The sequence below is a fragment of the Thunnus albacares genome, chromosome 8 (assembly GCF_914725855.1).
Source record: "Thunnus albacares chromosome 8, fThuAlb1.1, whole genome shotgun sequence".
Classification (NCBI taxonomy): Eukaryota; Metazoa; Chordata; class Actinopteri; order Scombriformes; family Scombridae; genus Thunnus; species Thunnus albacares.
The window spans coordinates 1,924,466-1,996,554 of record NC_058113.1 but is presented as its reverse complement, the minus strand read 5'-3'; the positions used below and the strand labels follow the sequence as shown (position 1 = coordinate 1,996,554).

Below are 72,089 nucleotides of genomic sequence, written 5' to 3'. Positions count from 1 at the left end.
CAACTCAACAAAATATATAACTTAGGTCTAGTTGTTTTTTGACAGGTGACATTTTAATGGGGAATAATAACATATTATAGCTTTAAATAATATAGACTCATTCTAAATGACTCAAAATAAAAGCCAACAGCTGCTGTGCACATTTATAGATAAATAATTCTACCTTGAATAAATAATGAATACAATTAAATAAGTGAATATGTTAAATGCATTTCATTTAACTGAAGAATGTATGTTATTTAATTGAATAAATTATATTTTCATTTTCTTCAATTAAAATTAACTTAAAATTATGATGCAGCCTAGGAAAAACAAACAAAACCTCAAAAAGTCTGCAGGCATTTTAATGTGACGTGTGAGCTGCTGTTGATGTGGAGAGAGAACAACCTGCAGGTCTGACTCCACTGACAGGACGTCTTGTCTTGTTTTCATGTATACCAGTGGATCAGAGAGCCACATAACACAAATATGAATTTGGGAACATGATGTCTAGGACACAACTTTTCTAACATTCTGCAGGGCTACAGCATATTTCATATTATCTTCTGCATCTTGTATATCACCCTTTTGGTTACAGGCCCACCACAGACATGTCATCAGTGTATTTCAAAAGGCTGTAGCTGAGGTTAAGGATCCTAAATTCATTAAAGCACAGAGGAATTAAAACTAGTGAAGAAGTTCTCTTTTTAAGAGCTTCTAGATGTACAGACCATTGACTATAAAACTGTTGAAAACTTTGCAGAACTAAAAGAGGTACTTATATACTATGGATAATAATCATCATAAGTGACTGAACAATGGGCTGAATTCTAAAAGTAAGGGATTTAATCAGACACAGTAGTGTTACATGTGGATGTGAACAACCTTCCATCAAATGTATTTCTTCTGTCAGTGATTTCTATCCTACGATGCTACAGTAATCAACAGGGTGTTGTATGTATGTGTAGTGAAAAGTGGAGTCCAGCAGTCTCTGTGTCCTCCTCCTCTGGGATGCTTTGTGCAAACCTGCCTCTCTTTCATAATGTGTTGCTGTGCAGCAAGTGGCCCTGCTAGATTGTGTTTAATAGTTTCCATGGAGGGTGAAAATAGCCTCTGGGCTCCCGTAGCATAGGGCTGTCAGAAACGTAACCCCTGTGTTGTCATGGTTACTTCCCAGCAAGTGTTTGATCCATCCAATTATTACTATTATTAGTGGGTATTTTATTGGGAATATTAGTCATGGCAACATGCAGTCACTGACCTTTGAGGAAAACACCAACATGAGTTCCTGTCAGGTGGTGGAGACATGCATACATATCATGGAGGTTTTGTTTTGCCAAGTCGATCACTATGCAGTTACCTGAACCAGTGTTTTAATCCTAATAATCTCGGCAGACTAATGATTCTTCGTGGCTATAGTCATGATATCAATAGATGCAGTTGAATGTCTGTGAATGACAAAACTGAGATATGAATCAGTGTTCCTACTCCTATTGCTAAAATAGTTGGTTCCTTATCTAGCCATGTAATGCTGGTGTGCAAGAATTTAATATTCAATTTTGACTCATGTCTGTGTTTTAACAGCCATATCACAAAACTGGCCCAGTCATGCTTTCTTCAGCTCAGACATATTGCAAGAATTAGATCCATCCTTTCATCTCAACACACTGAGAAAGTCACATTTTCCCAGTTAGAGTACTAAAACACATTTTTTCTCTGGCTTATCTCAGTCTGTAATTAATCAACACTAGCTCTTTTCAAAATTCTGCTGCCAGACTTCAAACAAACACTAAACCGCCCCCTAACATTACTCCAATTGTAGCTTTGTTACATTGGCTCCAATTCATTTTAGTATTGATTTTAAAATTATATAAGGCATCATATAGAAAAGCCCCCAGAGTACACTGAACTGTTAAAACCACACTATCCGCCATGATGTCTGCGGTCACCAGAACAGTGCCTATCCCTCAAACTAAACCCAAATCTAAGGTTTGTAAGCATTGCCCCTATACTCTGGAACATATCCAACCCTGTCCCCTAGAAATGATGTTTCAGTATATACTTCTATTTAGCAACAGCAAATAGATTTTCATATCAACATGAGGAAATGATGTTAGTGAATGTACGTATCTGGCAAGTTGCAAAATTTGTGCTCTTCTCCTCACTTGGCTGGAGGCCCTACTGAGGACAGGTGAGTCTATGCGAGTGCTCCCATCAGTGTGTCTGTTGAAAGGCTGTAAAAATGCTAAACAGAGGTGCAAATCTCTTCATTAAAGTCATAGACTTTGTCTTATGTTATAGAATTTTCTTGTTATATGTTGCCATTTTTTTTTATCGAGTACAGCACTTTTTGAAGGCTACCGGAGCATGCAGTGTGTTTTTGCAGATCGCTTGAGAGAATAAACCCCTCCAGCTGGCGAGACAGCAGTTATCCTCGTCTCATTTTACTCCATCCATGAAGTGTTAGGCCAGACCGGCTACATATGGACACTTAGTTTTGTTAATCTCTATTAACATCTAATGGATCAGCATCAGATTATATTTCTAATATGCTGGTTAGGTATACCCCTCTAACGCCTATGCTGAAAGCATCTCAGCCATGTTTTTCAGTCATCTGTGTCACATGTGCCTGTGAACAGCTTCTATGTTAATTAATACAGCTGTCTACACATTTCACGTAACAGCTCATGCATAACCACGACCCAAAGTGTGTTTTTAGGCTTTGGGTCCATTTTCCTCTGTTTTAAGTACATTCTTTTTCATGTCCAAGCATTTCATGATATTTCATGATATCTAATATCTGATAGATAACGGTTAACACTAGAAGTACCGGAATTCCATAGCTACTAGAACTGCCGTAAGCGGTCAAAATGGCCGCTTCATTCCAAACCCTATACTCTCTCATGACAAATGTAATGCGTAAATGCATTTAATGTGTTATGATATCTTTTAAAAAACAAAATAACACCAAGATATATATATATATTTTAACAAGTTTAATTACTCATTTATCAATTTTCATAACATCGTAAATCATAATTATTGCATATATTCACACCAGTATTTTTCCGTAGAGAATTAATTGAACATGACTCAGAACATGAACAATTAAAAGTATCGTATTTTTAATTGTTCAATTACAATTAAAAGTATATATATATCTGTGTAAAAATGCGAGAATATAACAAAAACAAGAGAGACTAACGTTAGCGTTAATGTTACTTACCATAAGCAAATCGATGACGTTTGCTGGCTTGGTGCCGAGCGAACTTCACTGCAGGTGCAGCAGGAGTGCAACGCCTCTGTCAGGTATCGTAGTGTGAACAACAGTGCTGTTTGTGTTTGTGCGTTGAAATTGAAACAGAAATTTAAATTAAACTAATTGAATGAAAATAAATGAATAAATAAATGATGGCTTCATGTAGAATTAGGATATTGACCTAAACTGGTAAATATAAAATTATTTTTTTTCAAAATCATCATCACGATCATTATTTTGGGGGCATTCTGAGATTTCTTTGGGGATTTTTGCCCTTGCCCCCCATTAATTTCCGACGCTGGTGGAGCATGATGCAGCACATAACGGTGGAGAGGAATGCAGCACAGGACACAACAGTGGAGAATTACGCAGCACAGCAGGAGAGCAGGACAGCGGAGCTCACCTGGTACGTCAGTGAACGGAACATCTGGATCCATAGTCTCCAATGAAAGCTGACTCCTTTCCCTCGGTATTGACTCTGACTCACTCTCTGAGGATGAAGTATTTTCATTCACCTAGGAAAGGTCGCTGTCACATTACACCTCTGACAGATCCCCTCCATCAGAATCGTTGCTGTCCAAGTTGTGAAGCATCTCCAAGGCCATGGCAGTTGTCATCTTTCTTTTCTTTCGTTCATTCATTTCAGACATTGTCTAAAGTCTCCTTATAACTCCAATGTAGATAAATACAATCGTACAAATACAGTTGTTTGTATTTGTTAGCAAATTAGTGTTTGCAAGTATCACTAGAGACCGCTAGTGACGTGACAGTGACAGTTGCTAAGCAACCAAAATTGCAACATTAACCGTGGGAACTTGAATGACCACATATAGCCGAAATAGGTAGAAATGATCATATCTTCTTTGCCTTTTGTGTGATTTATATAAAAAAACATTTTAAATGAAAATACAGACTCTTTTAGGAAAAGTCATACACCAGCAGAATTGTATTTTTTTATTCAACAAAGTTATTGCACATATAAATTTCAAAATGGTCAAAATGACCGCCGTGGCCGTTCTAGTGTTAAGCAGTTTACATATGCTTCATAATAAGTCCGTTCTCTTAATAACAAACATTAACACTTCATGTCTAAGCATACAACATTCATTGATTCAACTTTCTCAAACTATTTACACATCTTAAAGCATCTACTGAAATAAAGTTTAATACTATAGTGAAAGGAAATAAAGTGAGGCAACACAGTAATTAGATTACTGATTAGATTACTTTCAGAAACATATTTAAATATAAGTTGAACATAACCCTTACTTCATAATATAAAAACATTCAATGTGACTACTGTTTAACAATAAAAGAAAACTCTAAACTCAAATCCTTCAAACATTATATCTTTATATTCCTATTACCTCAGAAACTTCATTCTTTCAACACAATTACTTATTTAATTTAACTACTAAAACATGATTGTCTATGAGGTTAAACACTTGGTTGATTTTAAAATACAAATACATGATTATCAAACATTCATTAACTCTTCAAATAAGGGAGTTTAACTCTTGTCAATAGAGAGCAGTACTGTCACCTGTAGTATAAAAGGTTAATAAAATCTAAGTCTTATATCTCTTTAGTAGATAGTCATACACCTATGAAAGTTATATCATTTTTCTTGTATTTACATGACAAATAACATGATATAAGTTGCATAATGATTAGACATTTAATTTACATTAATTTCGGGTTTGTCTCAGATTTGCAGGGAGGCTTCACAAAGTCCTCAGGATGTGGGTTAGCTTATGGCTTTGGTGATAAGAGCCTGTCTTCCATCTATAAGGTGGGAGTCGTTTTCCTCCGGTCCAAGTGGCTTTTAGGGTCATTTCATGCTTTTAGTTCGTATCATACTTCAACTTACCGAAATGGTTTCTTTGGAGGTTTTCTGAGTCTGTTGAGCATCACTGATCAAACCCCCACTTAGAGGGTTACAAAGGTCAGTTCTGCAGACTGGGGGTACGCTCTTATAAACTTAGGAATCCAGGGAGTCTGTCTCTTATTTTCCTTAAGAATCAAAGATAAGTTAACACAATCAAAGAACAAGCGGTTGTCCTCCTACAGTCCTATGCAGTGCTGTCTCTGTGCTCTGATGTGCTCTAAATCCCAACTGAAAATCCTCAGATAAACTATTGTTATGTAGAAAGTCTAGCAACTGCTTTCTCAAGGATCTTAGAAAGAAATGGAAGATTAGATATGGGTCTATAATTGGCTAAAATGCCTGAATCAAGAGTAGGCTTCTTAAGAAGAGGTTTAATTACAGCAACATTAAAGGACTGAGGTACATAGCCTGTTAGTAAAGACAGATTGATCATATCTAATACATAAGTTAATACAGAATACAGAAGCTAGCTAAGGGTAAGACTTCCTTAAGCAGCCTAGTAGTAGCAACCTGTCTCTAAGAGACAAGTTGATGGTTTAAATGAAGAAATCATTGAAGTTAATTCAAGAAGGTCGATAGGAGGAAAACAGTCTAAATATATATCAGGTTTAACAGCTGTTTCTAAGGTTCCTGTGTTTGTGGATAAATCGGTGCCTGTTGAGGGCAGGACGTGATGAATTTTGTCTCTAATAGTTAGAATTTCAGCATTAAAGAAGCTCAAAAAGTCTTTACCACTGAGAGCTATAGGAATACGTGGATCTTTCCTCTGCACTCTGGGTGCGACAGTGCTGATGAAATGTTGAGCGGACTCTGATCTGAGTTGGCTCATATCTTTTCAAATAGAAAGGTGCTTATAGAATAGTTCTGGCTCACTACAAGGGCGAGTACAGATAACACCTCTAGTTTGAATGTTTAAGATAAAGTGGATCTATAACATGTGATATCAAGTGAAATTAAATGTGTAAGAGGATTATTGTACAATCTGGCTTCAAATCACCACCTCACCATCTGCATCACTAATTTCCCCTGTCTTCAAAATGTTTGTACGCATGGGTCAGAGTTTATATAGAGGTGCGGTCATTCTCCCAAGTGGTGTAGGCCTATTTCAAGCCCCATTTTGTGCATACACGACAGTTATGAATGAGACCCCAGAACTAAGACTGGCAGTAATGCTGAATTTTGTATCATAAGCCCTCGCCTCTGGAATAGCTTCCCAGAGGAGGTCAGGGCATCAGACATGGAGGATAGCTTCAAATGAAACCTTAAAACGTATTGTTTAGGCTTGCTTTTATATAGTTTAGTGGTCTCATGACTACTTATAACCATTTATGGGCTCTTTGTGTTTCGCTATATTTTATTTTCTGTTTTGAATTGATTTTACTTGATCTCATTTCTTTTATGGGTTTGCCTTTGTTCTGTCTCATGTTTAAATCTTTGGAGTTGCACTTTGAGTTGCACTTGTATGAACTGTGCTATACAAATGAAATTTATTATTACATTATTATTATTTATAATTTATATCTCGGTCTTTTTATTGTGATCTGGATGTATTGCTGTTTTGCATATGTATCTTATATTTTTGTCTACTAGCCCATGTTTCTATTCCAATGTTTATTTTGTTACCTTTTATTATTTCTTAATATTTTAGTCTATGTATCATTCCTTTTACTCTGTTAAGCATTTTGCAAACGTGTTTTTGAAAAGTAATATGCAAATAGAGATTATTATTAATAAAAAATATGAAAACACGAGTGATCAGGAGATCAACTCTCTTGGCCTACATGATGCACAATATGTCCAATCTTTAAAAAAGGTATTCAGTCAAAGGCAAGACTGTAGACTAATAGTTTGAGCAGAATTCTACAAGGAGTCATGGGAAGATGGCCCTCATGTTGGTGATGGAGACAGTACGGGAGAGGTAGAGAAAGAGAAGGCAGACAAAGAAGTATCCAGCATACAGAAGTAGGTCTACTCCTCTTGTTAACAAGCTGTCAGATCAAAGGTAAGAAGGACAAAGGCTCTTTCTATCCAAGCCTCCTCCTCACCTCCACTCACCTCTGCTCTTCCCTCTCTTTGACTTCACCCCACTCACTCCCTGCACTTCATCACACTGCACGCTCAAGACTTGTGCTGAATAAAGAAACTGAGAAGAATGGTCCCAGAATTCAACAGAAAGATGAAGGCTAAAGTAATACTTCATGTTTTTTTTCAGAAAAGTAAATGTCTTCTTGTTATTCTCTCTGGCCTATTAGTATAATACTGATACAACCTACAAGCACTTCATAAAGAAAGCTTTTATGTTAGCTGTTGTAAACACCTGGGAGGTCTTTCCTTGGAAAATGTTCACAAAGTGAGGTATTACACAAAAGCACAGGGCACTAGTACAAAAGTAGTGAAAAGACACCAAAGCTGAAGAAATTGACTTGTGAACTCAGGGAAATGCAACGCACAAAAGATTGCAGTGAGGGTTTGAAGTGCTCACCATCATGATGTTACATCTGCAAGGGTGCTGGACCACGAGGGGATAAAATACACTGAGACACAATGTCAAACCATTGCCATGGATATAACCAGTGCCAAGATCTTGACCCCTAGTATTCTTCTGAAGGCTTCTAACCAGAATTAGCATCGGCAACTTAACTGCAATATGGAGCACGACTAAATTATACATAAAAAAATCTGAAATAAATATTGTACATTTGTGCTATGTATCTAAATTGTATCTAAATTACTGGTGGTTTGTCAGGCTTTATAGTACCAGTCAAAAGTTTGGACATTCAAGCGAATGGGATGGTGTGTCCAAACACTGAGACGTTTTCATTCAGCCATACTAGATTTTTATTCATCCTCGGGGGAGCAGAAATGTGCTCAGAAATATTCAGTAAACATACTAAAGGTGGTACCAGAGGAAAGCTGAGGGAGTCACCAGAATCATTAGCAGCCATCCTCTGGAGGCCATGAATGTCCACTAATGAGTTTTTCAAGATAGTGTTTGGTAACAATGAATTTTGTTATTAGTGCAAAACAACCTAATATTACATAGATAGATTCTTATCCCATGTCTAAACAGCAAGCATGTTAGATGCATTTTTCATGCACATGTCACACGCAACATTTATGCTCCGATTTTTTGCATTAATGCTTCATGTCTCTTCCTCTGTTTTACGCGTGTCACTACAGTCATGTGTATTGGGTTCTGAGCACTTCCACCTGCGCTCAACACTGCACCTCAACACCTCCAGTGTAGACACACAGAGGGAGCACTCGCTGCTGCTGTTCCTCTCCTGTTGTGCTATCAAGACACGGGTTAGACAAAACTAGACACAAACACTGGAGCAGGGATTAGCAATTAGGTTCAATCATGGGCCAATTTTTTCAGCACTGCTCATTGGGGGGGCCTACATATAGGTGCAGTGACAACAAAGACTAACATGTTTTTAATATATTCTGTTACTTTTTTAATTCATTCAAGAATAAGTTGATTTTAACAGTTTTAGGCTTGTACCTGGGAGCAGATTTCATAATTTCCATAAGTAAGTAGGGCTCATAGAGTGACAGCAGATTCTTTATTGTCCTTCAAGAAAATTTGTTGCCACAGTCTGTACAGTACCTTACATGAATACATAGAGACATAAATACAGTACATGGAGTCATGTACAATGTTGTGTTCTCTGCGTGATAGCTTTGCTGTTGAGGTCTGAGAGATTGAGGATGGAAAGGCCAATAATTTTGGAGGCATTTTGTGTGATGCTCATGAGATTGTTCCTATTGGAGGCAGTTAACATGGTGAAGAAACAGGGGGAACAGTAGAGGATAATGGGTTCAATTATACTTTTATAGAGCAGCAGCAGGAGGTCGGGAGCGACCATAAGTGCTTTGAGTTTGCAGATGGCAGAGAATCTTTGTTGGCAGCGTTTGTGGATGTTAGTGATGTGTTGTTCAAAGCTCAGTTTATTGTCCAGAGTGAGTCTGAGATATTTGAAGTTTTCCACTTTCGGGTGGCCAGCCTTTGACCCAGAGTCAAAATTAGAGGTCATGTTGGCTCTGGCCCTTGACAGTGTTGGTATGTTTAAACACAAAGAATATGGCTATTATTGATTCATTAAAGTCCCATATTTTAACACCTATAGTTATATCTGTACTGTTTATGTGTCTAAGCTCCATCTAAGCTGCTGATTTGTAAGGACATATTGGGTAAGAATAAACTACTTAACAATCAACTCCCACCCGCAACTAACACGCCATCCATCTTGCATCTCTCACCCATTTACTGCATGTCTCATGCTTTACATAGAAGTATGTATCCATCTTCTCACCACTGTCCCTGTATCCTAAATAGCTAATACAAAACACAACTGATTTTGCTTAAAACTGGTAAAATTCAACATATATTTTTGTGTTAGAGTTGCCATTATATTGTCAGCCCAACAATATATAAAACATAAACCAGTGGGATCTCATCTGTGTGTAGATGTTATTCGTTTGCAAGTTTTCTCAATGTGAAGTCAAATTATCCAAAAAGCATAGTTTGAGCTTGTGCGCATACACTTAAAACTAGTAAACTAAATTACTTTTGAGGTTTTAATTATTGAAGCAGCCAGAAAATTCTTGCTGGTGCTGGGGGTTTCTTGGCCGAAGGGTCAGGGTGGTTACCCCCTCATGTCATCCTTTTAATAAGGACTGAGTATCCAGACAGTACCTACCTGGATTGAAGCGTGACACATATCGGCACATATGTGTGTGTGTGTGTGTGTGTGTGTGTGTGTATATGTATATATATATATATATATATATATATATATATATATATATATATATATATATATGTGTGTGTGTGTGTGTGTGTGTGTGTGTGTGTGTGTGTGTGTGTATATATATGGCACATTTAGTGTTTTCCTTGATAGTTATGGCAGTAATCTTCATCCTTTACCCACACAACTACTATAGGAGGTAAAGGTAAGTAGAAGCCGGAGATCATCGACCTGCGATTATGGAGTGCCATTAAACTGTGGACTCCGCAAGCACTCCTTGCACTCCAGCACTGCCTTTTTAAGATGGCAACTGCCACAACGCACACTTGGAATGGCCTCTGATGCCAGGGCATTCAGGAGGAGCTGAGGTCTTACCTCCTTCCACCTTTCTGCTGTCATTATGTTTCTTGTGTCCCAGTCATTTGACGCAGTCAGAGGCTCAGGGTCCTGCACCTCAGCTCCTTGGAGCTCCTGAAGCAGTGCATCTATTTAGGAAACAATTAAACTTAAATTACTGTGGTAACAAAGATATTATGTTCATCCCTGCGTCCCAAACCATATTTTGCATTTCTCACCAACAATCATCACTTCATCACATTCATTGATCAGACACTATCTAAAGGGACGTGGATGTGCAAAGTTTAGTAGTACAAAGTACAGACCCTATTTTAAAATCTGCTTATTGCATAAGCAAATATACTCAGTTCAAATGTCTAAAATGTGTTAAGCACTGGTAGAACACTGGATATTGTCTGACCTGCAGCTGAACTCCTGGTGTTGTCCTCCGTCACTGGTGGAATTAATATTTCAGCTGCAACACATTAAAAAGAATCAAATCTTACGTGACTATAAATATAACCTCATAGCTATTTATTTGTAAAATATAAATTCACTGACAATTAGTGTGAGGTAGGAGCTGTCACTGGTAATACAACAACGCACTAACAAGATAATTAACTCTCCATCTCAAAATATTGGAACCAACCTTCTTAAAGGACGTTGGTTAAGGGTCTCCCCTCACTGTCTCCCTCCGAGCAGCAGGAGCTGGGGTACACTCAATAAAGATGTCCCCAAGTAGCAGCGCAGCTTCCAATATATTTTTATTGGTAAAGCCTGCCATTGAAAACACACACACACACACACACACACACACAGACAGGCAGACAGAGAGAGAGAGAGCGCGCGAGAGAGAGAGAAGAGCTAGATAGATGTAAACAGATAAGTAGAAAGATAAAGTTGTGAAATTAATAGAAAATAATAGAGAAAGATGGCTCTTAAAAGAGCCTTTGGGTTGGATTTTAAAGAGGATCTACTCTGTAGTCTATGTTTTGATGAGGTGGCTGGGAGAAGATGCTGCAAAGTAAAAGAATTATATATCATTAAAGAAAATTTCATAACTAGGTTATATTCAAACTCAAAACTACAAACTGCATACAATTGGCCTATGTGTGTGGAGGTGACATTTTTAATTGTTACATTTTCAATTTAATTGTGGATTTAAGAATATTTGGCTTATTTCAATAAATAAAGCAAACCAGACATTTTCAACTTTACTTTGGGTATGCAAATCTCTCTTCAAACTGATTAGTCTAGCATTACAGCATTACTGTTAGTATAATGAATGAATGAAAGTAGCCTACAAGGAGGAGCCGAATGTAAGCTATAACATTCAATAACACTGTATAAGTTTGACACCTGTTATTTAGCATGCACAGAAATAGGGAAAGCACAAGTATGGAGAAAGCGCAGAGGCAGCTTACCAGGATGAGGGATGGATCGCAATGAAGATTGACACCTGGGCATAGGTAGGTCTAGGTAGGTCTAGGCATGTCCAGCCGATCACATTCTGACTAAGATGGCAAACTTTTTATTGCTTACAACATTTTCAAAGGCTGCGCTTTACAGATCCACTTCTTCCGTTCTCACCTTTCACAATTAAAGCACTAGCCATATACAGTGCGTAACTGCTTAAAGGAGGGAACTGAAATTCATTCAGAGCATCTGGCTACAAGGCAACTCAATAAAATAGCTTACATCAGTCTTATTTTAAAAGATTGGGAAGCAGTTTGCTGTTGCTTCATCTTCATTATAACTGACAAACTAAACATAAACATTCACTGAACGAAGATTATGAAAATAGATTATGAAAATAGAATGCACATTTCTCTAGTAACAAAACGCATTTTGATGCCGGAACTGTCTTGAAATATTGCACTTTCCACTGAGAATAAAAGGGATGTCGGCCCTTTTTTTTGTTTTCACAGACAGAAAACTTAACAGTCATGTGTAAATCTATGGGGACTAAACGACGTTAAATGACACGCGAAAAGCTTAAAATGCGTAATGATAACACGCAAAATGTGGCGTGGTATTTATACGCCATCCCATGAGATCACGTTGAACTCCAATATTCGCGGAGACCACACTTGTCTTAGAAGCTATTTGGAACATATGCCTTTGTTAAAAAATGTAGTGCATAGGACAAGATATCTGTAAACAGTCTAAGATTAGTTGGATGTCTGCTCTGTAGTTAATGTCTGCTCTCACTATGTACTGTCTCACAGAGAAGGTTCTCATAATTTATATGAACTGGGCTTCAAAAGTGTTACACTGAGACTTTGGGTCTGACATAATTTGGGGTAAATACCCTTTTCAACTGCAATGTAAATATATGGTCCATAAACATATGATTTGGGAATAACTATTTCCAGTACTCAGTCAGTACATATCTATGTACCGTTACAATACCAAATAGTAAAAGTATCAAGAGACTTTGAAGCAATATTTAATTTGGATACCTACAAAGTTTATATTTTACCTGTAACATTACATATAGCAAAACCATACGTGACAAACTGTGTGCAAAGTTGAATTATCACCCATTATAAACAAAAATGTAAAGGAAATTAAAAAAAAAAAAACTCTGCTTCTGACGTGATTCATGAGTGTCCTTGGAAAGTTGGGTGCCAACAGATCTTTTTGGAAGGGGATCAGTCTGGCAGCCACAGCTCTGGGAAGATCTGGCCTGAGAATAAGGTCTAATGGATCCCTAAAGCTGAAATTATAGTTGCCGCGTCCACGCGTCCGTGAGGGTCTGCTGGGGTCCGCGTGACGTAAATTCCGTCAACAGAGGGTGTGCGCGTAGGCTCTGTGCAGACATCTGTGTACCTGCAATTTGTTGTGTCGGACACAACGCTGTGTTCCTGTATACGGCAATCTACTGCGCATGTGTGGAACTCGTCCTCCACGCGGACCCCAGAAGGAAGTATAAACACATCAACTATCCGTCCGTGGTGTCCGCAGCTATCTGTGTGCACGTCTGCTTGGGGGTATAAATGAAGCTTAAGAATAAATTAAGATATGTTAGGAAATAGGTCGGGTTGGAGATGGGGTGTTAATACTACTAGTCAGGGTTCCAGACTAACTTTTGACATTGGTCCTGATTCATCCTCCACAGCTAGCTGAAAAGCTCTGAGTCACCTTTACTGCTTTTTGGAATAAACTGCAGCTTTTTTGAGTCACTACAATCAGCAAAATGTATCTGTAGGACTGCACAATTTATTTATATTGCAAAATGTGGATCATAATATAGTATACATGTACTGCCACATTCAGAGTTTATTCTGCTCACCCAGCTCTGCACACTTCTATCTGCCCTGACAGCAGCCACACCACCACCCTCTTACTCTAGCTCGCCCACTCACTTACTCTGCTAGCTTACCATTAGCAGTTAGCCTGCATGCTGCAGTTAAAACATGAGTGGTCCCTCAAATTGTCAAGACTGCAGTTCAACACAACAGCTAACAACACTTTCTGTCCTTAACTTGCAAGCTAACACAAGTTTGTTTACACTGTCTTACTCTCACACCGGTGTGTCGATTTAACTGGTAGTTGAATTAACTGGTGATATTCCCCTGCATTAGGCTGTGGTAGGTGACTGTGTCGATGTCTGTTCAAAATACTGCAAACATCAGTAGCATTAAGTCATTCACAAAATGATGTTGCTGATAGTCTGATATTCCGTCATGAATCTGACGTCAACTTGACTTTAGAACTGTTTCCACTTTTATACAGCCTGTAAGTGAAACATACAGTCTGAGGTATGTCTGTGTTCAACTCGAACATAGCGTGGAGTTAGCTGCTAGCTGGGTTAGCTGTGTCAAGTTGTGATAGCATAACGCTCAGTTTAACTTGTGACAACATCTGTAATGTTATGTACCATCGATCATGTTTTATATCGAAGGCTACAGGAATATCTGTCTCATCACATCGGTAAACTTACACGATCCAGCACGCTCATTCATCCATATTAGACATGACTGTTAACTCTCATTTAGCAGCGGGGATAGTGCATCACCTTGGTGTACGCCGCGCTTGATGGTAACTTGTGCAATTGGCTTTGAGTTGGCTTCCAGAGTTGTTTTCCACAGCCTCATTGAGTTATTGATGAAGGCTCTTAATGTCCTGTTGATGTTGTACATTTCCAAGCATTCCAGTATCCATGTGTGTGGCACTGAGTCATAGGCCGCCTTGTAGTCAATCCAGGCGGCGCACGTTGGTCTGCGTGGTCTTGCAGTCTTGGGTGACTGCTCTATCAACCAGTAGCTGGTGCTTAGCACCCCTGGTATTACTACCAATTCCTTTCTGGGCCCTGCTCATGTATTGGGCCATGTGCCTATTCATCTTAGCCGCTATGATGCCTGACAGGAGCTTCCATGTTGTACAGAGGCAGGTTATTGGCCGGTAGTTGGATGGGATCGTGCCCTTCTGGGGGTCCTTCATGATCAGGACTGTCCACCCTTGGGTTAACCATTCTGGGTGGGTCCCATCCATCAGCAGCTGGTTCATTTCTGCTGCCAGGCGTTCATGGAGTGCAGTCAGTTTCTTTAGCCAGTAGGTGTGGATCATGTCCGGGCCTGGTGCTGTCCAGCTCTTCATACCTGACACTCGTTCTTGGATGTCTGCCATTGTAATGGTCACTAGATCTTGTTCTGGGAGATTGCTGTGGTCTGCTCTTAGATCCACTGGCCACTGAGCATTGATGTTATGTGATGCCTCCTTCTCCCATATGCTCTTCCAGTATTGTTCAGTCTCAGCCTTGGGAGGATCAGTTCTTGTGTTATTACCTTGCCAATGAGAGTACACTTTGGATGGTTCAGTGGAGAACATCCTATTTATTCTCCTGGCTTCAGCTTCTCCTGTGTATCTCTTCAGGCAGGTAGTCAGAGCTGTGAGCCTTTGCTTGGCAGTCTCCAGTGCCTCAGGTATAGACAGCTTGTTGTACTTTCTGGGTATCCCTTTCGTCCCCACACCTTTCTGTAGCTCTGAGAGTTGACTAACTTCTCTCTGTGTTGCCTTGATCTTGGCCTCCAGCCTCGTTCTCCATGGGGGGTAATGCTCTTTGTGGCTTATGGTGTTCATCTTGTAGCCAAGCATCTCTAGGATCACTGTTGCTGTGGTGTATACCAGCTGATTGGTCTCAGTTACGGTCCTAGTAGGGATAGCACGTAGCGCTGCATTCACATCCTCCTGCAGACTTTTAGAGGGTACTTTGTCACTTAGCCTTGGTAATCGGCTACGGGGGTGCTGGGTGTCCAGCTTAGTCATGATAGTCATTCTTAGGTCAGTTGCCCTTGTGTTAAGGTCATAAGGGCTTGTTGGGGCTTGGTACCCAATCTCGGAGTGTGGGGAGGATGATGATATCTCCCCTCTGACCTGTCATCCTGGCTCCCCCTTGCCGTAGCATGTTCGTTGTACCTCATCAATCTCTAGTTGTGATAGCAGTTGCTTGTTTGCGGATGTTGGAACACTGAGCTAGTAGTTGTTTCTTTGTCAGCTTAGATGTTGGGTTTCGAAGCATCCATATATCCCACAACCTCTGCATGTAGCCCCTCTCATCGGGGTTACTTGTATAGTAGCATTCCAACAGATCCCTATTTTCTGTCCTGCTCTATCTATGTCATGTTCCAGTAGCCCATTTCTCATCAGGGTGTCCTGGTTCCCCAACACCTGACGCAGACCTTGTTGAAAGCTATCCAGCTGCGTGTATATATAGCTAAAATTTAGTTTGTTCTAGTAATTTCATGGTGTTCTAGTCCTCTTAATCTTTCTGCTGTTTTGGTGCAATTCCCCTAATAACTGGAATTCTGTGGTCAATCCATTCATAGAAAACATTCTTCTGACATGCATTTACTAGCACAATAACTAACTAGTCAAGTCATGTCAAGTTTATTTATATAGCACATTTCATTTCATATGACAGGCGTAAACTCAGTGTGCTTAAAAAATAAATAAATAAATAGGTAAAGATTATACATGACAAAAACATATAACATTACATATATAAAACATAAGATAAAAACATGAAATAAGGAGATGTTATATACATATAGACAAATTAGTTTAAACTACTTTTTCCAAGTAACTTTATTTAACCAAACTATTTTTCACCTGAAGGGAGCTTTGCTGTCGTTCAACTTCTTTCAGTGTGAAGTAATTGGTAGCTTGTACAACTATGCTTTCAGAGTATCTTCCCCAACACTGGTTAACAATATTCAATTCAATTTTATTTATATAGCACCAAATCACAACAAAAGTCATCTCAGGGCACTTTTCACATAGAGCAGGTCTAGACTGTACTCTTTAATTTACAGAGACCCAACAATTCCCCCGTGAGCAAGCACTTGGCGACAGCGGTAGGGAAAAACTCCCCTTTCACAGGAAGAAACATCAAGCAGAACCGGGCTCTAGGTGTGCGGCCATCTGCCTTGACTGGTTGGATATAGTGGCACTATAGGTCTGACATTACATTAAATGGTATGATGAATTAACATCAGGCAGATATGGCTGAATATGACCATGGAAGGGTGGAAGGGTGCAGTTACATCCCTCTTTACATGGGCCTACTTGTGTTTTCCTCTTCCTCCATCGTCATGGAGTTACTTATAGACTACACAGTGCAAGGATAATTCTGAGAGCATTTCTAAAGAGTTAGGTGCAATTATCCTGTGTAATGGTACTGAATCGCAACTGTTTATGGTTAGAACAGCTGTTTAGTCAATCATTTCTATAAAATCATGGAGTTCTATACCGCGTTTTCTTTTTCCGGTGAATTTAATCTTACAAGTAAGCAGAAATATCTGAAAGCATGACAGCTAAAATAAAAAAAATACTTGGTTTTGCTGAATAGAAGCTTCCCTATTCAGTCAGAGGAACTAATCTCAGGGACTAACTTGGAACTTTAAAGTCCCTGTAGTGCAGTCCTGTTTGTATTTCTACCAGGGGCAACTCTAGGATCAGACCTTCGGGGGGGCTCAGCCCCTAATGAGAATGTGACATGCATACAGTGCATGTCCTCCCAGCCACTAAGTCACTCATTTGACCAATTAATACATTGTTTTTCTATACATGATAGCCCCTTACTTTGGCAAACCTCAATTCAGTTAGGTACACAATGTTACCTTTAGAAGCAACCTAATTAGTTGGGTGGTCTGTTGTAGTGTATGATAATAATGTTTCAGAATGAACAATCACAGATATCGATATAGTACACCTGTTTTAGAAAGGAGCTCAGTCGGTTAATGAAACCTGAGGCAAAGACTCAATCATAATGACCCAAAAGTAAAAGTTATAGCAAAGCAGATATGAATGAGAGGCAGATAAATGTACAAAACATTGTTTCAGTCAATGAAACACATGGGGACACCACCATATCATCAAGCAATGAAAGAAGCAAGATATTGCCCTATTGCTATTATTATTAATCATATTTCTATTATTATCATTACTGTTGTTGTTGTCATTATTTGTCTCTCTCCTCTCTCCCCCTCCCTCTTTCTGACTCTCTCAACCCAACCAGTCAATGCAGATGGCCGCCCACCTAGAACCCAGCTCTGCTCAAGGTGTCTTCATGTTAAAGGGGAGTTTTTCCTTGCCGCTGTTGCCAAGTGCTTGCTCATGGAGGAATTTCTCTGTAAATTAAAGACTATGGTCTAGACCTGCTCTATATGAAAAGTGCTCCAAGATAACCTCTGTTGTGATTTGGCACTATATAAACAAAACTGACTTGACTTGAAATCAGGCTGTCCCTCCAATCTGTGCACCTGGTCAAGAAACAAACAAAGCAAACAAAAAGAGATAACAATATGAGACCAAAACCAACTTTGAAAATGTTCAGTGGCTGCAATAAGAGAAAAAGAGTGCATGTTTCACATTTTCCATTCCAATGTTTCAATTCACTGTCCATAAATGCTTTGTAAATATACCATAAGGCCCAATTCTATCAGAATAAGAAACATTGTGACTACTTTAACTGCAATAATAAAATGTATCAGTTAGCTCGTTAGCTGGCAAGTTTGCTCAGGAGGTAGAGCAGGTCGTCCACTAATCGGAAGATCAGTGGTTTGGTCCCCAGCTCCTCCAGTCCACATGCCAAAGTGTCCCTGGACAAGATACTGAACTCCAAATTGCTCCCGAAGGCTGTGCCATCAGAGTGTGAGTGTGTGTGTGAATGATTAGATCCTACTGATGAGCAGGTCGGCACCTTGCATGACAGCCTGCCATCAGTGTATGAATGTGTGTGTGAATGTGACATGTAGTATAAAAAGTACTTTGAGTTGTTGGAAAACAAGAGAGGTTCTATATAAATGCAGTCCATTTACCATTTATCGGAATTCTCTGAATTTTTATTAATCATTGTCAATTATTTTAAAATATGATCATATGATTCTGGTTGGTGATTTTGAGCTACACATAGATGACACCTCAAATTCTACTGCAGCTGAGTTTTCAAATATTACTGAGTCCTTCAATCTGGTTCAACATATCTCTGGCCCAACTCATAGCCACAGCCATACTTAAGACTTGATGTTTACACTTGGTTTGGACTTAAATAATGTGTCTATGATGGACCTCTCCATCTCTGACTTCCAATGTATTTTATTTGAGACTCTGTTACAGGCTGCACCAAAGACATGTAAACGCATCACTCAGTTGCAGGCAGTTATTGAACATAGAGCTGATGAATTCTGTTTCCCATTTAACAAGGTAAAACACAATCTATCTTTTAATTCAGATATAAACAAAATGCTAGAAAAATTCAATCAAATTTGTGAGACTACACTGGACACTGTCGCCCCACTTACAACTAAAAACAAAAAATGTTTTCAGTTCCTTCCCATGAATCAATGAGGACATGTGAAACCTTAAAAAAAGCATTCAGGAAAACAGAACGCATATGGAGGACAAATGAAAGATCAACTGCTCATCTACAATCATAAAGTAAAAGAGGCAATAAACTAATATTTCTCTAAATTAATAACTACCAATCAGCACAATCCCAGAATTGTATTTATAGCCATTAATCAGCTTGTCAAACCTTCCACCATTAGTCCCTCTGCTTCATCTGCTGCTGACTGTGAGAAATTTCTCTCCTTTTTTCCCTGAAGAAATTCACTAAATTCGAGCAAACATTGCACTTCCAACTTCTCCCATGATGCTTCCTTCTCCGTGTCTTCACTTGCTGGATAGCTCCCAGCCAGTAGATATGGAAACTCCCACTGACACTGTGTCCCCCATGAAACCCTCATCCAGTCATTTGGATATCATTCCAGCTAAATTGTTCAGAAAAGTGATGGAGGAAATAGGCCCTAGTCTGCTACATATTTTAAACAGCTCCCTTTGCTCTGGATGTCTCCCCGATTATTTAAGCCTGTATTTAGCCACTGCTAAAAAGAACCTGGCCAAGATCCATCAATTATTCTTTATTCTTACACTTTAACTAAACTTGTTTAGTTAAAATGTAATTTAACTAAATTTCGATTTTAGTCTAACAAATCTCCTGCAGATTTAGTTGACTAAAGTCTTAAGATATTTAGTCAACCAAAGCTAGACTAAAACTAAAACAATTCAGATGACTAAATTATGACTAAAACTAAATTTACTAAACCAAATTTGCTGTCAAAATTAACACTGATTATTTGCAGAGTAAAAGTAAAATTGCAGATTTGCCACCCCTTCAGGATGCTGCCATGTTTTCTTCCCCCAGGAAGTGCGCAGTGAAAAGAGGCAAGGTGCTGGCTGCAAGACGCCCTAAATACAAAATAACAGCTTCTCGTTTTCGTTTTTATTGCTTGTCAATTTTCTCTCCAGTGTAATTCCTTGAATAGAAACTCTTAACAGGCACTTGCCACCTTGAAGGATGTAATTAAATGGAGTCAGATCTGAATGCACAGCTTTTTAGACTAAATATATCCTGTTTGGATGTGTTGGTGGTGGTGGAGGGAGCGTTGGGGGGGAGGGGGGTGCTGTCAGACCTCCAGAGGACTGACAGTGACAGACATTCAGGTAGAGGGAGCTGCCAGCTCCACTCTCAACTCAAAACAGATGTGAGAGGCAGCTTGTTCGTCTTGATTAATGTCCTCTAGCACTTCACTACTAAGGACTTCAAATAGAGGTTTGATGCATATAATAAGCTGCCATTCTCCCTCTGGGAGAGGAAGCAAAGCTGCCTATGAGGCTATCAGCTCTGATTGTCTGTGGTGCGTATATGTTGCCCCCCAAAGAAAACGGGGCTTTTTTTAATGCATTGATTCAATGGCATGAACTGAAAGATCACCTGAATGTGTGGCTCACCTCTGACGGATTCAAGGGGGGTACCAAGACCAATCTTGTCAAGAGTCTTAAAGTTTTACCAAAACTCTCCCACTGATATTTCATAACTCATTCAATCCCTGATCTCTTGTTGAGCACGTAACAGCAGGCTATTAAATATTTCCTCACATATAGCGTTCCAGTTGCAGATCCAAAAGTGTCTTCTGTTCAACCAATATTCACAGATCAGCAGCAGAAGACTATTTTGCCCTTGATTCAATAGATATGCTCAACACATGTTAAAACAGTCTGGCATTAAAATCCTATTTAGCAGAACTTTATGCAAATCAGATAAACTGAGCTAAGCTGTGCTCATTTACATCTGTAGTGTTAATATCCTGCTAAATTCAAAAATAAATGCAATGACATGTAATTTTACACCCCTGACAGAAATTTGCGACAGGATGCTCCATGAGGCTCCAATGCTCATTGTGAAGAAAACTAAATTTTAAGTTGGATAGAAGTTGAGGTCCAAAGTTTTGTGTTTGTTTTTGATGTTTAGCATTAAATGTTTTTGATTTTTAGCAGTCGTGATGACAAATATAAAGTGGTCATGGACCTATATAGTTTTGTATGGACAGTAGGCACATGTCCCTTCCAATGTCAAGGTGTTGCTGAATTGTCCCTACCCATATTTTTAGATATCTCAAACATCTGGCTGCTACTCATAATGTTACCGGTAAGATCTGTGCAAAGTTTCCAGGTTTGTGTTTTTCTCTGTGACAAGTGCGTTATTATGATGAAAAGCGAAAGAGTGGCGTATACTTGACTTGATGAAAAAGGATAAATTCATTCATGTAATACCTCATGAACTATTAGGAATAAGTATTAACGTATCTCGTGCATACCTTAATGCAAGCCCAATACTTTACTTAATCATCATGATATCTAAGTTAGTAATAATGATCATGTCACCACTTTATTTGAAGGGCCACAAACAAGATGAAATCATGAAAAACTCATACTTAGTTAATCATGATTACAACGATTGGAATTCAACAGAATACGTTTGCACAACGTGACTGCTCAGCTTTTTAGCCTGTCCCTTGAAACTGCAGATTTTACTATGAAGAAGACATGAACATCATTAATAACTCAGATATCATGACTAAAATACTTAAGTTGTGGCATATTGTCCTTGCATTAAGGAATGCAAGAGAGATTACTGTGTATCAGCAGATACATATTCAATAAAGTCAACTTTTTGGCTCTTTATGTGTGAAAGTGCGTGCGCACATGTGTGGATATGAAGAAGCAAGTGCACATACACAACTTTTTTATTTTGAGTGTCCAACAAAAAATGTCCCAACCAAATCTACGCCCTTGAAAGTGGTAGTGGTAGGTATGGTAGTGGTTGCTTTAAATGACTATTAGGCTTTACTCAATCCATGTTCTCTGTTCTTAACATCATCAAGGCCCAAGCATACAATTCCTCATTCAGCCAAGAAAGCTTTAAATACCTAAATAATACATAAACAGAAGAGTTCTTACTCTTCCTATTTTATTGAGAATGCTTTGGGAGCTGACTTGTGTGAACTTGGGGTGGGCAAGTATCCTAGAATGCATCTCACATCAACCAGCGGATGCTAGCAGGCAAGCTCCAGAGAAAACTTGCCGGTCAATGTCCATAGTTAACCTGGGTGAAACAATCTTATCTCTACAGGCTGTTTGGTAATGTACTAGTGCAAATTATGTTTCTCAAGTGTTTTGAACATAAGATTCCTTCATAAGATCAACTTTCATCTCAGAGTTTTGTCACAAACTAGCTTGAGAAATGTGAAGTTAACACAAACAAAATAACGTGTGTGAGTCCACATTAGCAATGAAAGCAATACATGGATGTGTGGGTTATGTGCTGGGTAAGATGCGAAAAGAAACAGAGAAGATGCAGGGTGGAGTCACGTGAAGGAAGAGAAAGCAAGTGTGAGCACATGGGCCAGCTTTATAGCCTGGAAGTCCCAGGTGAACCAGATCAACTGACGATCATCAACTGTTAGCTAGGTGTCTCAGGTTTGCCAGGACAGCCCACTATACAAAGTGGGAGGGGCGTCATGGTTTAAGTCAATGTGTTTGTTTCAAGCTTGGTGCCCACTTGTGGCAAGTCTGTCCAACAGGGCTTTGAAAGGTTTTCCTTATGCTGTGTTCAGACCAAATGTAAAGCAAATTTTCACCTCGCATTACTTGTGCTAGTTTGACCAATGAGACATTTGTGTTTATTCACCCCAAACAACGGTACATTAGCTGTAAGCTAGCTAGTAACAGAAGGCACCAACTGTGTCTGAGGGAGTGTGACTGTGCGTTTGTGTTCAATGCAGCTTCTGACTGAACGCAGAACTCATCAAGAACTCTGATTCATGCTGTCATTTCCCTCCAGTCTCTCTCCTTCCCCCCCTCTCGTCTCTGTTCATTCGTAAATTGCCGCGATATGCACAAATATTTTGCTCAAGTTGAAACATTTTCTTGCGTTACAAATCACTGTTGAAAAATAAATATGTGTCATGATGTGACAACACTATGGTTAAAGTTTGGTTAGGTTTAGGCACAAAAAACACTTGGTTAGGTTTAGGTAAAGATTGTAATTTGAATTAAACTTACTACTTCTTTAAGGTAGAGGAAATGAACAGCAATCTCTTGTGTTAAAGTCTTATGTTTTTTTGTCCTTCCTACGCAGACTTTGTTGTTCTATAATAACATCGATTGATTTCCTCCTTTGCTTTTGTCATAATTACTACAGTTCCTGTTACTGAAAAATAAATCTGTTGTTGGAAGGACAGCATCCTACCATATCTTAACTACTTCTTATGTGTGTACTGCGTGAACAACAGAGGTCAAATTTCAAATGACCGTATACAACAGGAGTTGCAACACAGGCGGTGTGAGTTCACCTTAAATATCCCCCGGCTTCAGAAAAGTGTTGGAGCAGAGGAAGAACTCCTATGGAATATTGTCACAGAGCATGAAAATGTGTAATAAGTTGAACAGGGGAAATTCAAAAGGAAGTGCTCAAGAGGTTAAAGAATTCTTGGTAACTCAGGTCAGGAAGGCCGGAAGGTACATGCTGCAGAGAGTGTCTGTCAGTATGTTTGCTGGGCTCGCTCCATCCATTCTGATGTACAAGACAACCTGAATGCACATGCAGCATCTCATCAAGCATAGCTGCTGAGATCCCGTACATATGCACCACCTCATCACACTCCACAGGGAGGCAGATTGATTACAATGTCTGAGGAAATCAGGACGTGTTGAGGAGAGGCAGGAGGTAGGAGGATGATCCTGCACCACACAGAGAAACCACACACATCCAGGTGACATTGGGATAGCAGCTATACAGTATCACCCGCACCACCACCCCCCCCACTACTGACCAACCACATCCTTCCCCCCCAGGACAGTGATCCAGATCAGGCAGTGCCATCAGTGGGGGTGGAGGTGTCTTAGGGGGGAAAAGCAGCAGTTCATTTATCACCCTGATGTTGCTCTAATGAAGTGATAATGCATTAACACATTCACCGAGGGTGGCATGGGGACAAAAGGATGTGATGAGAATAAGAGGCGGGTAAATAAGAAGGAGGACTCGTTCCCAGAATAAAGGTGAGGGTATACTCATAGTCCAACTCACCCAAGTAGAAACACAAGCATGTTCTTGCATATAAATGTGTGCCTATAGCTACTGTAGTTTTATTGGACTTTCCAGAATGCATTAGGACTACAGAGTTCACATTTACCTAGAGACCGGAAATAGTAGACAGCACAAAGAACTGTGGAATTTATGACCATTTGTACACAATATTGAACACTGCAGGGATGGGGAGGGGGTGATTTCAACCATTCCATTTGCCCTGCAGAATTCATTAAAAAAAAAAAAAAAAATTATAATAATAACAACAATAATAGTTAGGGTAAAGCCAAAACTAAAAGTGAACAGAGTATTTTTTTTAAACAATTACTCTCTGTTCACTTTTTTACCATCTTTTGTCACATGCTTATGTCATTTCCAGCCAGAAGAAACCTGTTGGTCAAATAAAAATTCACCATAAATCAAAATTTGGCATGTTTATGAATAATTTTGGGCTTAACTGTACATCATCTTCCAGTGTAGATAAGGCCATGTAAATTTAATGTAAATCAGATGATGTTTGTCACATAAGGCTGACTTCCTGTTGTCAGCAGGTGGTGCTATGACTATGACTCAATATGGGCATGTAGATGTTTTCAGATTGGACAATGTTAAATCAAGTTACAAGAGATTCCTCTTTCATGGCGAAACATACATTTTCTGCATCGCTATGGCAACAGTGTTCCGTGAAAACTCACAAGCTTTGCAGTTTGGCATCATGAAGGTCTTGAGATTTTGCTGACCAAATTTGAAGTGGACCTGTTGAATCCTCTATGAGGCATTCCATACAAATAAAGTGCCTAAAATGGCATGTTGTGACATGACCTATGACATCATCATTCAAGGTATTGAGTATTCCTTCGTAATTTAGGATCACATTAGTCTGAGGTTTATACCAACCAAATTTCAAATGAATCTGATAAACCCTCCAAGAGGACTTCAAAAAGGTTTGCATAAAATACAGGAAAAACACACAAAATTAAAAATGGATGACTTCCGGTTGGGCAGAGCTAATGAAAGCCAATGTGAAATATGTCCGAAAAGATGAGAGCAACGTGCACACCAAACTTTGTGAATGTCGGAGCAACTGTATTCTGACCACCGTCTGCCACGCATTAGGGAGCGCTATGGAGCTAAACACACGAACCCAACTGCTGTATATTCTTGCAATGCTCACAGGTTCTGATGTGTGTGCCACGTTTCATGAGCTTTTGAACACCCCTAGCACCTCAAAGACAGCCTCCTGTTTCATGGCGAATAATGCATCGTCATGGAAACAGTGTTTGATGAAAACTCAAAGGCTTCAATATTTAGCATTATAAAGGTCTTACAACTTAGCTGACCAAATTTTAGGTGCTGCTAGTTTGTAAACATATAGGTTCTATAACTTCCTGTTGCCAGCACATGACTATGATTCACTATTGGCCTGTACATGTCTTAAGACCAGGATTCTTATCAAACATGTGTTGAGACTCAGTTAGGAGCAGGTTTGGTAGTAATTATCGAACATAATTATTAATTATTAAAAATCAATAAAAGTATTAATATGAATTGTGTGAAATGTGTGTGGGTGAGAGAGTGTGTGGGATTACGTCACATTCGAACAGAAGCTGTGATTAAATGGCAACCACCAGTATATGTATATTCAAGTTACAACAACTTTCTTTATCATAGTGAAACATCGAAATTGGCCACTTTGTCACAGCAACAGGGTTTCATGAAAACTCAGCATTGCAAAAGTCTTTAGTTGACACTGACCAAATTTGAAGTCACTCGGGTTAAAATTGTTGTTGGGCGCTATCGAGCCAGCTTGCCACGCCCAAGCCGAAGACCCATATCAGATATGAGGTTTTGCCACTTCTGATGCATGTGCAAAGTTTCATGAGTTTTCAAGCACCCCAGCACCTCAAAAATATGTTTGACTTGTAAAAAATAAATGAATAAATAAATAAATAATTGAAAAAAAAAAATCTTTGAAACATAGTAGGGCCTTTGCACCATTCGGTGCTTGAGCCCTAATAATCTTTACAAAAACAATAGGTTCCTCACACTTTCAGTGCCAGGGACCACTGGGCCCTTGCACTTTCATGCTCAGGCCCTAAATATTCACCTTTATCTGCATGCATAAGAATGTCATTAGTTACTTTAAGCAATGCCATTTCAGTTCTATGTTTTCACAATTGTCATAATTAAATGGAAATGATGATAAACAATTAAAATGTGTTTCTTGCTGAAAGACAAGAGACTCTTCTCCTCTTCCTATCTATAATATCATCCATTATGCAGATTAAAATAAACAGAATAACATATATAAAATAACAGATAATAAAGAGAAAACTCTTTCGAATGAATGAGGAAAGTTGTTAATGGTTGATCAGACCTACAGTTAACACCGGTCCTCTATGTTGAACTAGACGGTGAATCAGAAAAGACATAAAATCTAAAACTTGTGAGTGATACTCTTCAGTTCCAGGAATAAAACTGTGGTGATGTTATGATGCAGTGTCAAAGCAGTCCTATCAGCTGTGTTTAGGGTTAGATTTATTTACAATAAAGGGTTGAAAGAAGACTTCCACAAAGTCTAGTCTCATGTAGCCTTGCTCATCAATCCTCGATCCTCAAGGCAGAAGAGCACTGGAACGTCCTTCATGATCATGGACTGGAAGGATTTCAGGGTCAAGCGTGGAGCAAGGAATGATCAAATAAGGGAATTGGAATGTATGCAGTGTCTCACAGCAACCAAAGAGCTTTGTGTCCTTGTATATCCCGAGTGGTTCGTCCAGGTGGAATAACCTGTGGTGCAGCTGATGGGTAAGGTACCTCCCACCTGTCTTTGAATGACTATCATTCTGCCCCTGTGGGGGGCTGTGGAAGACCCCACAGCTTACCAAACGCTAGCTGTGAGTGATTCTGTGGTAAAGTGTTTTTTAAAAAAAAGCCAATTCTCTCTGTCTGCCTAGATCTGGAAAGTCATTCATTTCAATCAGAACCATGAAAAGTACTGTATCCACTTAAAATCAGCATTGTAAACCAGCAGTGTCCAGAATCAGAATGTACAGAAATTCATATCTAATAATACACAATAGGTGCTATAAGTAATGGAACAGCAAAATGGATAATACTGTTACTAGATGAGCTTCAAGCTAACAGTATTAAAGGCTCATGTGCAGTGGGTGTTTGAGAGATAAAAGGGATGAGTGGAAATAATGATGTTCCACAGAACTTTGTGCTTCTGCCAGATGAGTGAGAAAAGTGAGTCTCCACAGTGCTGATTTGTCTTGACAAACATCTCTGCTATTAGAGTCACATCAACCAGAGAGACAGACTCAGCATGCAAAGTACAAGAAAAGGGAGCTTGCATTTAACATGAAATCTCATCCCCGTCCCAGTCTAGCCTCTGGTATTCTCTTACAGCCCGTCCTCACATGAAAAACTACAGTATAGGTCTAAAATTCAGGCTGGCAAAAATGACCTATACTTTACTTATGTACTGGTATGACCAGATTCTTATAATGGCTAATATTAGCTACTGACATTACTTAGTAAGTTTGCTGATGTTATACCCTGTACCCTATATCCTGTCATTACTACTTGTGGCCCCACTATTCAGCAAAAGTTACATAGGCTTACTTCAGTGTTGTCATGCCTAACCCAACCCATGCCCCTAGCATAGTTTATGTCCCATGACCATGATCTTTCCAGCTTGGTTCAGATTTCTTTCACATTTAAAGTCTATTTTAGTACAATACTTACATTGCTTCAATCATTCCTCCCATCCACACTGACCATGAAGACATCCTTTCCTAGTGTGGCTACAATGGAAGACAGAGGACACAATCCACATTCCTCATTCTCTGAAAAAATACATACCTCAGTTCAGCTAAATCTCCAATATGAGGCTTTTATCAGAGTTAGCTAAATGAAGTCTTTTTACAATGACATTCTCTCTTTGTGCTTTTCTCCCTCCACTGCAGCTCAGCAAAGAAACATGTATGAAATACAAGGTGGGCATTTTGTACTAAAAAGACTGTAACTTTGTAAGATACCCACTTGATTCATCTAATTTAGACTGCTCCAAACTGTTGGGAGATGTAGTATCAGTTGATATCTCTAATTGATCACATGAATTTATAGCCAATCATGTGATCATTTGAAAGTTGCTCTTAAATGTTACTTTTACACTTTGCTGTAAGTAGGAGTAAGTTGCCTGATAGCCTAAGTGTGTCTCATTGCTCACACTCAGCGATGTTTTTTTAATCATAAGTTGGTACTTTACAGCTTCTCAAATGTGATTCTTAAAAGTTTGATAAACACGAGCGGTGAAACTATTATGTAACCATAGCCTACTATAGTTGCCATGAGTAGATATAGCAGAAAGAAATCATTTTTAAAGATGTTGATTTTGAATGTAATCCAGGATTTTATAAAATTGTCAAACTTCAAGATTCTCTCCTAGCAAATGGTTGATGAAAATCAATTGATTTCAATGCGTCAATGAGGCCACTGTATTGTGGGGCACAGGTTGGGTGCCATGTAGAGCAGTGATTCTCAACTGGTGGGTCGTGACCCAAAAGTCGGTCACAGACCCGTTCTGAGTGGGTCGCGGACAGCTGGTCAAAAATAAATAAATAATATTTAATGCGCATCTGATGTTGGACTTGTCCTTTATTTTGAAAAAAAGTAGATGTGCAGCAGTCTCCGCCGTTGCCATGGTAACCATCATTTAATTGACATTCACTTTAAGTTTGTGTTGATGTTGGGAGGCAAGATGGCGAAGCAAAGTATGACCCGGAGTATTTAAAATGTAGATTTTCGTACACTGAGGATAAAAGGGGACAGAAACCCCAGTGAGTGATATGTAGTGAAGTGCTTGCAACTGAGAGTATGAAATAAGGCTGTGCGATTCATCGAATTTTATTTTCGATTATGCTTTTGGCTTCCTTCCGCGGACTCCACTTCACCGACAGACATGCTGCTTCCTCCCACTTTAACCTAAATAACAAAGTGGGGCTCGGTGCCTGCAGAGGAAACACCAGGACTGTCAGGATGTTATAGTCTGTGGAGGTGCTGCGGTGTTCAGCTGCACAGATAGGAAACCCCTCGGCTGACACAATGTACCACTCTGTTTGAAAAAACCTTTTCTTCTTCTTCTTTTTGGTTTATATCAGTGGTTGGCAACCAGCGTATTAGGTGCATTACTGCCACCTTCTGCTTCAGGCTGTGGACCAAAGATTAAATCCTACACATTAATGCTGTCTGTCTGATAAACTCAAAGAAAACTACTGCTCCACCCACTTGGCAGGTTCATTAAAGTTTTAATGCTGAGCGCCAGTCTTCCTAAGTTTTTCCCTCATATATTGTCTTTCTTGATCATTAGTACAATCTATGATCGCAGGTGTAATAGTCTCCTCAGCCAGGTGGAAAAAATTTGTGCATATATCAGCATTGGCAATTGGCAAAAATGAGAGTCAAGAAGTAATCCTGTTAAATAATCTCAATATTGGCCAAAATAATTGTGATTATGATTTTTGCCATAATATCTCATTTGTGACCTTATTTATTTTGTGCAGTTCTGATATTTATTTTAGTGTACATGCAGTTGTCATGGTCCTCCTCAGTTTCTTAATAATGTGCTCTGAAATGCACTTTGTACATGTAAATATATGTATTTATGTTAAAAAAAAAAAGATGACATACGTGTGTTTTCAAAGGATATTTTTGAAGAATAAATTTGCTTGGTTTGAATTCTATAAAAGTGGGTTGCGACTTAATGACGATGGGAAAATGTGGGTCCCAGAGTGAGACCAGTTGAGAACCCCTGATGTAGAGGGCTCCAACCAAAAATGCAGGGTGGCAAAAAAGTTCAACCTAGATCAACCGTAATTCTAAAATTAGAACTTTCCAGCCTTGTAAAATCCTGTATCATAGTAATAAAATGCATTGCACAGGGTTTTGTGATGTCGGATAAGCCTTCAAAAACTCATGGATCTGTTAACAAACCAGATCTCTTGTAGTCCTCAGAACCTTGTCAGCCAGTATGTGTAGTTCAGATGGCTGCCACCTCCTCAGCTCTGAAACCAGTAAAATGCAAGGGGCCAGGCACTGACTGACATTTAGAAATATGATCAATACTTAGAAAATCTGTTGTTTTACCACAAAGGTTACAGCAGCCGGGATTTATTTTAGCTGCAGGCTAAGGTAAGATTAAGGGCGTGGGAGAGTGCTCTGGTGGAGGGGGGGGGGGGGTCACAGGAGTAGAAGGACCGCCGAGATGACTCGTAAAACACCAGGCCATTATCGTCATGCTTTAATGCAGAGCTTAGCATTCAACACATCAGTTTCCTCCCGCCACAGCTTGGAATTCATTCTGAATTCAGTTACAGTTTCATATTACAGCACCGACGAAATGGAAGAGGTGAGGTGGGAGGAACAGAGAGAGAGAGAGAGAAAAAGATGATGAAAAAGCAGAGGCCTTCAAGGCAAAGCGGTGATGGCAGTAATGGCTGTAATTTTTCGCCACACACCCAGGGCACATCAACCAAAGGAGCACATTAGAATAAAAAAAATAAAATAAAATTGTGTTTCTTTTGTGTTTCCAACTAGAACTGCCTTGAGTTCAGCTCACAGATCAGCTGTGTGCAAGAGAATAGAGGGAGGCCTCAGAGAGGACAGAAAGAAGTAACCCATGCAGGGAAACGGACAACATGCACTATGTTCACATGCACTGTAATAATCTGTTAATTACAACCTTTTCAGCAATGATCAGAATTCTGGAATATCCAGATCAATACAAAAGACAATTTCCTTTTTATAATGTTTTTGTTTGTTTTATGTCTATTTTGTTGTTAATGAGAAAGTTACAGTATATTGACATGCAAACAAATACTTTGGGTACTGAAATTTTCCAGATTAGGGTAATATTGAGAATATTGAGAAGATTGCATGGTTCAGTGTTCTTTGCAGTATGGTCAAGTATCAAATGTAAAGGTACTCCAGAGGTTAAAGAGGTAAAATAGCAGCAAGCAGAGCAGTAGGGTAGCAGCAGAGGTGTCATGGTGGCCTTGGGCTCCATGTTTATGTGTACAGTGTAAGGGCTGTGTCCGAATTAAATGATTTGCTTTCGGGAAGAAAAAAAAAAAACATGTCAAATATCAGCGCACATGTCGGTTACATCACCATCTCAGTCTCTCTCCTCTGCTCTGCTGTTACGTCTATCAGCAGGTCTCAACGAGGGGAGTCACATCCACCTGCTACATGACGCACATTTCCTTATTTGGACATCACTCCTGGAGTTGGGGGTGTTCACCAGAGATAAAGCTGAGCTACTGACACACGCTAAGTGCTCCCAAGGGACTCTCCATAACCTGTTGTTCCCCTTCTCCTTTCCACAAAGTTAGGTTGTAAAAAATAAATGAAAAATGCAAAGCAAGAATTGCCTTTGAAGTTCTTCTCTACACGTGTTATGGGTGTATAAATAAGTAGAGGTCTGTCTGCATGTTGGGAATGCACTTGCTTTAAGCTCAGTAGGCAGTGCAGTTGTCTGTGATCTGGGAGACACAAGTTTGAGACCCGGTGTGAGGACTTCCTTTTATTCATAAACACTTATTGTAACACTTTACCTAATTTTATCCTAAAATTAAAAGCGTAATAAAAACAAAAACTGGATTTTTACACCTATTTCCTCTTTTATTCGAACACAAATACAAATATAATTATTTTTGCTGCCTCACCAAATATAGACACAAATACAAATACTGGGCTCTCTGCACATCCTTAGTACAATGTAACCATAACATTCTTGTGTTTCAAACACAAGAAGAGACAGGTAGGAATAGCAGGACTTGAAGTGTTGATCTTCAAGTCCTGCTATTCCTACCTGTCCCCTAGAAATTACATTCATATACAACTAAATTGTTTTTTCAATTATGTTACGGTGACAAATGTCATCTCTGCCTGGATTATGTTCACAGGTAACATTTTTTCAAATGAATGAAGAACTACATTTATATATCGCTCTGAAGATGTAGGATTCTGACAACAGAGACCTGGATTCGTGTCCTGAGACCGGTGTGTGTTCAGGTTTAGGCAGCAAAGCACTTTTGTTAAGGTTAGTGAAAAATTGTGATATCACTTAAATATTACTGAACATGTTGTGCTTTGAGTCATTATGAACTTTCTTCTGTATTAAATCAAGAACACAATATTTCACTAACCTTAACCAAGTGCTGCCAGTGCCTAAACATAACCATAAATCTTCAATAATACTGTAGTTTCTACAGAATATTGTGGTGGGAAAAAAGAACTAGGCATGTTGTGAAACATATCACTCCAAAAAAAAACTGCTAAATACCTTAATTAAGAACATTCTCTCATGTTGAGAGAAAATGTAATTCTGTCAGCATTATGTCTCTAACAAAACATATGTGCTGTTACAGTTCAGTTGTATAGGAGTCATTTCTAGGAGGAAGGGATGGCTGTATACCCACAAGATAGACTTGAATGACCATTCTGTTGCACTTTTCTGTGTCGGCGGTTGTTAGTTCCGAGTACAACGGATTGCAGCAGAGCAAATTTTGGAGCTGCGCCCCAGAGACACAGGGAGCGTTAAAAACAACTGTTGTTGTTTTTCACACTATATTCCTATTTGGATAGGTAGAGACAAGGTTGAAATAACTCAAAGTGGTCCTTTAAGGAAGTAGTACTTAAACCCAAACAACAGTGTTTCCTACACCTAACCAAACTTTAACCCTAGCACCTCATAAAACATATTTATTTTTCAACAGTGATTTGTAATGGTTTTAGAAGGCACAGACAAATGATGTCATAAAAACACTGATAGGGGATAAAACACTTCCATGTACTGTTCTGGAGTGCATGGACCAATGATGTGTTTTGTCATTCAATTTGGAATACTTTATTATTATGAGGGAGCCAGGGGTTGTTTCGCCTAAAAGAGACCTGAGATCCCCTGGAAGCAACAAAGTTTCAACTTTCGTGGAGTCTTGAAAAACCCCTAGCATTTCTGAGTGCAATGAATAATATAAGAAACACATCAAATCAAGTTAAACTCTAATGTCCTGTCATCTGTAATTTTAAAAGTGTGTGCACAACTCTGCCCTGCATGGTCAGTGCAGCTGACTGACAACAGTTGCATTGACACTGAAACCCTGTGTAGGCCTGCTCCCCCCCCCCCCCCACACTGATGAGGGAATCGATACAGAATTGGGCCGATAAGGTATTGGTATCAATAAAATCTTAACAATTCTCATCCCTATGCAGTGTGAGGTTTTCACTCGCAACCTGCCATAATCTTTCCCTGCTGCTAATTGTTCAAAAATTAGTATTTAATAGTCAGATAATGTACAATGTTTATTAACAGTTCATTAGTTTCACAGAAAAGAAATGCCACTAATTATAAAGATCAGCACACTGCTAACTGTTGCCTCAGTTTGTGCCTCGCACACAGAGCTGCTGGTAGCATTAGCAAGTCTGATAAGAGACAACAGAAAGGCAACATCCTGCTAATAAACCAAAGATGTATTACTTCTCTGTGGCAGTAAACACAACACGTGCCAATAACCAACTATGCTGTAATCAATTAATTCACTAATCTTTACAGCTCTAGTTTAAAAGACACAATGAGGACTGTATTGTATTATTGAATTAACTTCTTGACTGTGGTCCAACACAAAAAGGTGAACGATAGTTCATTTCTTGTTCTCTCATTGATACTCCCCTTGGAGAAATGATGTTCTCTGAGAATACAGATCTTGCATTAAGCTGCCCTCAGTGTATTTAAATTTGAGACTGACATAGACCTGAGCACACCCACACACAGCACAGCACAGAAGAAACAGCAGTAGGTGGAAGCTGACAATGGGCTAAAGACAGTAAGACATAGTAATGATTTCATGTGAAAGATAAACTGTGGCGACGTCGGCCCATTACTGAGTTAATAAACTCAGTGTTACATTTTTCACTGTGCTAAATTTCTTTGTGTGCTCCTAAATTTTTTGTCATTAAGGAGAACATGTAGTCCTTGGAAAAAAACATTAGTGTAGAGCCCTGTATTAGAGGCAGAGATAGCCTAATGAAGTGTGTCTCCCTGGTTTTGTTTGTGTGTAGGCTATGTTTCCATGTCACAAACACTAACTGCGTTCATTTCATTTCAGTGTGCTTACATTTCAATAAACTGAGAGCAGTTGATCTTGTATTATCCACAGGGAGGGCAAAAAATGAGAAGAATGAGATTTTTATTGAGAGGATCTTCTTGAAAAGGTCACTGTGCATTTGATAATCAAGCAACCTGTTTGAGGCTTCAGGCAGCAGAGTATTCAGTGGAAGATGGCTGGGTGTGGAACAGTGTAATGACTGCTGCTATGACAGCTGTGTGAGGGTGATGAATGTCTCAGTGAATTACTCCGTTTGATAGACATTAGAGCTGTCAGGTCGTTGATGATACTATATCTTCCAGCACATAAATAACTTTGTTTATGCGCAGGTCGAAAGCCTTGACATGTACTGAATTAAAGAACAGCCTTAAGGAAGCTAACAGTTACTGTAAAATTCCACTGAACTCCCAAAGGTCATAATGTTAAAATAACAGCAGCTGAGTGTGAACTCTTTGTAGGTTAATGTAAGGTTCAGTGCGAGTCAAGGCCAAGTTTCCTGGCACATCACAGCCCTTCATTCATTAGTAAAGGAGCAGTGGACTGGTGCCGTCAACAGCGGTGAATAATTCATCCACCTGTGCAGCGCTCAGAACTTTTTAAAAGGCCAGCATCAGCAGTCCCGCTGGACTTCAAATACAGAAACAAGCCTCTGACTTCAATTAAAACTGATCGATACAATGAAGTGGAGATAATCAGTGGAAGAAGCCCAATTCCTCTGATGCTTTTGTCTGCGAGGCATTCAAAGTAGGGGAGTAAAAATGTAAAGTGTGAATATCATGCAGAGAAACAGCTGAAAAGATATTTACAGGATTCCGATTAATTTTCTGATATGCCTCTGTTTTATTGCAGGTATTTGCAATTTTATCAGTCTGACTTGACTCCCTTATCTCATCCTCATTATTCCTCATGTTTTTGCAGAAACAGGAAATTAACATAGAAGCAATAAATTCACATTCAGTGTAATGCTAAAGGGGAAAGCTTCTTACCTTTCTAAAAGATTCTAGAGATTGACTTTATAGGACATGATTGGCTTATTCCAAAGTAATCCCACAAAAAACCCCAAAGTAACGAAATTTAATATAGCCTGATCTGTTCATTTTAATACATTCATATTCATTGAAATGTGGTGATATCGCCCCAGAGGCAGCGCTGTTGTTCTGTCCATTAAAAACATGAAGCTTCACTTTACATTCAGACAAACTAATGTGGCAGCTACAAGTGTTAGATTTAATCTGTGAGAACAACATTTATCTTCCAAAAGGAATTAAATCATATATCAAAGTGCTACAGAGACATTAGAGCCAGTGGTAAATTATCAAAGAACTGCACAGATCAGTTAATCGGATCATTTTCTCCCCGGGATGAAGACACAGGACTCAGACTGCTGCTGAGAGATGACTGGCTGGTCTCACCCTGCCAGCGGCTCTGAAAACATTGCAGCAGATTTACAAACAGGCGTTGTTTGGATAATCTGACCCCATGCTGGAAATCTACATGGATTCTTTCTCCCCTGAAAAAAATATTAAAACTTAAAGTGACATTAACAGTCCTACAGTGAAAATTACAACAGTGCAGCTCAAAATCTCCGCCATTGCCCAAGGGTATCGTCAGACCGCAAGGCATACTGAGTAATGCAGTACCAGCAAGGGCCCTCTTCTCTATGCCAAAACAGTGACAGAAAATTCAAAGTGAAAACTGACACTGAAAAAAAAATAGCATAAAAAACAACTGTCACAAAAAAAGACAGACATGAAGAAAAAAATCTGAAAACTGACATTGAAAAAGACATCACAATGCAAAAAAAATCTCAAAATAAAATAAATTATTTTATTTTTCAGGGTAACTTTTTTCAGTACCAATACAACTTTTTCCAATACAAGTGTTTCAATGACAATGTTTCCTTTTTAAGTTCAGATGCTAAAATTTAACTGTCACTGTTCTAGCCCCGTACATTGTGTTTTTACCAGTTTTTGGACAATGATGGAGCTGTACGGCACAGACGAATGATATATCAAGTTTTAAATACACACACACACACACACACACACAAGGTAATAGATCAAATCATTGTTGATTTGATCTTTTCATGTGATTCAATATCATCAGCCACACTACTGCAACGACATATGAAGAAAAAGGCCACACCGGGAGTTTCCAGAGTTTATCTTTTTGACCCTCTGCCCTGTGCTGTTCGTGCTGATATCTATGTGAAGTTTTTCCTGAAGTGTACTCAGGCATGTGAGAAAAAAGAAGCACCGAGAGCATTTGAAGACTCCTTCCCTCTGCCACCCAGCCACCCTCTGACAACAAGAGGTCATGTCATTATTACTTCCCTATAGGACAGGAAGCATCCAGACGAGCTCCCTAATCAGAACAAGGACTCCCTGGCTCAATCATCCCTGTCAGGGGCAATAATTACTCTACCATCATCTTAATTAAAACTTGGCCTGGTAATTAAGAGTCATTGTTTACCTTGCAGGGGTAGCATTGATATGCATGTCATCACTCACTATTCCTGGCTTTCATTGCCGTACTTCTGCTTGAGGCTACAGGCCTGTCACTCTCTCCTTTTTTTATGCTCTTTTCCTGTCAGAAAGGCACTGTGGGCTTGAGGGGAACCTCCACCGACACCCAATTATCCCATGTTTGCTGATTGTCTCGGAATGGATGGCAGTGGACAGCTTTGATGCGTGGAAGACCTTCCCAGGAGGTAAGATAGTGGCAGAAAAGGAGTACAGAGGAAAGGAAAGGCAAACAGGGGTCAGGAATGGTGCAAAAGGAAAGAGGGACAAAGGGAGGGGTGTTGCAGAAAGGTTGGGTGGAGGGAGAGGTGATGGGGTATGGGTCCAGACATTGAAATGTCCTCATCGTCTCCAGTTTAGATCAGTGAGGGGAGCTGGGGCAGAGGATCTGTTAAGACAAGCCAAACCAGTTACTTCAGTGTGTTCTTATTGGCACATCGTAAAGGAAATGTTGCTCTCTCGCTGCCCTTTTGTACTTTATGGAGTCTGGAGGGAAAGCACTCCTGCTTGGGTTCTTTATGGTTTGTGTCCATACACATGCACATTACTAACTCCTGCTTTGCAATGAATAATCACTCTCATGTGGCTATAAACCTGGCAGTGCAGCTGAGTAGTGCTGTTATCCTGTAGTCTGGCTGTAACATGTGGACTGTCAGAGGAAACTTCATACTGTAAAAGTAAGAGCTAGAGGCCTTAAGGGGAGACATTTGTTCTGAGACACTTAAGCCAAAGTCTGACATCAGATGAATTAAAAAAGAATTTGGTATTTTGGTAATTTTTATTCGGGAAGGCTAGAAGAGCCACACAATTCAATTATTTTATCCCCATTCAAGCTAGCAGAGGGCTAACCAGAAGTTAGCCAGCTCGGCCAGCGAAAGCCAGCCAGTGCAGGAATGTCCCTCCCGACTTGAGATTTAAAAACTCTGTATAATGTTAAACACAGGGAGATTTAACTGGCTGTGATAGGCTTAATCAGCATTGTGTGAACTCATTTGGCAAAAGCTTGAATGTAATGGACATTAATTTATATGTAAAAATTCCGCACTGCAGGTTTAACTCCTCGATTGACAACAGATTGAGGCATTTTGTGGATCCTTTCTAGGCATCATAACTCAGTCAAACCAGTACATACAGACATACTGTATATACACACATATTGTTGGAATTGGTGCAGCTGAATGACTGACATCATGAAATGTAGACAAAAAGACAAATGTTTTTTTCTTCAGTATCAACAGTAATTGTCTGCACATCCAAGGTTTCAGTGCAAACAGGAACTGAGAGCTGTGAATATTTACTTGACATATAATCCAACTTTAGGCAACAGTAACACTTCCTCTTTACATCTGCCAAAGCACGATGGGAGCTATAGAAATTAATCAACATTTCTCTAAATGTCCCAGTTGCAAATTTTCAACTGTAACCAACTATCAGTATATTTTTGACAAACTAAGACTTGACTAATAAAGCTGCCGACAAACCTGAAAACTAGCTGAAACCTACAAGACTGGACTGACCACACATAAAGGTTGGTTCCACCAACTGGCACTGATTTTTTAGTCCTTGTCAGGGAGGAGTACAAACCTTACAACTGAGTAATCACACAGATAACACACTGCTCTGGAACAACTTGCATTCTGGTGGGAGACGACCCTGAAAATCCTGTAAGAATGACACCAAATATATGTTCTTGTACCAAAACAAACATGGAGGCAACCAGCTGCTTGTACTAAAACATCCATGGTTAATATGCAGTGCAGTTTACGCTGAAAAGTCTAAAAAAAAAAAAAAAGAAAAAAAGAAAGACAGAAACAAAAACAGAAGAAAAAAGTACAGAGTTTGGTTAAGGTCCTGCATGGAGAGGTGTGAGTAATGTGGACTACAGAGCCTGCAAAGGCAATTGGAGGTGAGTGACCTTTAGTCAGCTGCGTAGCTCTTTGATTTGATGTTGTAGAGACATTCGTTCTCTCTACAGTTCAGCTTTTCCTCCATTTCAGTTCTCCACTGCTCTCACACCATAAGCCTTTTTGCTCAGCATCTTTTCCCCTCTCTTTTATCTATTGACCCTGTGTCTCCCTCACATTGACACACAAGTTTCTGATTGATCACAAATGTCAGTCAGAAATGTCAAACATGTTTTAAATAATCTTAATGAGAAGGACTGGCAGCGACTGGATCTGAAGATGTATGATTAAAATCTTTACTTATCACACACTAAATTTTATCTGCCGACTGTCAACACCGACTGACCCAGATGCGGTCCAATCAGTCGCCACGCCCAAATCATATTCATAATCAGCTCACCAGTCGTCATGAGTGTCCCCGCCTTAAGATGCAAGATGTTGCATCAACATGGTTCTTATGTCCCTGAATCACTGTCACTCTCGTCTCCTGATTTTTCATTGTTCAGAACTGCTTTGCTCTGGGGAAAAGTGACGGATTACTGTTCCTGCCCATCAGAGGAATCTAACCATTCACACACTGATGGCACAGCCATCAGGAGCAATTTGGTGTTCAGTATCTTGCGGACTGGACAACCAGGAATCATTCTGCCAATCTTCCGATTAGTGGACAACCCGCTCTACTTCCTGAGCCACAGCCGGGTATAGTGATATTATATGTAATTTACAGTAACTTACTGCATTTCTTGAAATTGTGGTAATTCACTGTTAATACATTAGGAGTAGTGCTACTATAGTTATATGATGTGAATGTGCTGCCGATAAAAGTATTTTGTCAAGTGGAGTAGCAAGTAGTGAGGTGATGAAACAGGGGAACAGACAGGGAGCTGATTGGCTGGGGAAACACAGGGAGCAGAGCAGGGCTGATGAGGCTAACACAGGGCAGGTGTGGGGAAAACAGAGCAGGGCAGGGCTAACGAGTCTAGATGCAGGGAAGGTGTGGAGAGAAAAACAGGCCAGGGAGGAGTGCAGGAACACAGAGCAAACTGAAAACCAAAGCCTAGAAAACACAAATTCCCAACACAACCCACACTAACCCACCCAAGAATAACCATTAACACAAACCCAAGTACACAACACCCTAAGCTAACCAACAAAGGCAGTCCTCTAAACCCACCACCCAAATCATAACAAGCAAAACCATATGACCATGGGGGTGTTCCATCAAGCTGGCTAACGGGATAGCCTTGCTTATTTCAATAAGGCTCGCTAATTTAAGTGAGAGCTTCATTCCATCAATGCGGCCTATATGAGTCCCAGCTCAGTAACCATGGTAACTTAGTCAGCAGAACTAGCCTGCTCCGTGGCTCCAATGGACGGAAACAGACTATCAAAAGACGCGTCCATCAAGTGTCTTTTTGCACTCGCAACCCTATTATTTAAAGGCTTAGCATTTATAATTTAAGAAATAAAAGTGTGCCAGCGTTATTTTAAAGTTATTTATTTATTCATTCACTCATTTTGTTCAAGCTGTGAAGACAAAAAGAAAATTAAAGTCCAAACCATGTCCTTCTGTTGTACTTAAATGTATACAGTGGTAACTGCTTATAGTGATCACAGTTACAGTGATCAGCTGCTTATATGGATCAAAAAGCTCTGAGACAGAATCACTCCTATACAACATTATAAGCTGTTTGTGTATTTTTACTCCTTCAGTGATTGCATTAATACATCACATTTTAAATATCTAATGACAAATCAGAATTTACTTAAACATAAAAATCTTTTTTATTTTCCAGTATATGGCAAAATTAACTTCCCCCCCCATATTTTTCATCATTGGCTGACAAAAAATCGGGACTGTGTAAGATGAATTCCAGAGAAGATTTCCAGATTGAAACCAAACCAGCATTTTATTCCAACAGTTTAAGAAAAGTAAGGGGTTTGTGTATTTATCTATCGTAAATAGATCAACATAAGCCCTAATTTCAATTCAGTGTGAGTTAATAATTGCTGATTATAGCGTTTTTCCTGTCAACTAAATTGACTGTTTTTTCAACAGCCCCATTCAATTAAAAAAAGACAACTGAACACAGGCACCAGAGGGTCAGGGGGTTGTTGAGGAATGAGGAAAGTTTTCTGTTGTTGCTAAGCTGTACCCTCTTTCAAGTAAATGTCGTCCACTGACGTGACTGCTTGGCTTTTAATCCAAAGTAACCACAGGAAGCAATTACGAGTGCTAATTACTGGCTTTTATTGTTGGACCACTTTAAAAGCCACTTTATTGAACAGGTTAGGTGTAGGACTTCCCACGTTTGTTGCAGTTTGTGTGAACGTCAACATAAAAAGTAAGCAATGCCATTCCTATGCCTTGCTGTGACACCCGACACTCCGTCAACTCAATGTTATTTTTTAAGGGGGAAAGAGGGCATGTATTTTTGTTTTCTTCACATCCTAGTTAACATTCATCAATTTAAGTTATCTTTGTTATGTTCCAAAGGTCTGGGTTAGTGTAAGTGTTATAGTCAGAATCAGTTATCTTAGGGTGTTTTTCTGATTTCAGTGTTTTTAAAAACACAACCCCAGCTATGTAGATCCATTATTGAATAATATAATTGATAATTGAGACATTTCTTTGTTACATATCAGCATTGTTCACGGGTTCAAAGCCAAGTACTGACACATGCAACTATGTACATGCCTAGGGCCATAATAAACATGGCTATGTCTTAGGAAAAATCTCAGTGATTCTCATCAATCACAAGAAAAGTACACTTTGTTTTGGACAGTCTGCTTCAGTCTGTGTCATTGATTGATCTTGGACTTCATTGCCTACAAAATTCTGAAAAAAGATTCATATGTGTTCATGCAGACATTTTGTGTGATTATTACCCTCTGCCAGTGTATAAAGCTTCAGGCCTGTCTGTTGTCTCCTTGCATCATTCAATATCCTCCTCTTAAGATATTAATGATGACAGCCTACAACATGAAATTAACCTGACATTACCTGAACTGCATGAAGAGACAGCAAGGACACTTTGAGCACCTAAAAGACATTATTGGCATTAGAAAGAAAGAAGATCTCATGTATGTCGAACCCGACGACATTAACTCTTTCCTAACTACAATACAGATTCAAAGACTCATTAAAGCATTCAGAAAAGGTGAGAACATATGTTTAATTAATGGCTGAAGATCTGTCCTAGTTATAAGTATTAAACATGTAAAATTTCATTGCCAGGAGTATGATTTCCCGAAGCACTCTGAATTTGTTTCTCATAGAAACTTCGGAGCCTGCATTTATTACTCTATAAATATTCCATCTGTACATAGTTAATGGAGAGTTGTTCTTTTTTGTGTGTGTATTCAGATGACCAAGTGGAGTCAGATTCTTCAAACCACCCGATGGAACCTGAAACCAATTGCCCACCATTCACAAATTTCTCTCCATTCTGCACAAACATCAAGTCAACTTCCTTCCACATAACCATACATAAGCAAAGCCTCTTGAATCAACAGTTTTACTACTCCATGGGAGAAGATGCCGGTAAGACTCTCACAGGCCATGGCAAGAGGTGACTTGGCTCACTCAGAAGACAGGAAAATAATGATTAGGACTGTTGTGGAAGCAATGTGAGTACACTGCCCCAACCCCAACAGAGCTGCTTGTGTGGAGGTAGCCAGAGCTATTGTATCTCAGTATCCTGCTATCTTTGCTGATAAGACTGCGGACGGTGAGTAGTTAGGTTATTATTCCCTACTCAAACAGCTTAAAACGAGAGCTGAACATGTCAACAGCAACAATGTCAGTAGCAACAGCCTATGAAAAGGCCTGCCAGTGAAAACAGTGGTGGTGACACCGCCATCAAAAGGGGGAGATCTGAACTTGATAGTTATGGCTGCATCAACTGACAACCCAGAGCTCTACCAGGAGAAACAGCAGAATCCTAGGAGACAAAAAAAACAGACTATGTCAACTGTCTTCTGATCAGCAGGACCTCAAGCTGTTGAGATGAAGGATGTAGATGAATTTATGACATTGACTTACCAAAAACTTACCAAAATCACATGACAAATTCTTGGCCTGCCCCTACTTTTTGTGTGATGAAGAGCAGTGGCCATTTCTTTTTACTAAAAGAGGCCTCTGCACTTACTTCCAGACACTCACAGGTATCGAGGTAGACATATGCCTCAGTGAAGCTCTCCTTACTAAGGGAAGTAGAATTTACTTAAGTGGAAGAAAAGGAGATTGAGCATCTGCTACGTCAGTGCAACAGTGCAGAGTTCAACAGCCACCTGATTGCCACAACAGCCATCCTTTTATTGATGAAGTACTTCAAAGAAAAAGAGGACTCAATCTTCATCTTGGCTTTTAAATTTTAGACATTTACTCTCAATTTAAAACAGGCATCTTCAATGAGAATTGTTTATTTTAATGTGTTTAAGGGATCAATTCACTCAAATTACATAAACATTTTGTGTTCAGCCATACTGTTATTTAGCCATTTCTTTCAAATGGCTAAAGAACAGATACTGTACTTGTGGAACATAATGCTTTGAAAAAATGCTTCCATTCACTTCAACTGTTTCAGGTGGTAGCAGGACCAGGGGTAAACTCTAGTCTAGTCTCAGGGGTGAAGATCTCAAAACCTTGCTCAGTCGCAAAAAAACTATTAGCCCCTCCAGTAAGAATTTTTTTTGTAATCTGGGTGAACTGGCCCTGTAAATATAAATTACTAGTTAATATTGAAGAGCATTTTCCTTCTGTGTTTTGAGAGCATTTTCCACCAAGATGTCTGTTGAGATGGAGATGACCTTACCCACCACACCCAGGGTAATCATGCTTGGTAAGAGAAATATTTTCTATCATACTGTCATATTTTTTTGTAGAAATGTACATCATTGTTGTGGTATTCTGCACTTTTACCCACTACAGTTAGCCTGGCAAGGGTTTGTCTGTTCTCTGGCAGTGTTGCCAGTAAGTTACTGTAAAAATGCATTAGAATGTCTAACAGTGCACTTTTAGCTCATTGTTTTGGTTTAATGACCCAAAAATCAGCCCTCATCAACCTAGTTTCCAGCAGCAGCAGTCAGCTGTTTTCTGAAAAAAAAAGCTCTGATAAACCCACTGTACACTACCTGTACAGCACCAAACAGCAGACAAAGATATGCTGGTTTCAGACCAAACACACCAGAGTGAGTCCTTTGCATGGGGTAATGCACAGAATTAAGAGCTGCTACAATGGGTAGTTGAGTCCAGGTAGGATCTGAGAGTAGTATTAGATACAGATGCACAAAATCAGCTTTTCCACCATTCTTCCTTGCGGTAAAATTGTAACTTCCATAACTTTTGCCTCCTGTCAATGTCAGAATCCGATTTGTAGAAGCCAGCATATTTGGGGTCAAAGTTCAGCTTAAATGGCTTTCTTAATTGGAAATAATGGCCTTGCTCTGGAATGTCACACTTGCACTTCTGGTGTGAAAGCCCTGTTAGTGACTCACTGGTAAACATAGTGGAACATTTAGCTGCTAAAGATAGTGTCAACTACACCACTTCAGGGAATTTAACCCCAAGGAAATTGAGTCTTAACCACTTGTGGTTGAAAAAAAAGAAAGGTGATATCCGCTCAAAAAACACTGGACTGAGACGTGATTCCAAAAATAGATATAAATTTTAATAACAATATAATTTTTTAAAAGACAGTGACCTGAATTGGTTGCGGTGCAAAAACAAAACAAACAAAAAAACAATAAAAGTAAAAACCAGTCCATATACCAACAATGGTCGCAAAGTGGAAGCGTGGAAACGTAGAGACAAAAAAGCTGATGTAGAGATGTAAAAACAGAACAGCAGTTGCTCAGGGAGTGGAGACCAGGGTTTGGAAAGGGCCACACACTGTAGTGCACAGCCTGACTTCAAAAATACCTAAAAAAGCTTCAGCTCAATCACTATTGACAGCAGATGAGAGACCAAAAAGAAAGTTAGTTACGTTTAGCTGGAAGCCAGGTAAAATTGGTTTAAAGTTAGCAAAATAGCCAATGGCATACACTATGAACATGCAGCAGAGGAAGACTGTAAAAATATACACCTTACAATTGCTATTAGACCAGATTGCGAGGAAACACAGCAGACCCACCAGTACGCCAAACTGTGCACATGCCAGCCATATGGAAACGAGGCTCCAAAAAGAGGCAGAAATGTCCATCTGAGGAGAGGTCACCTGCCCAGATATAGTGCCGCCCTGTAATCAGCACACAGCTGATTGTTTGAATACATCCAGTGACACTTTAGTGCGCTGGGGAAAAAAGGAGAAAAGCCTAATCTGCCACATGTTATAAAGAACAGTTTAGGGTGATGAGAACAGCCAGTTCTGTTATTTACTGGTCCCAAGCTAGTCTGCTAAATGCTCTGGCCTTGTGAGTTGAGTGATATTCAGTCATCACCTTGGCAGCACTCTTTGCTGGCAGCACTCTCGGCACTCAGTGGCTGGAGAGGACATTAGGCTACCAAACTTGATGACAAAAGGAAGATATTAGGTATCCAGTAATGGGAACAAACCTAAGACAAATCTGGCAACAGCTCTTTGAGCACAGAATAAATCTGGTGGTTTGTTCAGGGGATTGTGGGCCAGTGAGGGAGCATGCATTTGAGTGAGTTTTCCTCTGCTCGCCTCAGTAACGAGGCCATGGGAGCCTCCAAGGGACCAATTTCTGTCTGTTCTGCAGGCCATGTTGTGTCTTTGTGTTAAGTTGAAGAGGATGAGGAGAAAGAGGAACAGGAGGTGAGATTAGAGTAATTGGTATACGTGTTAACACTCAGACACCTGCAACTATTTTATGCCTGCCACACTCTCTTTCAAAGATAACTGTTGTTTTTTAGTTCTGAGTCATTTTTTTCACTTTAAGCTATACAGAGAAGAACAACCTCTCCAGAGACGATGAGTTTCAGGACTATAAAAGAAAATACTGTAGTGATTTTGTCCAGCTCCCATTAAGTGAACTGTTCCACATTTTACAAGCTTTACAACACCAACCTCCTTCAAAAAAATTTGCTGTTTTTCTGCCCTTTGGCCAGAATTTCATGTTCTTTGCGACCCTCACCTAGACAGAGATGTCGAGCTGCAAAAGAGGAGGTCTCATTATAGAAATCCACCTAGAGGGTGAATGTAACCTCGAGCCAGACAACTCATTCACCCTTCATTACTATAGGTGCTTTTGGATGCAGCAGAGAGGAGGGGAGATGTTGGGTGCTGTAGGGGCCTCACAAACAGGAAGTCCCTGGTAAATCAGAGAGCTCTGGCTCTGTTTCCACCTACTGTAGTACAGTACAGGTACATGGCCCTGCTGACCCTAAGTCAGCAGCCTCTTGCTCAAAGCAGGACAATCTGGTAGCCAGTGTTAGGGTACCATGAATACTTTTCTCCAGTAATGTAATTTTAGGGACTTCATTACTGTTGCTGCCTGTGGAAAGTTACTTTACCACATTATTATGTAAAATTGCTATGATCCATTAAATTCAAACCTGTGTCAATATCACTATATCAATAAAGAATATTTATTATTTTGGAAAGAACAAAGTAAAAATGGTGTTCAATATTAAATAAACACATACATCATTATACACTTAATAATCATATAGATAAATACAGAAAAAACTATATAGCCTAATATAACTGTGAAATTGTTAAAATAATCCAGTACATTGTAAAACTCAGTTTATTGTAATGACATGTTTCATCCTGCTTCTTTTCACAATAACATTGTTTTTGAAGTTATTGTTTTTTGTTTTTTAATTCCAGCAATTTTTACTTCAAAACATCCCTTTCCAAAGTCTATTTTTTATTTTACAACATCATTTTACTCAGTGAAGTCTTTGTCTGTCAATCAAGACAAATAGACAAATTATAGAATATTGATGGATTACTATTTCGGAGTAATTTTCACCAGAATTTAATAAGACTGAAATTGTGTGCATTAATTCAATGTTAACATTCAGTGTCAATGCAGGAAGTAGTGTGATTTTCATGTATTCCATTGTAAAGAAAATGTGTAAGGGTCTTGTACAAATTTGTCCAAACAGACCAAACCTTGTTTTCAGTGTAAATAAATGTGACTCAGTAAAGGTCAAAACAACAAGGATCCCTTGGCACAGAAGGATATTTCTTTTTTTGATAAGTGATCCACAAGCAGCAAACATAATTACCCATTTATAAACATGACAAGCAACAAGATTAATGAGCGATTGGATATCCATTTTAATTCCCATATAGCAGGAAGGCTCAGCTCATACAGTATTCAGTATTGTTCAACAAATTTGTCATGTGCCAGCAGCATCCAATCCAATTCTTGCACTTCCTTTTTCCCTCCTGACAATATTAAATATGAATTGAACTATAAGAGAGGTTGAATCCAAGGTTTCCAGGTCTCTGTGACTTTAATTTAAAAGATGCAGGAATTGAGGTTAACACTTGCATCAGTAAACATTAACCCGTTAAGTCATATTCAGTTTTCTTTGGTCTTAAGCTTTTATTTTTCTTTTCCCTCCAACTTTACTTTGTTATGGTTCACTTTTATTACTGAAATGACAGTGACAAACTGAATGTGTTGTCCATAAAAATCTTCATCTGATAAAGAACAGCTGTAATACTTTAATCACTCATATAATCCCACATTGCAAGTGACCTGAGTTTTCAGTTGTTATGAGTCTATATAAATCTAAATTTTTCATGAAGCTGAGCAGCAGCCCGAAGACTCCTAGGATGCTGACCCTTGAAAGCATAATGTCCTTCCAAAAGTACACACCCCCTCCATATATATTAATTATATCTGCCAAGATTGACATGCAGATAGACACTTACAGGGTGGGATCCTGCAGCTTCTGTAAGATGTAATGATAATGTATATAGATGAAAATAGTGTGTTATTTTAAGAATAAGGCTAGTATTCTAGCATTTTATTAGTATTACAAGACCCACAAAAAATGGCACTTATGCAGCGTTTGTATTGGACCATAGTCCCCTAGTGATATGGTTATGTAAATTTGTGTGTCATCCGCATAACTGTGTTAGCATATTTTGTTGTTTTCCATAATCTGAGCTAGTTGGAGCATGTAGATGTTGAACAGAAGAGGCCCCAGAATGGAGCCTTGGGGAACTCTGCATGTCATTTTTGTCCGCTCAGATGTGTAATTACCAATAGACACAAAGTAGTCCCTGTCCTTTAAGTAGGATTCAAACCAGTTTAGTACTGTGTCAGAAAGTCCCACCCAGATTTCCAGTCTGTCTAGTAATATGTTGTGGTCGACTGTGTCAAATGCAGCACTGAGATCCAGTAATACTAATACTGTAATTCTGCCACTGTCAGTCAGTGTTTAAGTGGATGTCATTGAAGACCTTAACAAGAGCAGTCTCAGTGCTGTGGTGTGGTCAAAATCCTGACTGAAAGACATCAAAATAGTTGTTTAGTGTTACAAAGTTGTTCAGCTGTTGAAAAACAGCTTTTTCGATGATCTTGCTTAAAAATGGGAGATTTGATATGGGCCTATAGTTGCTCATTAGTGATGTGTCTAGATTATTCTTTTTTAAGAGTGGCTTGATGACAGCAGTTTTCAGGGCCTGTGGGAAGACACCTGAGAGAAGAGATGTGTTGACAATCTGTAGAAGATCTGAGGCCATGCAGTTAGGAACAATTTTGAAAAAGCCTGTAGGTCAAGAATACAAGCAAGCATAAGGTCAGTTTACAGAACACAGACAAGTAACAGGCAGGTGGGCAGGAACAGGATATAAAGTGCAGATACAAGATACAGGATACATAGGGGACAAGATTAAAGTAAAAGTTACAGAGTATAACATACCGGATACAGGATAAAGATACAGTCCCCCCCTCAACCAACATGCTGCCACCAATGCAGGCACATTCTGGTGAGCTCTCATTACGTTACTAATGTAACAAAACTCACACAACCCCCATGAAATGACTCATTTCACTATCAAAATTTGATCCATTCAGTCTGATGACATTTGGAAAGTCTAGGGGAGCCACAATATTCAATTATTTTATCCCCATTAAAGTTAGCAGAGGGCTATCTGGAAGTCTCCGGTGCAAGCAAGTCTGGTTGGAGTAACAGATTATTGCATTAAAAGGCTGATCAGAAAAATACTGCGCAGCAGTTTTCAATACTCACAACTCACAACAAAAGTTATCACGCTGCAACCCTGTTTACTAGTGCGCACATGTGGAATGTGTGTGTGTCTGCCGACTCCCGAAAATTATAATCTGCAGTCCTCGGAAAGTATGAAAAGGCCTTAACACACACACACACACTTTTTGGCCCCCACACTTCTGAATGAATCTGGCGCTCCTGCCCTATACCCTCTCCACCCATGAATGAAGGTATACGATACTGTGTCCACTGTTTACTTACACAGAAATCCTGTGTATTATTTCAAAACATCACACTCAGGTTTTCAGTGTGTCTCAGACGTAATTATCTAGGCTTATTGTATGTATGTATATGTAAAAAAAAAAATCTCCCTCTCACCCCCCTCCCATGGGAGGTTGGTGGTGTGTCTTCCTCAAGCTTGGGTTCTCTACCAGAGGCCTGGTATATATCCCATATTTGATGATGACATGACAGAAGGAAGAAGAGGATTTCTTCAGGAAGATGCAAATAACTTCTCTGCCCCGCTCTTCTTCAACCGAGTCGACTGCTGTTTTCTCCACCATGCCGCCGAGGAACCCCGCTGACAGCACTAGGACGGCCCTGTCAGCATCTGAGCCGAGGATCCAAGCCGGACCGAAAGACGGACTTAACACACACCCTGCTCACTTTCTGTAGTGACCAAGAAAGAGGCTTAAGTCTGGGCAAAGACAGTGTTAGTGTGTTATTTTCAGCTTCAGTGCTGTTGTTAGCTTGTAGCTTTTTAAGCTTTATTGCTATTGTTTTGTTGTGTGAATTGACGGACCGCCAAGTCCCTTTGTTCTGCTTTACTCTTAGGAGTATTTGAAGTTTGCAGCCTGTTTAGTTGTGTTCACCACACTAGACTGTTTTGAGTTTGTCCCGTTCGGGACTACTGCTGTGTTTGTGCCACTGTGAGTGAGGAAGTAAGTTGCTTTGTTGATCAGAAACCAGACAACGTGAGTTTCAGACTGCCGTACGTACACACGCTCTCTGTGGACAAAGCAACCGCTTCTCTCTCCCTCGCGGTTGCTTTCTTCTCTTCTTCCTTCCCTCTCTTTTGATTAACCCACACACATGCACATACACACACATCTTTTTACACATCTGATGGTCAGATAACGTGGGACACGTCCCTCGCTATCCGCCATCAGACACGTGTGTTTTACACGGAATTGAGTGAGTGCAAGATATCGACCACCAGATGGCGCCATCTTGCTATTGTCTAACCAAGACACTGCCGTCACTTCCGCCATTAGGTTCTCACGTGACGTGACTTCCTCCCATAGTCACCTCCGTGTCTAAACCCTCGACGTCATCACGCCAGTTCACGTCACCATCTTGTCACATCTTGTCTTGTGTTCCACACTGTACATAGCTGTTGTTTATGTGTTTGCTTAGGTAGAATTAGATTTTAGAATAGTTGTTTATTGATCAGAGCATTTATTAATTCTGCTAAGTTTAATAAACACTGTCATATCTTTAAAGAGAAGTTTTTTTGTCATTATTGTGTTTTATATATTGTGAAAAGTGGCTGATTGAGGGAGTCAGAGCTTGGATTCATACCCTCTGTGTTCACCTGTGAATGTTTATCACTCAGATATTAACATTCTAGGTGAACTCTTATGAGACTACCTTGTTTGGTTATTGGTCCCGGTTTCTGGGTGGTGCCCCGTAATTATTAATTCATATTAATAATTCTATTAATTTTTATCATAATAATTTTTATATTGCTAATAACCAACCATGCTCCTCACAGATCTGAAAGTGTGTGTGTGTGTGTGTGTGTGTGTGTGTGTGTGTGTGTCCTGTGAGGTTCTTTAACAGCTGGTGCCCAAAATATTAATTAATATTAATAATCTTTTGATTTCATAATTCATAATTATCTGTTAGAATTATGAATAATTACTAATAACCAAAAGCGCCCCTACCAGTACCAACAAGTACAACATCAGGGCAAAATAACAGAAACACCTGGAAATATAAGAATATCAAATAGATGATGAGTAGTAGGGTCAACTTCAGTCAGTCTGTGTCATCCTGAACCCTTACCAGAGAGAGGGTCATGTTGGATATTTTTTGATGAAGGGCAGCCTTCAGTTTTATAAACTTGAGCAGTGTTTGGATCTGCTGACTGGTGGGAGGTCTGTTCTGTACTATTTTATACTTTTTCCCTCTGACTGCAGCTAATCAGATGGTGCATGGTGAGTGTTCATATGGAGTGCTGCCACCCCCAACCCCACACCACAGAGGGGAAAGTACAGTCAAACCCCCAACCCCACCCCCCACCCACCCCCTTCTAGCCCCCAACCCTCCCCGTCTCGCCGTCTGCCTCCTCCACTGCTGTGGTGCCAAGCCAGCAGGGTGGAAAATTGCATCTTGTCATTTAATTTAAAAAAAAATCTTTGTTTTCATAGAATTAATCTTTCTGCTTTGCTCCACTTAAGTTGAAAGCTCAGCAAAATGAAACAGGCTGTATCTGTTTCTGCAATCTGTGGGGATGAGTTTGAGAAGGAGCAGAAAGATGAATAATGATCAGCTGCCTTTTTTGCGTGCGTGTTACCATTTGCTCTGTAGAAGCCATAAATTACCCCCAACCCAAGGCCTCAAGGTACTGCACTGAAATGCATCATTATTAGGGAAATAACAACCTCATTTGCTTCCAACAGGTGGACACTGTGGCACTGCATTCCCATCAACTGTTTGATTAACCTAAACACAAGCTTTGTTAAATAAACTGCAATAGAATCTTGTCTTGATTAAATGGGTAATAAAACAGATTCAGGTGCAAATTTGTCATTATGCTTTTAGAGTTTACATGAATTGAATTGCAGGCTACAATATAGTACAACTGCAACAATGGAGATTGAAACACACCCAGTACAAAATGAGTACATGTTGCCTGGGTCCAGAACTTTGATTCTGCCCACTCCACCCAGTTGATTGATTCTGGTCTGGCATCATGACACGAAACAACGATTTCTTGGTTGAAAAATCGATCAATCCAATGAACGCTGCGGGGGGACTAACGATTAGCCAATCAGGGCCACAGCCAGGAATAATGCTGTTGTCAAGCTGTGCACCAGAACCAAGGAGGAGTAAAACTAGGCAGTGCTGATCAAATATGAAACAAGATTCTGTTACTGCATTGCCCATTTCTCACCTCAAATGTTCAGAAACATATTTTAGTGTACTGTTTAGCTGTAATGTGATATATAACCTGGCCTCCATTTTGAAAATGGACAAGCCAAAAGCAACCACCACCCAACTTGCAGTACGTCAACCACCACGTCACCACCAGCTGGAGCATTCGGTGATCGAACCGAATCTCCCTTCCCCACAGAAATCGGTTAGAGTGGAGGCAATGTCAGACTGAAGATGGAAATGGAGTGTAACGAGTTGACAGTTCTGTCTGATATCAGGCAAGAATACATGCACATTTTAATTTTCATTAATTACCTACTGTATGTAGGAATAACATGATGACTGTTTTCTTGTCACATGTAAAAATTATATGGCAAACAAAACCAGTCTAATTTTTCCAAACTTTTGAGTTTTGAAGGCACTTCACATTTTGATACCACCCTGCCACAACTGTCCACTGTACTGTCCCCACTAGTAATGCTGGCACAATACATCATATGATCTACTCTAACTAGACTTATGAGGGCCTAAAACTGAGACCTGAAAATGGCCTGTACTTGCATCTTCAGGTGCAACCTGGCTGAACTGCCAAATTTGAGACCTAAACCCAACCCCAGACCCAAAAATCCTATAATTGTGCTTTATTCAATACATTATTGAGCATTAGTTTGCTAGTCTGTTCCCTCTCCCCTCTGGGTATTGTGTATCTACTTGTAACACTTGACATATGTGGATATAGATCATTGGCTCGGTTAGAAAGAAAGCTGTTGAATTGCACTTCAAAATAACAGAACCCAACCTGCGCCTAAAGCTTTACATAAGAGAACAGACCGGTTGGGGTTTATGTCAGTTAGCAGAATTTATCTCACATGTTGTGGAGCAACATTGTAATCAATGTAATATCTTTTTGTCTTCAATTTTATATCTGATATTGCCTCACCTTTGTCTACTTAGGGCACATAGAACCCTTGGGATTTGTTTAAAAATACAATATACCTGTAAATGTACAGTATATCAGTCCTGCTCTTTAACTGTATAAGCTGCAAACAAATGTAGAACGATGAATTGAAAACCTAAATATACATCTACAATACCCCTAGCTAAAGGAAATCTCAAGTTGTATCCTTCTTGATGTATCATAACATCCAATGTAAAAACAAAGACTTTGTGGCCTCCACATATACATAAGAATTCATGGCCAAAATGTCTACTGCTGAAAATAAAATGCACACACACATATGCTATTAAAATTCTGTACCTAGATGAAAATGTGATCAGATGATACAGTAAGTTCCAGATAAAATGTTATTATACACATATTTTAGGTTACTGTATATTAAACTGAATAGGAATGATATATATCCCTGTTGTGTACAAATAGTATATCATTAATGGAACTTAATGAAGACTCAGCACCCTCACACACAACAGCATATATTCACCAGCAATTAACAAGACAACTTCATTTGGTCAAATAAAAATTATAAGAAAAGCTAGGAGCTCTCTGCCTATGCAAACCAGCTGTTTGGGATCAGCAGACATGGATGTGACTCACATCAGAGAATCAGCTCAGATTGCCTTAGTCAGTGGTTACTACAGGAAGGCAAAGAGCCTTGAGCAGTACAACAGAACAGTGTAAAGAGAAAAGTGAAGTCAGTGCTAATTCAACGCGAACTGGACATGAACAGGATCTGTACACTCAACAATAATACCAGTAACATCAAAATACATATTAATCATTTATTTGGTCCAGATTAGTACTTTTTCTAAAGTGGGTAAAAGAGCAGTAACTGGGCTTCTCAAAGTGTGGACCAAGGTCCAATCACTAATTACATCATGTAGGGATAAATGTTCTTGTGTTTGAACATTGCTAGCGTGACAGAATGTAGAACATACGAACATACATAATGCTGCATGCATATATGTTTGGTCTTATCACAATAAAAAATAATGTCATTACTATGACAAGGTGTCACGTCAATGGCATGCAAACATTTACATTAACACTAGCAGTAAGATGTTGTTCTCAAAGTTTGCAAAGAAAATGAAAGTTAATTAGGAGCATTTAAAAGGAATGATGAGAGAAACACATTAATTCTCTTGCAGTCCAGCACTAAAGCTGTGTGCTCACATTGCAGATAGCACTGGTTACAGGCAAACAGTGCCCTTACTAACAAGTCAGGCCACCATGTTGTTTTGTCAGATGTGGCAGTTTTAGTTAAATTGTACTATGGGAAAATTCTCTTATGTCTTTTTTTTCTGTCTTTTTTTCTTTGTTGGAGTTATGTGTTGGTGTTACAAAGCTGTGACCTTGTGTGAAAGTTTCACTACCGCTATAGTCTATCCCATCGCCAGACAAGAATGTTGAAATTGAATGATTCTGAAAAACTCTGGATTAAGTCCAATCCCAAAGTTGTTGTTTTTTTTTTTTTTTTTAAATTTTCACTCTACAATACCTGTGCCTGGCAACAACACTATGGATAAGGTTAGTGAAAGATTGTGGTTATGGTAAATCAATAGTTATGGTTAAGGTATGGTTAGGATAAGACAACTAAAACATGTGGTTAATTTAAGTGAAGTATTGTGGATATGTTTAATAAAAAGGCAGGACAGGACTTGTGACAGGACTCAAACTCTGGTTTCCTGCATTAAAGTTCCATACACTATATAGCCATCCACCACCCCGGTCTTACTGTCTGCCTCCCTGTGCTTAATGTAGGTGCTGAGTGTAAATTGGGGTGTCCAATGTGGACATAATTCCTAGGAGTACTCACCTGCCATAGCCACTATTTGTGCATCTCTCTGCACAAAAGGGAATTTAGTCCTGGGGCTACTTATTTCCTAGAGTTGTTTGCTCAAAGAGATTTATATGTCCCCTCTGATCTCTGTCAGGAAAGGACAGCACATGTGAAGAGGTGTAGTCAATGCAGATCATCAGCTAGAGGACATCACTGACTGCCAATCACCCTATTTGGTCCCCTGTAGCCTCATTAAAACCAGTGTATTTGATCCAGTCAGACAGTCCTTACTTAGTGCCTGACTGGATCGATAAATTTTGTATGAGCGACGACAAGCTCATAAAAGACATGTTTAGTGAAAATACAAACAGATGTAGATGGAGGAAGGCATTCACTGAAGCACGAGAGGGATCAGATGGGCTCATGATTTCAACCAGGGAGAGTCGGCAAAAGAGGGTTATACTTATTAACCTTTCTGAAATGGCTCATGAGCTGAGTCTTTATTGATGACCTGGGTTATGAAGTCACAATGATTCCTCTAGGAAGCTGAAATGAAAGGTTAAACTATTCACATTAATTGCTCTACAAGGTCACTTATCGACAACCCCCTAAGCTTCAGCCAGCACAGCGAGAAGAGCAAAGATAAGAGGAAGAGACAGAGAGGAGAGGATGAAGGTGGCCAGCCATCTGATGTTGCTGTGAGTTATGAACAAACTGTTTTCTGATAGCGCCTAGCCTTCTAAAGGGTCTATGAATAACTCAGAGGGTAGGCGCTGACGACAGCTGTCACAAATCTCAGAGGATTGGATTTTCCATGAATAAAATCACGAGGGGAATTCACATCGGTAAATACAATGCATTTGCACATAAATGTGCAGCTCTTACTGCTGGTGTCCACAGCAATGCTGCCACTCTTCGCCTGACTCATTACATTAAACACCTCACACCACTTGTGTATGTACAGTATGCATGGACCATATTGGAATCACACAGAATATACTGCCATAAAGCAAAAAGACATCTATTGATGGCTGATGGTGTAACATTGCCTATCATTTTCACTTCAAAAGATTCTAAGTATTCAGCACTTTCTCCAAAATCTTTCGTCCTGGTAGCAAACAGCACTGAAGGATGGTGATATCTGCTGGTCAGTCAGTTGGTCAGTTTGTCCACCTGTCCAATGTTTCCCCCATGTTCATGAGTGCTGCTGCTAAAATTTCACACAATCATTAATATCAATGGGCCACTAATGATTTGCACTTGCACACTGTGTGAGCAAGATAACACCCTACGTTACTGAGGAATTGTTTTGAGTCATTGACTAGTGTATCAGATCCCAGAATCCTCCTTCTCCTCATTCTTCGAAGGACATCTACGTGACGGGTACTGTTATAACATGGAAGCTGGCAGATGTGGATCACAGTCTGGCAGGTGCTGTTGGTCCACCTTTCCAAAAAAAAAAAAAAAAACTTGGAAACTGTCAGATCTTCTGGTCACATTAGGAGCAGAACTTTTTGTCTCCTTTTGTAACCTCCTAGGAGGTTAAATAAACTTAGCACAAAAAGTAAGGAAATTTGTGTTTGGTAGGTTATTTCTTTGTTGTAACAATGCTTCTTGGCAATAAATCTTATACCGTTGGAAAGCTTGTTTATTTCCCTTTTAAATGGAGCCACATTTGTAAGGAACATGCATTTGTGGGATAAGCAGCAGAGCTGAGTATGTGGGTTGCGCCCATGAAAAATTTTCCAAATCTTCTTTGCCAATGCCAGCAGCTTATTCTGCCATTGACTCTTGTTTGGTGTTTGGTGGATAGGATGATTGAAGTTTGAAGAAACAAGACATATTGGCAATTTAACAATTTATTCATTTAACAAACAGGAGCCTCAGTAGTGTGTAGAAGAACGATATACAGCCACAACAGCCTGGCACCTCCTCCTCATGCTGGTCACCAGTCTGGTCACACACTGCTGTGGGATGGCATCCCATTCTTCAACCAGCATTTGTTGTTTTCAGAAGTTTGGTATTCAATTGGTATTCAAAATACACAATGCTGCTCCTCCACAATTGAAGAGTTTTTTTCAGCTCCGCTCCAAGCAAATTAGCAGAATCTCTCTGCTCTAAACTCAGACTTAAACATCCCTCAGCGGTGGACTGCTTTTTTGCAGCCATCAAACATTGGAATATGCTTCCAGCTGAGTTTAAAACTTGCACAGACTTTCATTCTTTTTCCCACGGTGTAAAAAAATGGACATTGAGCAACCAGTCATGTCAACATAAATTTCACAGTGATTCAGATTTTAAATTGTAATGAGTTGTAATTCTATAGTTGTACTGGATGAATGTGCTGGTATTTATATGTTGATGTGTGTTTTTAGATTTGTCTGTACAATTGTTAGTGTGATGGAGACTATGGTGTTGCATGTAAGTGAATGTTTTTAGTATCTGGTAATTGTTCTGTGTTCCTGCCCATGGATTGCAGATGGAAATTAGCTAGATTAGACCAAGTCTAATCTGTTGTTTTCCCAACTGCTGGAAAAGTGAATGGCGTTAGCCCTGAAATCAGCAGCATTGTCTCCTAAGGCTTACAGGTGAGGGCAGCAGAAGGTCTAAACAGGTAGCAAGTAATCAGGTAAAGAACAGACAGCAACAACAAGAACAAGGTACAGAAGCAGAGGCAGGATCTGTTGGACTGTCAGAGGACAATGTATATAGCCCTTTTAGTAAGAAACAGAAACTGTAAATGGGGTAACAAAAATAGAACTTAGAGGGACATATCTCCCTTGTACTCAGTAGAAAATATTCCCTCACTACTGGTATTCAATAAATTTCAGTATTTCAACATAACAACATGTCTGTATTATGATCTGGAACAACATACAGAGCATGGGGCAACCAAATTTCACCCAAACCAAGGATCAGACTATAAGAATAACTATTTGTGATGAAACATATCGATGCACAGATGTTTAAGTATCAAATATCAAAATGTAAAGCTGCACTAATATTAATATTTTTATATGAACAATGGATCACAAAATTGTTTTGACACTTATCACAAAACCCACAGAGAACTATCACCAACTCTGCAGTTTACTTCAGCTCAAAATACAGTTTTAGCCTCTTTCAGCTGATTTTTTGACTTTCTGGCCCTCTAATTCTGCTCTGTTTTCAGTGAAAAAGCTTTGGGTGGACAGAAGCACAACTCCAAAAGAACATTAATGTTGCTCTTTGTCTGTTGGATGTGTAAATAGCCCACTGTTAGCCACAACAGCTTTAGAGGGCAATAAGGCTTGTTGCACTGCCCCCAAGTGGCCAACAAAATCAATGAATGTAACTTAAAGCATCTTTTTTTGTAGAATTAACTAAGATTAAAGCTTCCAATATAAAATATTAGGAGTACTGATCACCTCTACTACAATCAAAGATTTTTAATGACAAGCTAACTGGCTCTCAATCAAATGCTATTAGAGTCAGGTTGTGAGGTAGAAACGGGAGCAGAGAAAGCATATCTGTGCTGGTGATTGAACATGTCCTCCGGTGGCGTCTACTCATAAAGATAATGGTGATTGAGGTGGGGGAGGTAGGTAGGGGTAGTGTATGTCTGTGTTTGTGCATGTGTGTGTATGTGTGTGTGTGGAGGGGGAACAGTGTTAAAGGGAAGGCTGGGGTGATTTGTCAAAGGATCGTTTATCTGCTTAGTTGAACAAAGAGCTCAGCTGGACAGAGAGTTCATATCCGGGCTGGGCAAACACCAAGCACCTGATAGCCTGTACTGAACCTTTCACACCAACAAAACACTGTTTGGTATCATGTCGGTACTGTTGCAGCACTGATAAAAGTATTTCATTTTGTACTCTAAGGAAATATGACACCGGTGATGGAGGATTTGTGTGTGGTTGAAGTTGTGTTCCAACCTTCTTTTTCTGCGGCCTTTGTATAAAAAGAACTTTGGATTGTGTGAATTTAACTCAGTGGCAATGACATATACCTGTATGTGGCATCTACCACTCTAAATTACAAATTCATCATTGCACTACAGGTTCCCGAGTCTCAGATAGGGTAAAGCAGTTTTCCTAACCACTGGGAGAACAAATGGTGAGTGCTCAACAACCCTGTCACCAGAGGGAATATTGATGTTCTGCAAAATCCCACTGATAATGTTTTCTTTTTTTTAACATTCATCTGCAAAATTTGTTGAATTCATGCTTTCTACAACATATGCTCATGGTAAATATGATATGGTTAAAGTTGTGGAAAGATTGCCCTTATGGAAAATAAACAAGTCCTCCACATCAAACATCAAAATATGTTACTGGTCAGTGCACTCCAGCACAATACATAGAAGTGTTTTGTGATCTGGCGCCCCTATCAGTTATCAGCAGGATAACATTCCAAAAACCATTACAAATCACTGTTGAAAAATATATATGCTTCATCCTATGATAACAAAAGTACCCCTCCACTCAAAAATATGTTTTCACTGTGCAGAATGATGTATGTGTAAATTTTGACACAGGAAAGCTATTTTCACATTCATCTGCTGAACATGGAAAGTTTCTCTGTGCTCACTGAAAATCAGATTTTAAAGGGTGGGCCTTCAAGCATAATTTGTGACATCAAAACTAGTTTGCAGTCAATTCTGGTCCAATATTCAACTTAGATAAGTGTGATATGGAAACCTCCAGTGCACATACACTGAGAATGGACTTTATAGTGAAATAGAAGACATCTTTTGTCCAGCAGTTAAACTTCTGATAAGTAATATATTTACATATTCATAGATTCTGGAATTTTTAATGAGGGAGAAAGAGGATGTGCCATTTTAAGGATTTTAAAGTGGTAATTATACTTCTTTTGTGGAAAACCCACATAAGGTGCACATTATTGTTCCAAGCAGAGATTTTATATGTCTTAATACATGTCTGGAAGGGATCTTTAATGTTAGGTTAGGTTTAGGCTCTCGCCTTCACCCACCTACTTATATACTGTATGTTACCAAACTCACTGCCAGCAATGTAAATGGAAGCTACACAACCTTAAATAGTGTTAAAAACTAGAAAGAAGAATGGATTTAATTCAACACTTGGTTAATGTTTGGAAAAAAGGGAAAGAGTAATGTTTTGATTGTGATGGAATGCTACATGCCCATCCAACACTGTGATCTCCCCACTCTTACTTTCTGCTTCGCTGCATAAAAGGCAAACTACTTCCTGCAAAGACGATGTGTGTAAATCTTTAGGTGTGGAAGTTCAATATAAACATAATTCCTAGAGATGGTGGGCTGTGCTTTAATGTCCACAAATCGAAACATGTGAGGATGAGCTCCAGATTTGAGGAGTGAAATAGAAGTGTGTATTGTTGTATTGAGGTATTTGTTTCTGTTATGATACTTTCCTCTACCATGAAAACTTGTCACTGTTGGAATCCATTGTAACCTCACTGCATCTATAGGGGGTAAATGTTTGATGCTCAAAAGATAGATTTTAGTTGCAGTATTCCTTTAAGTTAGATAAGACGCAATAGGAGTTGTCCCTACTGAAATATTCTTTGCTAATAACGTTTTACACTACTCAGCTTTGATCCAGTGTCATGTTTTTCTTCGTGTCTGTTGTGAACCCCAAAGATACAATTCTGTATTAGAATATATCAATCTACTCCACAGAGCTGAGCATGTTTTCAGCATTCTCTACCTCTCTCTCTCTCTGTCTCCTCCTCATCTCATGTGTCTCTGAGTGGCAGGGTGAGATGAGGTGGAAGCATGTTTTCTTTATTCAAACTCCTGTTTACCAGAGCAATATTGCTTCCTCAGATGTAGTCATTGTGTTTATTCTCTCAAGGACATGGACTTCCTCTCCTCCTCCTTCCATCTCCTCCTCCTCCTCTCAGGCTCAGACTGGCTTGCTTCACAAAAACGGTCTGTTTTGCTGTGTACCTAATCTCTGGGTTTGATTGTTAACAAGCACAGTCAGTGTCCAGGGTAAAATACATCTTCTTTCTGGGCTAACCTGCAAGGCATCACACTTTAATACCACTCTGCTCCAAACAGCAGGCTGCTCTCCGAACACTGTTTTTGTGTTGCATTTTTATGTTTTTAATCTGGTGTTCTTGGATTCTATCAGCTTGAACAATATTACATAGCAGCAGCCGTTCATTGATTACTTTATTCATTTAGTATCCTATTCATTGCTTTAATCATCCCTGTATTTACTTACTGATTCATTTACTATTTACTACACAAATGTATTCACTTATTTTTTCAATTTCAAATTGCTTTAATTACTCAGTTATCTATATTTTAATTTTTGTTTATTTTTCATCCACTCACTTACTAATTGCATGTGTTCTTTTACTTATTCCATGTATTCATTTAATGATTCTTAAATGTATTAGATCATTTACTGTGTATGTCACTAAACCACATACACAATTTGTCAACAGACAAATAATCATTGATTCATTCATTCTTCTGTATGTATTCACCATTCTATCAGTCATTCATTTGTTTTATTATTTATTGCTTTGATTACTGATGGTGCTACTCTACTATCCATAGTTTTAATGGCTATTTTACTGCAATGGAAACCGTTTATAGTGATCACGATTACAATGATCAACCACTTACATGGATCAAAAAGCTCGGGACAGAATCATTCCTTTACAAATGTTGTTTAAATTCCGAGCTCCGAGCCCTCTTTGTCATATCAAAACCCAAAGAACAGCTAAGTCATCAGATCTATCTACAACTCAAGCTACAATAAACTGCCCGTTAACCATTCCTGTGTCTCCTGGTCTGTGTTTGCATTTGGGCCCTAAATTGAACTGTTATAACATATTCTTTTGTTTGCTGTTCATTCACTCATTCATTGCTGTATTTATCTGTCGACTTTCACTTATTCAGTGTATTCAATTATGAATTCACGTTTATTCAATCATTCATCCACCATTAATTACATACACATGACTCATCCATTCATTCTTTCACTCACCCACTCACTCAGTCATTCATTCATCTGTTCCTTTATGATGTGTTTTATCTGATTTGCTGACTTTCACACTATTTCATGTATTTAATTACTCATATTTGTATTCACTCTTCCAAGAATCGTCACCTTATTGTGGTGGAGGGGTGTGAGTGTCCCTGTGACCCTGGAAGTTGTGTTGTTGGGGGCAACAGCCCCTGGGAGGGTTTCCCAAGGTAAATTTGTCCAAGGTGAGGGTCCATACCAAGAACAATTCATAGACCTCAATAAAGCAGCATTTCAGGCATGTGGGAAATTTTGCCCAGAATGTACCGATACAGTAGCATCTTTTGGCAGTGTGATGGTGTGGGGCGGCATCTCCCTCACTGGAAAAATGAGGCTTGCCATCACTTGTCAATGCAGAGATATTGAGATTAGATTCTGCAACCAGTGGCAATCCCATGTCTCCACAGTCTGGGACTGAACTCCATCCTCCAAGATGACAACGCTCGCCCCCACAGAGCGGGGTTTATCAGAGACTACCTCTGTACCTGTTTTAATTGATTTTGTTGTTATTTATTGTATTTTTATGTTCGTCTTCTCTCTTGCCCGACATCATTGTAAATGAGGGCTTCGCCCCCAATGATTTTAAATAAAGGAGTATAAGGGGTTTAAATAAAGAAATGTGAACTTTTTACTACTTAAACTATAAACCAACAGACTCATTTGTTCATTCATTTGTTCCAGGTTTTATTGTTTCATATACTCATTCATGTGTATACTTAATATATATTCCGTGTATATGTAAATATATGATTTTTTGAAAAAATCTTTCTTGCTTGTAGCCAGCAGGTTTGTGACATTTCTCAGAGTAAAGTCAGTGTGGTTCAATAGAAAGCCATTCCAGCTGCTTCTACGAGCTGCTGCCGCTGGGCTTGGGAGTAATGTCTGCATGCTGGGTGGCGTCCGCGGGCAAGCGATTAGGGCCGAGGCGAGAGACGTCAAATCAAATCACATCTGAAATGTGGCATTAATGGAGATTAAAAGCTCTCAGCGTCAGCACTGCACAGCGCGGCCTTACCTGCATTCACCTCCACTGTTTTTACTTCTGACCAACAAAAACACTAAAAGCCTACAAGTCCAGCTCCACGTCTAGGCTACTCCCTGAAAGAGGGTAATTTTCCGTCCATCAAAGCCAAAGAGAAAGGCACAGGCTTTTAGACCTGGAATGTAAATGTGTGGCCCTCTGTGTGTGTGTGTGTGTGTGTAACAGGTATTCCTCATGCTGTGGGGACATAAATCTGTTTACACAGTCACATTGCAGGGACTTATCTCCCTTTTGGGGACAAGTTTTTGAGTACCACTTCAGCAACCTAGATGCGTCAGATGCGAATCACTGCTGTTCACACAGTGAATTATTTTACATAATTTGCATACATACACATCACAGTATTTGCATACATGCAGCAGTCAGACAAAAAGTTAGGGATGCACTTATATGAAAATTCTCATTCGTCATTTATGCCTGTGTTTGTCTATTTATCTTTCACTTGCCTAACCATAGTTTATCAAGAAACACAATTTCACTTAGGCTACACACTAACCTACCACTACTGCTGCATTATATAGTTTATATTGTTTACACCTCCACAATAATCAAACTTCAAGCCAATTTGATTTTTGAAAATATGATTTTCAGCTAATTTGAAAAGATGTAGCTGTAAAACTCTAACCAGCCTAAACAAACTATTTTGTGGTTATGGTTAAATAAATATTTTAGAGCTGGTTAATACAATTTTCAGTTCAATTTTATGTATATAGCATAACAAAAGTTATCTCAGGGCACTTTTCACATAGACCAGGTCTAGACCGTACTCTTCAATTTACAGAGACCAACAATTCCCCCATTAGACGCGGCAAGGAAAAACTCCGCATTGCGCAGCCCACTGATTATGTGCAGTGGTGTTTATCCCGCCGCCCAGGACCACAAGTTCCTGCTCAGCCAATAGATTTTACATTGTGATGATGTCACAGATTTTTAAATCACTTTTCTCAGCTCTAGGAAAGTTTCACAAAAAAGACCTCCATGGATCGAAAATTCATAATAAAAAGAGTCATAATTGACCTTGTTTGCAGTTTGAGGTGTCCTGTCAACAGTTTTACAGATGTCTCTTACAATGGTGGTCTATGGGGAAAATGCTTTTTGGGTTGCTGCAATACTGCAAATGACCACTGGGAAAAATTAACTGCAAGGCTGAGAGCAGCGCCGCCCCATCCAGCTCTTATAATACATCCATGACACACACACACACACACACACACACACAAACACACACACACACACACAAACACACACACAGACACTGCTCTCACCCCTCAGTTTTCTCCCTCAGTATGTCATGGTGACTTTTTCTTTCTTCCTCTACTCACTTCAAAGTGTCCTCAGTGAAATGAGGGTCAGGTTACTTCTTGTATGTAGATGTAATGTGTAAAATTTACTGCTGGCTATTGTACAGCCTACACTGCATACTGATAAAGTTAAAATAATGAAAACGCCTATGTCAGCAGTTCAGCAGTTGAAAAGACAGCAACATGTTATGTAGCCCTGAAGTTAGCAACAACCTGTTAACTACGCTGTTAGCTAACGTTAGCCCTATTGAATCACAACCGTTTGTGATTAGAACACCTGTTTTATCAGTCAATTATATATCAAACCTGTAAGTGCTATAGCTCATTGAGTTCAGAAAAAATAGGACTTTTCAGTCAATATAATACCACAAACAAGTGGACATATATGAGACAATGACAGGTGAAAAAGTAATACATGGGCTTCACCGATTTGGGAGGCTTCCTGCAGCAACTTCTAAGTCCACACAGTGTGGAATGGCTGACATTAAAGCTATTGCACAAGGTAAACTTCCATTGGTCATTTTTTTATTGGTAGGAGAAGAAACTATCATGCCAGCTTAATGTCTTGATTGGCTCAGTTATATTTTTTTATCCATTACTTAGCTTTAAAAAAACAAACAAAGAAACAAAAAAACCAACTGGCCTCTTTTTGCATACATTAAAGTAACAACTTGTACCAACGTACTTTGTCAAAATCTGTGCGCAAAATGCATACATGTTGGCACGTCTGAAGTTCCCATATGTAAAATATTAATTTTAGGGTGAAGGTTAGGTTAAGGTTTAGGCCAGGGCTGTCGCAATATGGCAATACCGTGCTAAAGACAAGCGGACCACTGTGGATGACAACCAACTGCCACAACCGCGATGTGTATGTATTGACTGTTCGGTAGCTCCCCTGGTCTGGTCCATCTCCAGCAGCTTCCGCGGTCTGGCGGCTCCTCTGGTCCGCTGGCTTTGCACATACATCATTCTGCACAGAGAAGAGAATAACATCCAACAAGAAGAAAAACACATTTTTGAGTGGAGGACTAAGTGGAGCAACTAAAGCACCTAATAGATTCAATAATATAGATTGTTTGCATCATACACACAAACATGTGACTAAATCCCTGTCTCATTCTCTGAATGGCTTTTATGTATACAGTTGTTGTCTATAGCAAGATATAGAACACGCAGCAATTGTCAAGGTGTGTTCAGACTAGGGATGAATATTTTTGACCAGTTACACATGTCAATCTATAAATTAATTTGCATACACACTCCACTAACAGCTAGTCAATTATGTGTTCACAACATCGGATATTCTTTTTGAATGGATAAAGTGCCAGTGTAAAACCGATTCCTACGAGTGTTGTATTATGGGTTGTTTGTAGCCTTAATGTTGCTAGGCTAGCGAGTGTTTTAAAGTCTGTGTATAGTGAGTGTGCCAGTTCTCCTTTTGGATCCAACCGGAGCACTGAGCTTGGATCCAACCGGTGTGTTATTCAGGTTACAGTGGGAAGAAGCAGCAGGTCTGTCGGGCAGCTGAGTGAAGTGCAGCCTGCAGAGGAAACACTGTTTAGCCTCGGTTTCACTACAAGCAGATTCACTCGCTACAGGGGCGAGGACATAAAACCAATGAATCAATAAGTACAAACACTGGTTATTTCTCCCCATGGAGCCAACATGCAAACTATTTTGGTTCAGTAAATTCCAGCTGTCAGTTAGCCTGGTGAAGGCAGGTTAGCCGGCCGCTGGTCACCAGCTGCTGCAGCTGGTTTGCTAGATTTGAAACACAAGACAAAACGAGAGCATCAATACGAAATGACAAGAATAAACAATAATCGTTTTATCTCGATTATCTTGTTTTCATTATCGTTGGAAGCCAAAATAGTAATTGAAAATAAAATTTGATTAATCACACAGCCTTATTTCATACTCTCAGTTGCAAGAACTTCACTACATATCACACACAGGGGGTTTCTGTCCCTTTTTATCCTTAATGTACGAAAATCTACACGGCGCAAGACTGCTGCACGTCTCTGACGCATGCCTGTTAAAAAAAAAAAAATTTTTTCAAAATAAAAGACAAGTCCAACATCAGATGCACATTAAATAGACCAAAGCGACCCACCCAGAACTGGTCCGCAACCCACTTTTGAATCGCGGACCCACCAGTTGAGAATCACTGCCCTAGACTGTTTATACAGCCTGTGTTGATTCTCTCTTAACAGCCAATATACAGAGTGTAGTCGTTAGCTGTGAGCTACTTAGCAATGTACGCAACAACCGTATGTGTGGGAGTGTGTCTGTGAGTTCAGATCTCACCAGGAACTCCAGTTCTGTCTGTTATTTTCCCGCACTGACCTGTTTGCCTCAGTTTGTGATGCAGCACACTGCATGTTTGTTTTATTTTATTATGATTTTGCTAATTATTAAAGGGAAAGGAAACTAGTGTATGTAGGGAATGAATGTTGTATTCCCAAGTTTTCATAAATAACATGAATATTGCATGTAAGCAGGTAATGTGTTGTAGTTGATCCATAGATTTTGACCAATACAAACATGGTTATTTTGGTGGGTACCACTTAACTTCCTCCTATTTAGCATTTATAAGCAGTATATAATCAGTTAATAAATGTATATAACACACTATAATGCAGCTGTTACTAGCTGTAAGTGTTAATTAATATACTGATCATCAACTATAACTCCTCCTGTGGAGGCTGCTGTATAAACAGATAATGAATGACAATATAGTAAAACACAGTTATAATAATATAAAATATGTCTTCATAGGAGAAGTTATAATTGCTGACATAATAATGTACATTAATAAATATTTGAAATGTCCTTATATCTGCTTGTAGCTACTGTACATTATACTGTGTCATAAACTATGTTTATTAAATGTTGGTATACTGCTTATTAATTCTAAATAGGGGGACTTAGTGTAAGATGTTACCTTTTGTCATGTCTTTATACTTGGTCAGTGTACTCGCTGCAGCCTCACTGATCCAACCAAATGTGCTACAAAGACATAAGAGAATTATTGAAATGTTCAAATTCAATGTTATGTGAAAACTGTGTCTATAAACTGTACTTTTGACCATAGTTCAGAGTCCTCCTTGATAATAAGATTAGCAGCCTTTAGCTGATACTTTCTGATAACTTGAATGTGATGCTGGTGTTTATATTTGGCATATCATCTGACATCACATATTGTCTCTATTTTTTATAGGCATAGAATCGATTAAGTCCAGGCAAAGAGGTGGTAATGTCAATTTTCTCAGAAAAAAGAGGGAAGCATTCTGGATTTTCTATTTCAAAAGTATATTTCTGAGGGTCATGAAGGAGGATTTCTCAATTACGTTTTAGGTTTTGTAGTGGTTTTTATGATGTATTGTTTTATGATGTATCTTGCTGCTCTTCCTACTATTTCTATATATAGCACTTTATAAAAAGTCTTTTTTTTAAATGAAAGTATTATTGGACCCTTGCCTCTCTGCTAGTCTGGGACAATGATTGGCCTGAAGCCACATGACCATATACCCAACCCATCTTTATAGGTGCCACATTGGCAGATATGTGTCTGGATGTACATGATTAGTTGTCTTTTATATTTTTTTTTACCTTTTTGATTTTTTTTTTTCTGTTTCATACCCACCCTGTTGAAATGTAATGTGTCTGATGCCGAAATGCATTGGACTAACAATAAAGTTGTTCTATACTACAAGTGTTGTTGGAGTTTTGACCTGTCATGCCAGAATTGAACCCTGGGTGTTACCAGTGATGGATGGCAACTACACCTGCAGCACCCGTGCAGCCCACTATCTCCATCCTTGTATGGCTGATGGGTGGTATTTGAACATGACAAAAAACTCAGAGAGACATAGAACGTCTATATCATACAGTATCTTTGTTCTGTCATTTCCTCTTTCTCTCCAAAGATAAAACAGACAGCCAAAGTATGTGTGAGAAATCAGATTCCTGCAGGATAAGCCATGCAAAATCATTAACACAACATGAATAATAAGGTGTTGAGACAGGTCTGCTTTGATCTGCTGGACCTGCAGTCCCTCTGTATTGTATCTCTTTCAATGGAGGGATTTAATGACCAACCCACTTGGCTAATTTCCCAATTTCAACATTGATGCAGGTATTATTCCTGTGTAAACTGAGAGGGTTAGATGTCAATCAGGGTTGGATGTAGCAGAGTGTGATGATTAGAGCTTTTCTCTCCAGGATGCACTCAAAGACTAATCAGAATAATCATTTTAATGAGGCCTCTTTCCAAGCCACACCATGGAGCACCAGGGAGCCTCACGACTTCCTGTGTGGTCCAGTTTCATTCTGCCTAATGAGATGAGAGTGGGATGAAACCCAGACATGCCAGAAGAATTTCATGACACCACTAAAAAACTCACATTTGAAAAAACTTATTACTACATCTACTTAAAAGGTGGAATGAGCACTGCTATAATGTCTTTTTGAAGAAAATAAGCAGACAGTATTAGCAGGGGTTTGCAAGTGGTGCTGATCAATGCCAGTCTGTACCTCTGGCTGCTTTCAGACTCTTTATTTTCTGGCAATGTTTAACAATCCATGTATCTTTGTCTCAATTGTTTTCCTATTCTGAAACGGAAATCAGAAAATGAAAAACAGGGCTCCCCCCCCATTATTAATGTTTGTAACAACATTTTAAAAACGGGATTAGAGCTGTGTTCCATTTAATTTTTTCTCCTCAAAATACAATTTTGTGTTGTTTCCATATTATGGATTTTCATATAGTGAGTCAAACACAGGAAATCCAGTTTCCATTACTACCAAATGCAAAATTGGGACGATTTTAAATTATCTTTGTTATCAAAAGTGAACCTGACGCATTCATTCAAAATGCATCATGGAGTAACTCTCAGAAGTACATAAAGGCTGCAGCAAAATCCAAACATCGTGTGGCACCTGTGCAAAAATATGGCAGCGCTGGAGCCCTACTCCTCTTTGACAATTGACATGTTTGAAATTGCGTTGACACATGAACAAGTTGCATGCAATTTGTCACTTCAAGGAGTTGTCCGAACTTGTTCTGTGGCAAAAAAGATAAAAGATAAGAGATAAGATATAGATAAGATAAGATATCAAAAGATATTTTTCTCTAGTGTCAAACTCTCAAGAAGAGGACAAGTTGCTGACCATGACTTAAAGATGCATGTCGAAGAAGCAATAGAAGAGGAAAGATGCCTGGTCATGTGTGTGTGTGTGTGAGAGAGAGAGAGAGAGTGTGTGTGTTTTAGTTAAAGATACTGAAATGTCTATGGTATGGAATTTGTGCACATTGCTCATCTCTTGATAAATTCCAGTACATAGACTGAACCAATTTACCGCCGCAAAACAATGAGATGCCGCCGCAAAACAATGGGATACCTGTCGGCTTAGGAAATTCATGCGGGAGAATGCCAAGTTGGCACAGTACTGAAGAGCATCAGCAGACCCCATCATTAAGAACAATGGGAGGTAGGCTCTCTACTCTAGAAATTGTCCTTAGTATTCCCAATGTGAGTCAAAAATGTAACTTTCCCATTAAATATAGGCTTAATCCCTGCTTAGTTAACAAAAAAGCCTATAATCATTCCACATTCATTCATGTCATAGACCATATTGGCTATATGGACAGATGAACATAACCAAAGGTCATTAAGCCTAAACTAGGAAGAGAGTAAATGCGCTTCAACCTGTTTAAATAGATACCAACCCAGTGCTTCTCAGGCTAGGACTGAAGAATCAAAGAGGAGTGAAGGCTACTGGAGCACATGGATCATCTTTATGTTTATTTATTTATTAAGGTACAAATATAACTGACATTTCAATGCTACAGCGTCTTCTTCAGAGTAAATGACAATGGAAATAGCATTATCCAAATCCCCTCCCTTTTTTAAGATCCTGTATGTCGTAGGCTGGGAGTGAAGGGGAGGAGATACAATTATCCAACATACTCATGGCACTATACACTCTAACACAATATACCACAAACAAAGTAATTTAGACTAAGTCTAGACATTTTAAGTTTTGCAACTACAACATCACAGACCTCAACGAAGGGGCATTTCAGGTGTGAGGGAACTTCACCTGGAAGAGGGAGACTGGGGCATCCTCTTGGAGCCAGATCTGGGAGGGGAGCTCGCCAGCGAGTGTCTGGTGGCTGGACTTTGACCCATGAGGCCCGGTTGGGCACAGCCCGAGGAAATAATTTGGAGTCACTGCCCTGTTGGCTCACAACCTGCAGGGATAGAGACTGAGGTTTGCCAAATGGCAGGGGCAGGGACCTGGACGTGCTGATCTAGGGCATCATAAACTGGTTCTAGGGATGTGGAACGTCACCTCCAGAGTGGGGAGAGAGCCAGAGCTAGTGCGGAAGGTAGAGCAGTACTAACTAGATATAGTTGAGCTTGCCTCTACATACAGCAACAGCTCTGAAACCAAACTCCTGGAGAGGGGCTGGACTCTTCTTTTCCAGAGTTGCCCAGGGTAAGAGGCGCCAACTACAACAGTGTTGTAGTTCTCCCTGTGGAATGAGAGGGTCACCTCCTTGCGACTATGTGTTGCTGGAGGGAAGACTGTTGTTTGTGTGTATGTGCTGGACAGCAGTTTGGAGTATCTGACCTTCTTGGAGTCTTTGGGAGGGACCCTGGAGGGGATGTGGCCCGATGAGCCCATAGTTGTACTGGGGGACTTCAACACTCACATGGGCACTGATGGAGAAACTTGGAGTGGGGTGACTGGGAGGAATGGCCTGCCTGATCTGAACCCGAGTAGTGTATTGTTACTGGACTTCTGTGCTAGCCATGGATTGACCTTAACAAACACCATGCTCGAGCATAAGGTTGTTCATAAGTGTACCTGGTACCAGAACACTTTAGGCCAAAGCCTGATCAACAATTTTGTAGTTGTGTCATCAGATCTGCAGCCACATGTCTTGGACACTCAGCTAAAGAGAGGAGCAGAGCTGTCAACTGATCACCTTGTGGTGAGTTGGGTCAGGTGGTGGGGGAGGCTGCCAGACAGATCTGGGAGACCCAAACAAGTAGTGACGGCAGACTCAGAACATCTGGTAGAAGCCCCTGTCCACGAGGTCCCTGCCCCTGTCCAGAGGAATTTCTCCTGCATCCCAGGGGAGGTTGGGGACATGGAATCCAAGTGGGCCATATTCAGGAAGAAGGAGAAGGAGGCCTTTTGGGTCTAGCTGGTCCAGGGGTCTCCTGAAGCAGCAGATGGATACTGAAGGGCCAAAAGGGTGGCAGCTTACGTGGTTGCTGAAGCAAAAACCCAGGTGTGAGAGGAGTTCAGGGAGGCCATGGTGAAGACTTTCGGTTGGCCTCAAAGAAGTTCTGGTAAACTGTCATGTGGCTTAGGAAGGGGAAGCAGGGCTTAGCCCAGGCTGTTGAGAACTGCTGACCTTGACTGGGAACATTGTTGGGCAGTGGAATGAACACTAAACCCGACCAACATGCCCTCTATGGAGGAGTTAGAGTTGGACGACTCAGTGGAAGCCTCACTCATATCTGGCAGAGGTCCCTGAAGTAGTCAAAAAGCTCCTCAGTGGCAAGGCACCAGGTGTGGATAAGATTTGGCCTGAGATGCTGAAGACTCTGGACATTGTTGGGCTGTCATGGCTGACACGCCTCTTTGGTGTCCTCAAATTGGGGACAGTGCCTGTGGACAGTTGTGCTCCAACTATCGGGGGAGCCTCCTGGGAAAAGCTTATGCCAGGGTGCTGGAAAGGAGGCTCCAACCAATTATCAAACCTTGGATTCAGGAGGAATTCAATGCAGATTCTGTTCTGCCCAAGGAACAGTGGACCAGCTCTTCACCCTTCCAGGGTTACTTGAGGGGTCATGGGAGTTTGCACATTCAGTCTACATGTGCTTTGTGAACTTGGAGGAGGCTT

At 39.6% G+C, this 72,089-nt stretch overlaps 1 long non-coding RNA gene and 1 pseudogene across 1 annotated transcript; one reads left to right on the top strand and one right to left on the bottom strand.

Moving 5' to 3' along the window:
- Positions 1-9,991: 9,991 nt before the first annotated feature.
- LOC122987500 lies at positions 9,992-12,614 on the bottom strand. Its single transcript, XR_006404502.1, has 4 exons — positions 11,638-12,614; positions 10,863-11,230; positions 10,635-10,688; positions 9,992-10,362 (listed from the first exon to the last, which is right to left on the bottom strand). It is a non-coding gene; the product is annotated as an uncharacterized LOC122987500 (long non-coding RNA).
- A 29,081-nt stretch (positions 12,615-41,695) lies between these two features.
- LOC122987177 lies at positions 41,696-71,384 on the top strand (annotated as a pseudogene).
- Positions 71,385-72,089: the final 705 nt, after the last annotated feature.